Here is a 72,089-nt window from a genome sequence, read left to right on the forward strand (position 1 = left end):
ACATACCTTTTGTAACAGTGGTACACCATGTAGATCAAAATATTGCTCCATCTGAAGTATCCAATTTACCGGATCCTTGCCATCAAACTTCCTCATCTTGCTTTTTATTCATTTTAGGAGCTTGATCTTGAAACGACTGTAGCTATGTACTTTCGGATCTTTAAGTTCTGAAATTATGAATTGTAGTATCCCTCTGCGTCCTCTTTCCAATGCCACTAGTATGATCCAAATTGGATTCTCCAAGAAAGAGTTATGCACAATATCCGAAGATGACCTGATTATAGACCTTTCCAGAAGAGCGAACTTGTATGAAGTGCCATGTGTCACTGTTTCGACCTTTGGCTCTAAAAAATATATACAAGAAACTAAAGTCCGTCCTATTTTTGTACCTTCTTATGAAATTTCAATTCAATGCTCAAAGCGAAAGATATGACGATTTTCCCCAGGTCACCTGTTTGGAATGTAATTCAGGAGTTTGCAAAATGACCAACTTCCACAGATCATATCTCCACAAATATAGCACAAAAAGATCTAAAATTTGGACCCGAGGTGTAGTGTGATTTCCTCTCAAATGGGTTTTTTTTTTTGCTTCTGAAACATCGCAGAAAACAAGTTATAGAGAAAATACCATGATGACCTGTTTGGAGCAGCAAAACCCTAGAATACAAAGCTCTGATACCAAATGTTATGAAACCAACTCACAAAAAGATAGAAAAGAGAGTTCGACGTCTTAGAATTCAGCCTCTTCGAGGGGGAAACCTCCTTTACATTACACAAATGAGCAATTCTTGGATGATACAAATGAAAAGACCTCCTTTCTATATATAGGAGTCTAAGGGGTCATAACATAATCAGAGCCAACATAACAATAATAATGTAAGGGCACAATAATAACAATATTGGGCTTCTATGTGGCACAATAGTAACAATATGGGCACCCCGGCTAGAGGCACGTGAGGAGGTATGGTGCATAAATTGAAAAGGCCAAGGGCATGAAAAGGACCATTGTCCAGTCTTCGCGAACTTCTTGGCGGGAGAAGGGCCAATGCCATTAAGTCTAGAGGCATAGGTAGGACTGAGCGTGGCGCCTGTATTATGGTGCATGATCTGTCCGATAGGAGGAAAACACACTATGGATAATTGTCATCTATTGCAGAAGTATACGCAGATGTCCCAACAATTTTTTTGTAATTTCTCTAGGTCCATAGGCCATGATGAATACACCTGCTGAAGCTACGAACTAATGATGGATCAAACTCCTACCTACAGGGTGCAGACCGAAACATGAGCCCTTGACCCAAATGTAGGAATGACGTGCACTAGGTTTCAGGGGCACGGTCGAGGTCGAGGTGGAATGGGACCAGGAAGGGATCGCAGACAACTAATTTGTTACAATTGCGGAGGGCCCGGGCACTATGCTCGCGATTGTACAAACCTGACAAGGACATCATGTTTGTACTATACTTAGTTTGATCATGAGGCAGAAGACTGTTGTATATTGATACCAAGACTACATGAAAAAGGGGTACTTTAGCCCCCTCCAACTCAGAGTTTGTAGATGATGAGGTCTAAGTTGCGCGAAGAGGACCTGAATGTAAACATGATGCTCAAGAGCGGTAGACCACAAGTGATGACAAAGGTAAGCAGTCAAAAGTAAGTCCATGGATTTGCAAGGCTCCTACAAAGGAACCTTAATTTGATTTATAACGCACGAAGGAGACATTCATGGAAGTTAAGAAGAGCTTCACGGAGGCCTCCAATTCTGGTAGTAAGGATAAAATAGAACCAAGGATGGATCCTTCAATGCTCACAACCTTTCTAGAGACATGCATGAAATTGCTATGCAACAGCAAGGCAGTAAAAGGGCTACAGGAACATATCACTAGGTGCACGGGGTCAGGAGAACTGCAAGTGGTTCAGAAACCTAGAAAGCATGCATTGCGCACAGGAAGGGAAATCTGGTTGATTGTGCAAATCAACGAGTATGAAATGAATCAGGTAATCCTGGATCTTGGATCAGATGTGAATGTACTTCCAAAACAAACATGGGAACACATGGGTAGACCCGCACTACAATGGTCTCCTATTCAAATACAAATGGTGAACCAACAAAAGTTCTTACCCATGGGAAGATTGCAAGTGGTGATAGTAGATATTGAAGGTGTGAGAGTGTAGGCCGATTTTGAAGTGATAGATATTATCATGATAGTAGTCCCTATCCCATGCTACTAGGAGTAGACTGGGCCACCGGTATGAATGGAGTCATAAATCTAAAGAAGTGAAAATTATCTTTGAAAACAGGTCATTATGCATAGTAAAATAGCTAGATCCAGCCGAAGGAGCACGATACACTGAGCCAGAGTGCAATGATGATAGTGATGATGATATCGATTGTATTTACAAGATAATTATGCGAGAAGAGGATTGGGTGAATCTAACAGCAGATGGTAGGATTTCATGGGAGCACAGCAGCTCCTGCACTTCAGATTCAGACGAAGAAGTAGAACAATGGAAGAACTGGTTACACGAGGTAACCACACTCAATTGCAACATGATGGTTAGATCACTGCACTGTGTAACAATAGAGGCAAGGGATCTACTTTTGTATGATGGGTTGACAATGGTGGATGATTTTCTAAAAAAATTTGAAGGCGTAGTACCAGAATGGAAGTATTTCGGTGCTCTAAAGTTGGCATTCCACGCAACACCCACACGATGGTGGGGTACGCATCAAGGAAGTTTTCGGGATTGGCACAACTGTAGAAGGATGATGCACCTATGATTTGGGAAATTCTGGATGTAGCTAATAGACAAATATGACGGATTTGATGATCCACATACACACCTTGCGAAATGGGCCAAGGTTTATAGGGAAGAGCCACAACGGGAATGGGTGCATTTGTTGTGTCATACCCTTGATGTCACACCCATGAATTGGTATACTAAGATGTAGCTCTGCCATGGTACGAGGGAATGGGATATCTTGCATGAAGGATTCCTGCTAACCTTAATGTTTGAAGATCGTTGGTCGGATACTGTTGATGATGCGCTACAAGAAGTAAAAGCAGCCATGTTCAAAATACCCTAGGAGCCAATGGAAGTGCTTCAGCCAGAATGGGCGACAAAGCTGAGATGCACGCTGGAGTGTTACAATGTGAATGTTGAGGACGGCGATGAGGACCCATGAAATATCAACATTCCATAAACGGAAGGTTATCACGAGGTACAACAACCATTGATTGAGGATCCTGACATCACCGTGCCACTAAAAAAGAAGCAGGTAATTATTGGGACGAAGGCCGAATTGAAGTATGCAATGGTCGAGGTTTATTGGTATGATGTGATGGTGGATAAGGTCGCTAAGTTACTCCATGAATACCAAGATGTGTTCCCGACCAAAATCATGGACTTAAAATGGATCATTGGTGACTTAGGGATGATGAAGATCACCCTAGAATCCAACGCGAAGCCGATTAAGCAGCGACCTTACCTCTTGAATCCGAAATATAAGGAAAAGGTTCACAATGCATTAGACAAAATGATCATAGCTGAAATTATTAGGCCAATGGAAGAATCCAACTGGGTGTGTCCTATGGGAGTACAAGAGAAAAAGTAGAAAGGAGAAATAAGAATATGCATGGACCTGAGGAAGCTGAATGACACATGTATACACGATCCATTATTCACACCATTCATAGATGAAGTACTGGAGAATTTTGGCAGTCAGGAAACCTACTCATTCATGGATGGGTTCTCAGGGTACCATTAGATCAAGATCGCACTGGAAGGCAGGAGAAAAACAACCTTTGCAATAGAATGGAGCTGCTTTCAGTACACCGTCATGCTGTTTGGATTAAAGAATGCGACGTGCATCGTTGTGGTTGCGTTCAAAGAATACATCCACAAGTTCTTAGAGATCTATCTTGATGATTGGGTTGTCTTTGTATTAGTTAAGCACCATGTAGCAAGCTTACGCTTGACGCTGGATACTTGTCGTTGACACCAGATCGCACTAAACCTTAACAAGTGCACATTCCTCGTTCCCTTTGGAAACCTGCTGGGACATGTGGTCTGCAAGCAAGGACTAATGGTTGACCCTGCGAAGATTACCGTGATTCTAAATTTGGAAGCACCGCGCAGTGTTAACCAACTGTACGCTACCTTGTGACACATGAAATAATATAGGAAGTTCATCCAAAGTGATGCCCAAATAACAACACCGATGGAAAAGTTATTGAAAAAGGATGTTACATATTGCTGGAATGATGATTACATGAAGAGTTTGGATATCCTCAAGGGGAAAGTGGCCTCCACTCCAATCTTGGTCTTCCAAAAATGGGATGTGGAGTTTCATGTACATGTTGATGTGTCGTGAATTGCACTAGGAGTAGTACTCACACATGAGGGCATAGAAGGTGTGGATCACCCTATCATGGTTGCAAGTCGGAGATAGTCCAAAGCTGAGAAGAGCCATTCTACCACCGAGCGCAAGGGGTTGGCGATGGTGTATGTGCTCCAAAAATACTGACACTATTTGCTATGAGGACATTTCATAATGTATACTGATGAGCCCCAAATTTGGTAACATTTTGGGCTCATTTAGCCTAACTACCTTTAATCAATCCTTCATTTTTCATAACTTATGCATCATTTTTTAGTATGTTTATGTCATTTGTACGAATAAGGGTAGTCACTATTCCTAGGTGGCTAACACGTGCTCATTTCATGTTTTTTGACACATGATTGGAACAAAACCGAGCAGATAAGGGCTAGGAGACAGCCAAGATGGGGTTGAGGATTCGTAGGAGGGTTGTCCACAACATTAAATGGCCTTCCTCGGGATCTTCACCCCCAACTCCGAGCTCCAACAGCCACCACAACTGGATCTAGAAGGCAGCCAAACGGATTTTGAGGAAGCAGCTGTTCACTCCTAGTTTGGTCAGCCAAGTCCCACTGATTTAGGAGGCCAGCTTGGGGCCTCGTGATGTATAAATGACAAGGCTTTAGCCATCGAAAAGGACTTTTGAAACATTGTTGCACATTCTGCACTACGAGCTGATAGCTCTGTTTTTGCTCTTTTGTAGCCATTATTGGCATACTTTTTGACTTATGATTATTATTTCTTAATGGGAAGCAATCAGATTTGATCTCAGTTCTGAGTTTTTAAAAGGAGCCATAGCTCTTGGGGTTGGGCCCAACCTGAGAGCCTAAGGCCTCCTTCTTTTGTATTGTTATCTTTTCTTTCAGCATTATGGTTTTCTTTACATGCATTTGAAACGCAGTTTGTTGAGTTAGATTTCGTAGTGTGGTTAAGTAGGTCATTGTTAGAAGATAAAGTTGCTCCATATGTTTAGAATAGAGTAAAGAGATTAGACTTGATAGAAGTTCCAGAAAAGGGTTGACTGTACTCTCATTTTCACCTCTCTCTAGGGGCTGGAATTGCAGACAATGTTACCCACCAAAAACATTGGTTTACGTACTCATGCAATCTTTGGTGCAACATTTTCGTTTGTAGCAGTTTTCCATGCGCTCAGACCTCTTGGAATGTTTCTTTGCTTCAGTACCATACATGATTCTCTTTGGAAATAACGTTGCTGATAATTGGTTTCATTAGACAGTTAGAATAAGTTAGTAATATTTTGGTTATGTGCAGGACGTGGATGATTTGGTTCAGTTTACACTGTGCAGTGCTACTCCCTCACTCTCTCGTCCTTCTAAGCCTCGTCCAGGCCAACTGCTCATCTCCCAATTAGACCCCTTGTCTCTCAACTACTCTTCTGCCCATGTTATCCTACCTTCTCGGCCTTCCATTCCCTCTACCCTCCTTCAGACAAACTAGCTTTGCACACCCCCTCATCATCTCATCTCTCTGTCACTAAGTCATTACAAGCCCCTCTCCTACCTCCCTATCCATCCATGCAGCCTCTTCCACTCACCCATCATCCAAAATCCAATCGTAGAACATCCTGTAGGAATTATTGAACATCCTGTAGAAATTCTGAAACATCCTATAGAACCCCTACAAACTTCCTGTAGAAGATCATAAACTCAGTTTTTGGCAGCTAAACTTTGTGAAAATCTCTCGAAGGGTGTTAGGAACCCCTTAGACCCTCTCTGAACCTTCCCAACCTTTCCCAAGCCCTTCTCCTCCTTGATCCACCTCTGCACAGTAAAAAGCTAGTTAAAAGCACATGCATGATAATTCTAATAACTAAAACAAAAATAAAAACAATGTTTCCTTCAGATAGAGGTAGTCTAGACACATGCATTTTACCTTCATAGAAGTAATGGCATCTCTTCCAGTAGTTTGTATTCCCATCTTTGCATCAGTAAGACTAGCTGGTAGAATTAGGGTTTGCTAGGGTTTGTGTCTCTTGTTGGCTTTCAGTTCCTTTCTGCAAGTAGATCTGCTTCCATTGAGTTAGCTTTCGTCCATCAGTTAAAAAGCTTCTTCTACGAGCTCATAGAAGTTGGCTTGAGCCCCTAGCAGACTTGTGCCAGCTGTCCAAGTGACAGCTGCGGCAAGAGCTAGTACTTGTGCATACAGCACCATCGCTTCCAAGTTTGTTATGAACTACCGGGTTGATAAGATTAAAGAAGGAAGCTCCAGGAGTTGTAGCATTATTGCTACAATACTGGAGCCCACCATCTTTTTGGCGCCGTTACTGGGGAAGCGTCAGAGTATTGGTGATTGTTCCTTTTCTTATACTTTCCTACTCTCGCCTTCTGCTAAGTAGTATTCCATTTCCATTCTGCAATTTCATTTCTGCAAAAGTAGCATAGACATTTCCTGCTTTCATAGATTAACATTTCAATTCCGCAATCTCATTTCTGCAAGCGTAGATTAGCATTTCAATTCCGCAAGTGTAGCCTAGCATTTCATTCCTGCAATTTCATTTGAGCAAAATAGATTAGTTCTTTCATGCTTTCATTTCTATTCTGCATTTCTGTTTCAGCAAGATAGTTAGTTGCAATTCAATCTGTTTTAGTTTTGCAGGTACCAGAAAAAACAAAAGCAATCAAAAGTCTTTCCATTTCATGCCTTGTAGAAATCGAGATAAAACAGACAAATTCTTACCCAACACCCCCACCACATCAGTAAGTCACCCTTCTCTCTTCTTTGGTGACAGTGATCCAGAAGAACCTATAGGCGAACCTCCTGAGACATACAAAGATCCTATAACAGAAGAAGAGTTAGAGAACACTCCATCTGAAGCTATGGCTGACAATAGGGGAGAAAATGAGAGAATAGAATGTGCCTTCCCCATCTGAGAGACCAATGGAGACATGAAAATGAAGAACATCAGCCCCTCCGCTTTACCTCATTTCCATGGACTGACTACTGAAGACCCTGATACCTTCCTGTTTGAGTTTGCCATCCTTTGTCGAACCTATGACTATACCGAAGATGAGAAAAAACTGAAACTCTTCCCCTCTACCCTTAAGGATGCAACATTACGCTGGTTCATGGGCTTACCTGGGAGCAGTATCACCACTTGGGCCTAGATGCAGCAAGCTTTCAATACCAAATACCGGGACTACTGTAGGTCTAAGGAAGCCAAGGGAGAAATCTTTCGGATGACCATGGGGAATGATGAGTCTTTAGAAGATTACGAGGAAAGGTTCCAACTTAGCTATAAACGGGCCAGGTGCACACTAGACCCTGAATCCCTCAAGTTGGTCATGCTCTAAGGAGTCCCTAAAGACCTCTTAGATACCCTTCACATGCTAGCTGGAGGAGATATTTACCAACTACCTTATGAGGACATAAAGATTGTGTTTAGAAACCACTCTAGGGCATCCCGGAAAAGAGGTAGAGGAAACCTCCTCTCAGCTGGTATTCCTTTCTCCAAACATGAGTTTGCAAATCAATTATAGGACCTCAGGAGTGAGGTGAGACAGACCATTGCCATGCAACTTGATACATTCCGAATCCAGCAAAAGAAAGAGGAAGCTGAGAGGGCTTTGGCTATCTTCTGCCCTAGGTGTACAAGGAAACACCCTAAGAACGAGTGCCCATTACATTCGGTTGAGGTATGTTTTATTTGTGAGAAGGACCACCCCACAAACCAATGTCCAACCTTACCTGGGCTTAAAGCCATGTATCACGGGACAGAAGCGCCCACTGAACCTCTCTATTTCCTCAACCAAAGGAGGCCACATGGACCTAGACCTTACCAACAGGGGATGCAAGGGACGCCCCAAGCTTATTACAGCCCTAACCAATCTGCTCCTATGCCTTCCTGGGGTCCCCCTGCTCATCCTTCCTAGTCTGTGCCTCCTCCATGGTCTTACCCACCTCAATACCATACTCAGCCCACTACTCATTCGTTTCACTCACATGCCCAGCCACAGCCTCAGTGGAATGCACCTCAATCGGGGTGGAGGCCCCAGTACAATACTCCTCCCGCCATTTTGCCTCCACCACCAGCTCAACCACAACCATTACCTCCTGCTCCTCCAAGGCAACCCCAAATGCCTGCTCAACCGAACCCGAACCCCAACAATCGACAGGCCCAGCAGGTATATATTGGGGAAACATCATTGCCTACCTATGCTGTGGAGATCCAGGAGATCAACCTGCGATCTGAAAAGACTCTTCCGGATCGCCAACCTCCTCTCCCGTAGGACGAGGAAGATAAACAGGAAAGTGAACCAAAGGCCATTCCACCCTTTCTTGAGAGACTAACGGCCACCACACAACCCAACCCAGAGGAGGATGAGCTTCTGGGAGAACTTAAACAATTGTGTGTGAGGATACCACTTCTCCAAGCCATCAAAGATGTACCGATATACAACAAACTGGTTAAGGAAAAGTGTTTCAGACACCCAGGCAGGCGAAAAAGAGATGCTTCAACCATCAATGTCATATGACAACTGTCTGATCTTATGTTGGGGCAGGCCATCTGCCCAAAGTATCTGGATCCTGGGAGTCTTGTAGTCGATGTCCACATCAATGGCACCATCATACCTCACATATTGATTGATCTGGGGGCTGCCATTAATGTGATGACCAGGGATACCATGCTCAAACTCAACCTTCATGGTTCCTTGAGAAAGACCTCGACAATCCTGCAACTAGCAGATCGCTCCACCGTGACTCCCGAAGGGATTGTAGAGGATGTCTTGGTCTCTGTTGACTCTTGGGAGTACCCTGCAGACTTCTTGGTTCTGCAACCAAAGGCAAAGCTTACTGGATACCCTCTTATTTTGGGAAGGCCGTGGTTAGCCATTGCAGATGGTGACATAAGCTGCCGTCCAGGAAACATGACCATCAAAAATGGTCCTATGTCGAAGCAGCTAGTCCTGTACCCTCCTGCCCAACCCCTATTAAAGCATGACTTACCACTTTGGTTGGAGGAAGGATAAGAGGATGAGGTGTAATCAGCACCTTTGTGCACCCTAGACACCACTAGGGGAGGCCCCCCAACCGAGGATGATTTGATTGAGACCTTGATCCTAAATCCACCTCCCAGTGCATTGTCCTTAGAGGAATTGGTGGAGGATGCCCAAGCCAACACCTTAGTGGACCTTTGTGTGACCAACCCTGTCACTCCCAGAGTCAAAAATGTGGAGTTCGGCCCTGAGAGAATGTTAAAGATCAGCTCCTCCCTATCTCCTTCCCAGGAAAAGGAGCTGTGTAGTCTGTTGGCCAGTCATCTAGATGCTTTTGCTTGGAGCTATAAGGAGATGAAAGGAGTCCATCCTTTGGTCTGCACCCATCACATCTACATCAAAGAAGATTGTAAACCGGTTAGGCAACCCTAAAGGAGAATGAATCCAGCCCTTAAGGACATCGTCAAGGAGGAATTGAAAAAACTATTGGATGCTAGATTCATTTACCCCATCTCGGATAGCGAATGGATGTCCCCTCTGGTGTTGGTTCCCAAGAAAAATGGGAAGTGGAGAATCTGTGTGGACTACCGAGAACTAAGCAAGGCCACCAAGAAAGACCATTTTCCTCTACCCTTCATAGATCAAGTGTTGGATGGACTGGCAGGAAAGAAGTTTTTCTCTTTCCTAGATGGGTTTAGCGGGTATAACCAGATCCAAATCACCCCGGAAGATCAAGATAAGACCACCTTCACTTGTCCTTGGGGTACCTTTGCTTACCGAGTTCTTCCCTTTGGACTATGCAATGCTCCTGCCACCTTCCAGAGAGCCATCTTGAGCATCTTTTCTGAGCTGGTCCATGATTCAGTGGAAATCTATATGGATGACTTCACTCCTTATGGGTCCAACTTCCAGGAAGCATTGTCCAATCTAGGAAAAGTCCTAACCAAGTGCATTGAGATGAACCTGTCCCTTAGTCCTGAAAAGTGTGAATTCTTGATGACTGAAGGGACCATGCTAGGCCATACCATTTCTTGCCAAGGGTTACAAGTGGATCTTGAAAAAATTTCTCTCATCAAGAAGGTTCCACCTCCTCAGAAGGTAAGAGATGTTCAAAGTTTCTTAGGCTTAGCAGGGTATTATAGGAGATTCATTAAAGACTTCAGCAAGCTAGCCTCGCCGTTGTTTAGCCTCTTGGCAAAATATGTTGAGTTTAAATGGACTGACGATTGTCAAAAGGCTGTGAATGAATTAAAGGACAAGTTGGTGTCTGCCCCAATCTTGAGAGGTCCAAACTGGGCCCTACCTTTCCACATCCACACTGATGCCTCGAACAAAGCCATAGGGGCAGCCTTAGGACAAGTTGAACAAAAACTTCCATACGCCATATACTTTGTCAGCAAAAACTTATCCAAGGCAGAACTGAATTACACTGTAACTGAGAAAGAATTCTTGGCCGTGGTCCATGCACTGAACAAGTTCCGACATTATATTACAGGATATCAAACATTTGTACATACTGATCATGCTGCAATTAGATATTTAATGAATAAACCAGATGTGAATGCTCGTATTATTAGATGGTTACTTTTGTTGCAGCAGTTTGATTTGACTATTGTTGACAAGCTAGGTAAAGAAAATGTTGTTGCTGACTTTTTGTCTAGATTGGATTTACCTGGAGGTGAGGATAGAATAGTGGATGACCAGATGCCAGATGAACATCTGTTTGCTATCTCAATACTCTCTCCATGGTTTGCTGATATAGAAAACTACCTTGTCTCAGCACAGTTCCCTCCACACCTATCCTCAAGGGAGAAGAGCAGGATCGTGAGGAAGAGTGCCTCATTCACTTGGATCGGGGGCAACCTGTTCAAGCTTGGCCTCGATCAGATTTTAAGGCGTTGTGTAAGGGAGGAGGAAGTCTTTGATATCCTCCTAACCTGTCATGACGGACCTTGTGGAGGACATTTTGCAGCCAAAAGGACTACCTTCAAAATCCTGCAGGCAGGCTACTATTGGCCCACGCTTCATCAAGATGTCAGAAGGTATATCAGCGAATGTGACCGATGCCAAAGGATGGGGAAACCGACTCCAAGGGATGAAATGCCTCTCCAACCTCAAGTGACTCTTGAGCCATTTGAGAAGTGGGGTATGGATTTTGTGGGTCCAATCAATCCTCCTTCGAGGCAGAGGTCTTACATCATTGTGTGCACAGACTACCTGACAAAGTGGGCAAAAACCAAGGCAATCAAAGCAGCGACAGAAGAAAAGGTGGCCGAGTTCTTAAGAGAAAACGTATTCTACAAATTTGGCTACGCAAGAGAGCTAGTCACCGATCAAGGAAGCCAGTTCACCCCCAACTTAATTGAAGACCTACTTCCTCATCACAAAATCAAGCATAGGACTTCCACCCCCTATCATCCTCAAGCGAATGGGCAGGTGGAATTCACCAATAGAGCATTGGAAGGGATCTTGACTAAGGTGGTGAGCAACAGTAGAAAAGATTGGGCAGATTGCCTAGTTGAGGTCACGTGGGCTTACAACACCACTTGGAAGACCACAACCGGCTTTACACCTTATTGGCTGGTCTATGGGAAGAGAGCTTTGCTGTCAATTGAGTTCGAGTACAACACCTTGAGGATGGCAGCTGAGCTGGACCTGGATCTCAGCCATGCCCAACAAGAAAGGTTATTGTAGTTGAATGGATTGGACGAGCACCGAATGCAGGCCCTTCTCCACTCCGAAGTGGTTCAACTTCAGAGGAAGGTGTGGCATGACCAACACCTCAATGACAAGCAATTTCAGCTGGGAGATTGGACGCTATTGTATGATTCCAGGCATAAGGACTTCAAGGGGAAGCTGAGAACCAGATGGCTGGGACCATATGCAGTGGAAAAATGTAATGACAATGGTTCTGTTCTTATTCAGACCATTGATGAGGAGGCCATCCCCATGCTTGTCAATGGGCATCGACTAAAGATCTACAGGAAACCTCTTTCAAGGCAAGAATTCATCAAAACTGTGGAAAAATCAGTGCTGGTCATAGAGAAGGGTTCTGCCTCTGTTTTGGGCATACCCTGAACATCTCAAAAAATAAATAAATAAATAAATAAATAAAGATCCTTGGGTGAAAACCTTTCTGAGGCTCCCAAGGCAGATGGTAGGGGTGAAAACCTCATTGAGGCATCCCTGCTGTCTTCTGAAAATGTGTGAAAAAAGACCCTTGGGTGAAAACCTCTCTGAGGCGCTCAAGGCAGATGGTAAGGGTGAAAACCTCATGGAGGCGCCCCTGCTGTCTTTCAAAAAAAAAAAAGAGAAAAGAAAAAACAAGCAAAGAAACAAGGAAAACAGGTTCAAGATTTGATAATTCATGCAGGTTGCAGGTGTTCCATGCAGGAAAAGAGGTCCCTCAACTCAAAGACAAGTGCCCCTACTATGCTACCAGGTGACCTCACTAGCACTCCCTCCAGAAACACTCATCTCTTCAAAGGTCTGGGGATGATTTGATCACAGTTTAGCCTTCTACAGGAAGCTACAGGACTTTCTACAGGAAGTTCTGTATTTCTACAGGAAACTTCCTGTAGAATCTTTGGACGGCCCAGAACCAACTGTGTGGGGATATCTAACGCCCGAGGTCCGACACGGAGGCATGAAAGCTAATGTTTTCTCCATCACGCACTGCTGTCACCTCCTTCTACCACCCCAGTTGCCATGCAATGGAAATACCTGCACAGTCAAATCAGGACATTGAATTATCATATTCTCAAATGGAATAAAGGATGTAGAGACCCCACGCGCTACTTACCAAAGCCATCCGAGGACCCTGCGACCGTGACCATGATGGCACCGTCTCCACCGTTTCGGCATGCACCCGAGGAGGACAAACTGCTATAGGACATCCTACAAGAATCCCGTAGCAGTTCATCCAGCTAAAGTGTACACCATCAAGGCGCCTGCAACACATAGAGCGGGCACATGCACCATCCGCAGCCAGGTGACAAGCTTCGTAATCAGTAGTAGTCTGCAAGGAGGAACCCCCGTGCCTGTGCATGAAGCAGCAGCAAGCTAATCCATCACCCTCGTCCTGAAACCTAAAAATCACGTCGCGGCCGCACAGGTAAGTGCCTCACCATTTTTTCGTCAAATTACATGAACAATGCTCTGAAATGTTTGCAAGTGTGAAAATGAATGGGTTGAGCAGTCAGGTAGCCATTCAACTGGCCACCACGACCAGTCCGATGGTCTCGTCAGATTCGGAAAGTGTTGGTCGTGTCAAGCAAAACGGGAAATGGACACGTGGGAAGCGTCCAGTCGGGGAGAAGCGGCGTTTTAACAGAAATGGCGGTGGTAGATATGCAGGGAATGATGCGGCGGTCAGGCAGACTTGCAGTGAAATGAATAGGTGACGTCGTCCAATGGTCTGGCAGGGATAGCTCACCCCTACGCCACAAATTCCGCAGGGATTCAAATCTACCGGCGAGATCGTCATTCCACTCATTTATCATCAGCCATTTTGCAGTCGAGTAAGCATCTGAATTTCTCTGAAGCTCGTTACTCCAGGTCTTCGGCTTGTTCAAACGTCTGGTGGTTGCACAGAAGACGCAAAACCACTGACGTGCTCTCTGGAACCTGTGCACGACTTCTACAGGAAGCTGCGCTACAGGAAGCTCGCCGCTACGGAGGAAATCGATCTATTCCCGTCAAAGGTGGCGAATTGGAAAAGCTAAGCCTGAACCTGTTCCTCCCATGCAATTGGTTTGAAGGGTGGCGAAGTCGACGTCCTCAAAAAAGTAAAACTACAATCTGAGCATAAAATTGCAAGGGTCGTCTTGCTTTTGCATGAAAATTGTCGTCATAGTATATGCGGGGTTTTCTACAGGATGCGGTTTGTAATTGAGCCCCTATCAAGGCTCACCTGTAGATAGCCGAGAATTCACGAATTGTGTGCTTGACGGAGGCGTAATTCTGTGGTCTGTCTCAAGAAATCCGAAAGGCCCATCTTTTGATACGCACCAGCCATCTCCGGCTAACATAGCAAGCTTTCACCATGCCAGGTGGATTCATTAGGAAGGAACCGACATACTCAAAGAAGCTACGGGAAAACCCTGAGGTGGTAGAACTGTTCTCTCGTGCACAATGGATGTCGTTCTACGACAAACTTCAAGGTTATGATGATGAGGTGGCAGATGAATTCCTGCGGGCTTTGAAGCCAAAATAAAAAATGATATCCGTTGTAAATTTCAGGGGTTTGAATATCAGACTCACCCCACAGTTCATCAGCAGAGTCACTGACCTCCCAATGGGGGTACCGTGGGATAAGGAGGAGAGAAAACTAGGTCAGAAGGCTAAAAAGGAGTTCTTTTTACCGGAGGAGCAATTCTAAGAGGATAAGAACGGGGTTCGCAGAGCTAGCCTACAGCCGCTTTGGAGTGAGGTCAGCCTCCAAATTATGAAATATATCACGTGCGAAGGACGATTTAGCATTGTATATGGGTACCATTTCCGGCTGCTCACAGAACTTAGGCACCAGATGGACCTACCTTCAGAAAACAAGCTAAGTATTCCCTACTTCCTTCTGCAGTCCATGACTGAATGTGCCACCAAATTACGAGAGGGCACGCCAGACCCAGTAGCCCATCATGGGCTCATTAAGCTCCTCGTGGAGGATGCACTCCACACATACACCGTCCCTCTCTCGTGGGAAGCCTTCTGAAATCTGACTAAGGATGGAAATATCAAAATGTTAACTGAGGAGCTTACTTCCTCCAGCAGCGAGGAGAAGGAGCCAATACACACAGAGAAGAAAGGGAAAGGCCAAGAAACAGCGGCCAAAGCACCGAAGAAAGAACAAAAGGGGAAACAAGAGAAACACCAGGTTGCCGAAAAGGAGGATGACAAATCCACATTGACACCCAGGGAGAAAAGGTTACAAAGTAGAGTGGAAAAGACTGAACAAGTCCACGTCAGTAAAGGCACCTCGAAAGCAGCATCAGCAAAGTCAAAAGACAAAGCACCCTCAGCCAAACAAGCTAAAACAGTGCCACCTGTGTCTATAGGAAAGTCAAAAACGGCTTCTACAGGAAGCCAGAAATCAGCAACTACAGGGCCTTCTACAGGAAGCCCTGAGAAAGGAAAACCAAAGGAGAAGACAGCTGAAATTCTTGCAAGGGAGGCAGCAGCCGTGCTGGCCACCCTTAGTACACCTCCCAAGCCGAGGGAAAAACGAAAGAGGGAGATCCCTCTGTATTTCAAAGCACGGAGGAGTGTAAGGATCAAAACAGGCAGGCCCCAACCTCCATCCAGCAGCCCAATTACTATAGAGGACACCCCTACCTCGCCAAGGGAGAGGTCCCCCTCAAAAATATCAGTCACTTATGAGCGGGGGAGCCCGAAGACAACTACTTGGAAGGAGAGAATGGACAGGTTGGCTTCAAAAACCCCACTATAGGATGTTGAGGCCGTTCTACAGGAAACATTGGCCCGGCTCAAGGAGACAGAGAAAATGGAGGGAGAGGCAGCCACATCACCACTTAGGGAAGACGGAGTAGAGCCACCGAGGGAAGAAGAGAAAGAGCATATTCCGGAACCTAGTCCCCAGCCAAGCTTGAGCTCGTATTATAACTTCTTGGAGGCTGGAAAAATTATCCCACAGAAATTCACTGTGCCACTTTTCTTTGCATTGGAGGAAGAAAGAGTGAGAACTCACATGTGGATGAAAATAGCTAAATCAAAAGGAGTGGCAGATATAGGTGTTATAGACATTTTTGTGCCTTACAACATAGAGCATGAAATTTCAATAATCTAAGGGATCCAAAGTCCCTAAACATGTTGTTCTTACCCTTAGAGGAACAAGGTCAGCAAACCACAACACTGCAAATCAGTTCTCCACTGAAAAACACTCAAAACCAGGTCAGTTTTGGATCATTGCAGCTGCTCCACTAGGCATCTGCGCTGCATAGCAGGTACAACAAAGGCTACCTGCGTTGCATAGCAATTAGAACAAAGGCTACCTACGTTGGGCGTACTTGGACATGTGGAGGAATCTTTTTCTCAAAGTGCCAGTGCCCAGGAAGCTTCTAAAAAGACACTTGATGATAAGATTCGCCTAATGATGAATTAAGAGCTTCTAAAACTCCAAGTGGAAGACAGAAACTCCGAGTGAAGAACTGAAGAACAACTGGAGTTGAAGAGGACAACAAGTCACACATCAAGCTGACTTATCTTCACTCCAAAACTCTATATGAGGATCTCATCCCATGGGATCTAGAGGCCGGAATTTTGTGCAAAGAATTGCTGTTGGTTTACAGTTGTGAGCATTGGGTGATTGCTTGAGGGAGGTGAAGAAGAGATTTCTCTCCATCGGGAAGGTGATGCTGGATTGGACCTCTCATGGTTGTATCGCCGCCTGAACCTTACTTCCATATATTAATAAAGCATTTGAGGTTCTTCTATTTGCATGTGTTTCAATGGTGTATTGTCTTACTTGCGTCTTTGATTTATGCTAATCCTTGAATCGATTATGAATGCATGCCTCTTGTAGTTTCCTTTTCTTGTCTTATTTGCAGGATCTCGTGTAGCTGGGCCCGTGAAAGGACTTGGATCTGGGAGCAAGCGGCAAACAAAGGAGATTGGATCGACCATTTGCGCAAGACATCGGTAAGTGGATCTCTTCCTTCTATCTCTTGCATGTCATAAAGAAGAAACTTTAGATAGCTTTTCTTTCAGCTGTTGCTAAGGAACTGTCACCCTTAGAGTGGGTTAGGGTCGTTCCGAGTTGGATACTTTCCCCCACAACAGACTGGCGACTCCGCTGGGGAGCGTGTCTTGTTGGTAGCTTGTGTTTCTTGCTATTCATTTCTTAAACAAAGGGAGTACCGAATCGAACCGCATTCGAGTCCTTCGAATGCAAAGTAGAGGGCAGCTACTCCAACCCAGTGCTGGGCATGTTTATGATCTGAAGAGCTGATCTACAAGGACTCTTTTTAGCTCTTTGTGATAGTGTTCATCTTCCTTTAATCATCCTCTAGTGTATACTTGACTGATAGCCTCTGATTTGGCCAAAAACCATTGATTTTTGAGCAAACTGTGACCCGGAATCTGAGAGAGACGTGACTTGTCTCATCAGTGCAGCTGCCACAAAGGCTACCTGCACTGCAACGCAGGTCCCGAAGGGGCTACCTGCGCTGCATCTCAGATTGACAGTGCAGCACCTGCGCTGATCCAGTTTTGCCTTGTGCAACTGGGATTCCCCACTGTCTGTTGCCCAGTTTTCAGTATTGTTTTTGCAGCCTGTTGTCAACCTGTATACCCTGCTGAAACCACTTCTCTTTGCCTTCATTCTGCCTCAGTTGTATGAAGAAACCGTGATTGTTCTTATTGTATTTCTTGCTGTCATTCACAGTTTCCCATAGCGAAAGTGAACTAGTCTTGCTATGACCTCTTGAATCTAGACCTGTGAGAAAGTGTCGTTGGGATTCTAAGAGTTAGTTTATTGCTGTTCATAGCTGCTTGAGCATTTGCTTTCATTATATGGTTTGAATTTCAGTATTTCTTTTGTTGAAACGAGTGAATCTTAAGGTGTTCTTTTGATTGTTGGACAAACAATTGTTGCGTTCGCTTGAAATTGAATTTGAAATTATACAACAGCTTTCTTTTTGTAATACATCAACATTAAGGAAGAAGAAAAGAAATACTTGCATTGTGCATGTGCATTTTGACAGTTTGCATGTCGATTTAGGAAAAGTGCATCAGTGTGTGCTCTATGATCTATTTGAAAAGATGATGTCTTTATTTTCCTTCAGTAGTTAAGGTTTTCATAAGTTGAAAGAATTGAAAAAGCTTGCTTATCATTCTTAGACTGCATTTAGGAGTTGTATCATACATCACGTGGTGATCCGTAAAGGCAAACTGCTAAGCAAGATCAACCTAAAAAGAACTGAATTTATCTAACAACGCTTTGAAACATAACGAAACACAGTAGAGGTCTAGGTAGAGACGTGAACCGGCGTCGTTAAACATAGTGACTGTTGATCTCTACGAAGGTGGGTGATTCCTCCTGAGGGACGATAGCACTAATATGGACTTGTGCCCCCGCGTACTGTCGCGTATATTGGGGGACCCCTATAGGAACAAAGCCTTTATCCATAGGAAGCCGTGTCGACCGCCCTACTAATCGCGATGCAGTGAACACAGCATTCACGAAGATCGACCACTCGTACCGTAAAACGTATTCTGTGGTTTCGCGAAATGTTTGGCACACCCTTGCCTAGAACTCCAGAGTAGTTTCTTTTGGCCTTTTTCAAACTCTATAACTGAAAAAGTCCATCCGAGCATTTGTCACTTCGGGCTCGTTAATACATCGAAGGAGACTAGAGTCATCTTTAGCTTTTTCTCGACTCTTAAAAAGTGAAAAAGCAAGTTGTGTCTAAAGCGTCGTCATAATAAAATTCATTTTAAACGTAACATAATCACCTCCTATTCCTGCGTTGATCTTCGAAGTTAGTATTTTGGCATCGTAAGTTCTTGTAGAATCGCTAAAATCTTTTGGATAGACTCAAAATGTCTGAACAACCGTCAACATCTAGGACTGTGTCGTCCGACACAGCAACAACAGAGCCTCCTGCTGCCACTCCAACGATGTTTTCTGGTATACCATCTGTCCCGGCAAATTGCCAACAACAAGCCGGAGTCCCATCAGGGACAACAATATGGTTAGTTCCTATTTCTTTATCCGGATTATCATCTAGTACTTCTTATGTTGAAACTCAACAAATTGATCCAATGTGTCTTCAAAGGCCAATTTACCCTTTAAGTACTGGATTTCCACCATGTGGAGGGCAGTATGCTCTTTCATTGTTCCCTCCCAGAGAACAACCATGTGGGAGTTTACAACAAAGTTCAGGTCAAACTGGAATCACATCTAGCGGTTGGGTACCAATACTGCCTCAACAATCAGGAGTTGCATATTCAATGCAACCAGTACACCCTGTGTCGAATATTCCCACCACACCTGCTACGACGAATGCATCGCAAGTAAAAGCGCTACCTGTTGTAATACAACAACCTCTTGTCTCGGCGGCTCAATCACAATCTCAGGGTAGTGCCTCCTTATCTGGAGCGACTCAGGCTCGAACAAGTACTGTGACTCCTCATCTTGGTCAATCATCCAGTATTGGTCAACAGCAAATGGTCCAACAACCAGAGCTGGTTCAATCTCAACAACCGCCATTCCAGCAATCATATCAAGGACCTGAGCAACAAGTCTTTGTAAGTAATGGGAAACCATGCTATAATGGTTATGCCCATCAACTTTTTCAAAGTTGTCAGTACTATGCTGGTCTGCAAAGACCCATTGCTCAGGCGATACCATCTTATCCTGGATATGCTTCGCCTAACCTGAACCAACAGTTGCCCTTTGTAGCAACTCTAGAGTTGCCAGATCTAAACCAGCTGACGAATGATCCAATTGCTTATGCCCCTTGGTGGCCAGCGATTCCGCATAAACTTCCATCGGACATTCCTAAATTCAATGGAAATCCAGGTGAAGACCCGTCGAATCACGTCATGACTTTTCATCTGTGGTGTTCATCGAACACTCTAAACGATGATTCGATAAGACTTCGCCTCTTCCAGAGGACATTGACAGGTCCAGCGGCTAAATGGTACATTGAATTGCCAAGAGCCTCTTTCGACAATTTCAGCTCCTTAGCCACGACTTTCTTAACCCATTTTCAATTACCGATAAGGTATGAAACGGGAACAGAACTCCTTACCAACTTCAAACAGACAACGGCCACTCACATATCTGATCATATACATGAGTGGCGACGTCGTCGTAGGATGGTGAAAACTTACGTTCCCGATCAGCTGTTAGCTGAATGGTTTATAAAGTCGTTACTTCCGGCTATAACGGAAGATGTGGCCAAGGGGGGAGTCGTAACAGAGGAGCAGGTCATTGCTCGTGCTCAATATCTGGACTTAGTATATACTCAGTCTGGCACGCTCTACGACAAAATACCTGACGCCCCCAGACCAGAATTTTCAATTCCCCCCCCTCCTAAATCGAATACTGACTCTCACGCCAGCAATGGCGTGACTGGCAAATGCAAAATTTCTAGTCAAAATGCAAATGAGGAACTTCTTGCCTCAGAAGTAAATGCCATGTCGACCGACAAGGGCAAACAACTGAAGCAACCAGGGGGAAAGAAGAAAAAGAAAAGGAAAGGGAAACCCCCAACAAGGTGTCATATATGCGATGAGGATCATTGGACAAAAGATTGTCCTCATATAGCTGAAGTTAAGAAACTCTTCAAGAGTTCAAAAACCCCAGCAGTATTGACTCATCCGTTTCCTAGTCCAAGACAAAATCTGGTTGCTAATCGAAATGCTTCCCGATCCCAAGTGCTTATGTTGTCCACCTCAAAGCAACAGAATAATGCTTTGACAAGGAATAAAGATTACAGGAATCCAAAGCAGTTGAACAACAAGGCAAATAAACAACCTAGTAGTTCAACAACAACTTTGACCAAAGTCGTGCCACCCATCATTCCTGAACCAATGATAAAGTCGCCAAAGGGAGTAGTACACAAATCGACATTTAATCCTCGTGCAAAAATAGCACAGAATTATAATATAGTAGAGGACCTGGCCCAATCGCCATCCGCTATGTCGACACTTGAGGTACCGCAAAATTGCCCCTCCCAAGAGCAAGCTTTACTATCAGCGATAAGTGGGATTGGCCCAATGGATTCCAATCTTGTGACCTTTGATCATAAAGGATATGACCCTCAAATACCAGCTCAACTAGCTTTCCTTATTCAAGTGAAAGCCCTCAACAAAACTGTTCATCGAACAATTATTGATGAGGGGGCATCTACATGTCTTATGTCGATGAGTTGCTGGAAAAATTTAGGCTCCCCACCCTTGTCGAAATCGTCAACGACGTTAAAAGCATTTGATGGACGATCATACACTCCATACGGGATTTTAAATAACTTGCAAGTTGAACTGGGGGGAAAAACAGTAGAAGTTGATGTGGAAGTAATCGACGGAAACCTCGATTACAACATCCTACTGGGAAGGCCTTGGATATATGCCATGGCTGCAGTTGTGTCGACCTACTTCAGGAGGATTATATTTCCTTTTCAAGGAAAAATTACAATCGTCGACCAACAAACATTTCTCCCCAACAGTTCTCAAGTTACGGGAAGCAGCACAATGATCCATGAAAGTAATCAATCGCTCCAAAATATTGGAGTAGGTCTCCTAAAAGACCCTGCCTTAATGTGTACTTTTGCCCTACCGCCGGCGAGTAATCTGGCGGAAGTAGCCACAGTGGAAACCTACAATATGAAATCTTCTATATCCAATGGATTCGGAAGATTCCTAAATATTTTATCAGCATGGATCATCGCCCTAATTGAAATACTGTAAATACAGTGGGCTCCGAGAACGGTTCTTATCTCGTGTCAACCTCGTTTAAAAAATGAAACAAGGAGTCATGAGGATAGTTCTTTTACTGTGTCAACCTCATTAAAAAATGAAACAAATCCCCTTTTCAAAATTCAAAGGTAAACCTTCATTCCAACCACCAAGTTGAATGCAATGAAGCTTGGGGGGCACCCTCCTTTGACATGCGTTATTATGATGCTGGGGGCATGCAAAATAAACGAGCAGTTTTGGCAAAGTTCATGCTCGTTAAAAAATAAATGCAAAACCGAGCAGTTGTCGCAAGAGTTCATGCTCATTAAAAAATAAACACACATGTGAGCAGGCTTCCCCCCAGTGTTCAAGCTCATTCAGAAAAAATGAACCGGTAAATAACCATTTGAGACCGTAAATTCATTAGCCATAAAAGCCTTGGTCGTGTTTGTGCACCGTCACCTCCACTTTTCCTTTGGCCGATCATTCACATCCACTTGATTGTTTACCTATTTTGAGGAACAGCTGCGAAGAGTGATCCCATTTAGCCATCCTTGTAATACTGCCGTGATTGGAAAATTCCAACCTGTACCTGGAATCTGCTGCTATCCCTGTTTATCACTCGTTCCTCAAAATACGAGTCTTCTTTGAGCTCTTTTCACTGACTCGTAAAAAATGAAAAGTTTGCCGAGTTTTGGCCTTCCAGCTCGTTAAAAGGACCGGAAGAGCTATCCCTCCTCTAGATTTTAATCTTTTTGGACCTGAGGGATTATTGCACAAAAAGATCGAGCGCTTGTCTGGTTCGGCTCGATAAAGATATCGAACATTCATCCCTTCTGTATTGTTTTATACTTTTTCGGACTTAAGGGATTAGATGACCAAAAAGGACCCCTAGAGTCTACTTTATGTACCCTTTTCAGACTCCCTAAAAATGAAAAGGACCGAGTTGTCTTTGTCGCTGGGCTCGTTAAAAATATTAGATAGCGACAAACTTGTCTTTAGACAAGAACGAGTTTCCCTATCGCTAGGCTCGTTAAAACATAGCGATGGGCTTGCCCGAAGGGCAGGTTATAGATCAAGCATATGTTATCCTCCTCAAGCTTGACAAAAATAAAGAGGTACTGGTCAGAAATGACTGGGGAAAAATTGGGAAGAACCTCAAAGCTTAATGGTAGCAAGTCGCTCTTGAACATGACACTTTTGGCCTCCGTAAATATCGGGTTGGGTTATTATCATTCACCGGTCCCTTCACCATGGTCTCGCCATACCATCCATACATGGGGTAATGCTACCGATCCATCACATCAGTGTCGTTATATGTTCAAGAGATGTCATTCAGAAAGTGTCAACTGGGTCCCATCCACTACCATACATCATCTTTCATCCTTCCATGACCGCCACCCTGAATCATATTTCATAGATCGTTTTCACCATCATCACTAGCTCCGTTCCGTGTCACTGATGTGGGATTCATTAAGGCCCTCCTTTGATGGATCACTTCTTGTCGACATCAGCTCATTATCCAAGAAGTTGATCTAGGAACACCCCCTCAGTACTTTGAAGCTTGCATGCCTCAATGGCAAGTTTCTCACTTCCGGCGATAGGTATACATTAATGACCTTCGACCGGGAGACTTTGCGTGGTGTTCGACGTCAGATACTATATTCACGCCACGTGAATTGTGCTGCAGTACCTTGAGGGTCATCATCATTATCGGTGATTCCTCTCGCGCTTGTTAACAGTTTACATTATTGACTGGTAATCAAGCGATGTCTTTCCATGTTCGACTTCAAGACATTCTCACATGGATCGACTTGTACTAGAGTGAAGATCGGACAAGTTTGAAGACCCCGGATCTAGTTTCATCCATCCGGGATGCGATATATATTCAGGAGATAAAAACATAGACATGTGCAGCAGATGAGCATCCTACTAAAAGGATGATAATTAAAAGCAGAGAATTATCCGTCTCTTATCAGACGATCGTCTGTTTATGTACGACAAATGTATTTATAAAGCTGATCATGGGAAATGCCCGCATCAGCTAGATCATGAAAAGAAAATATGAAAAGATAATGTATTGTATTGTATTTTGTTACAGGTCACCTCTCGGCGATTGAATGAACTTCGGATCCTCCTCATAAAGCATTTCACCCGATAAACGACCTCATACTTTAGGGGGCAATTGTTATAGACATTTTTGTGCCTTACAGCATAGAGCATGAAACGTCAATAATCTAAGGGATCCAAAGTCCCTAAACATGTTGTTCTTACCCTTAGAGGAACAAGGTCAGCAAACCACAGCACTGCAAATCAGTTCTCCACTGCAAAACACTCAAAAACAGGTCAGTTTTGGATCATTGCAGCTGCTCCACTAGGCATCTGCGCTGCATAGCAGGTACAACAAAGGCTACCTGCGTTGCATAGCAAGTAGAACAAAGGCTACCTGCGTTAGGCGTACTTGGACATGTGGAGGAATCTTTTTCTCAAAGTGCCAGTGCCCAGGAAGCTTCTAAAAAGACACTTGATGATAAGATTCGCCTAATGATGAGTTAAGAGCTTCTAAAACTCCAAGTGGAAGACAGAAACTCCGAGTGAAGAACTGAAGAACAACTGGAGTTGAAGAGGACAACAAGTCACACATCAAGCTGACTTATCTTCACTCCAAAACTCTATATAAGGATCTCATCCCATGGGATCTAGAGGCCGGAATTTCGTGCAAAGAATTGCTGTTGGTTTACAGTTGTGAGCATTGGGTGATTGCTTGAGGGAGGTGAAGAAGAGATTTCTCTCCGTCGGGAAGGTGATGCTGGATTGGACCTCTCATGGTTGTATCGCCGCCTGAACCTTACTTCCATATATTAATAAAGCATTTGAGGTTCTTCTATTCGCATGTGTTTCAATGGTGTATTGTCTTACTTGCGTCTTTGATTTATGCTAATCCTTGAATCGATTATGAATGCATGCCTCTTGTAGTTTCCTTTTCTTGTCTTATTTGCGGGATCTCGTGTAGCTGGGCCCGTGAAAAGACTTGGATCTGGGAGCAAGCGGCAAATGAAGGAGATTGGATCGACCATTTGCGCAAGACATCGGTAAGTGGATCTCTTCCTTCTATCTCTTGCATGTCATAAAGAAGAAACTTTAGATAGCTTTGCTTTCAGTTGTTGCTAAGGAACTGTCACCCTTAGAGTGGGTTAGGGTCATTCCGAGTTGGATACTTTCCCCCACAACAATAGGCCCCTTGGAGGAACAACTCAAGGAGGCACGAAAAGAATTAGCTATGGCCAAACACGTGGCAAACTGCCAGCGGGTGTTCCTATAGGAAGAGAATGAGAAACTTAAACTGCAGCTACAGGAACTGAAGAAAGAAAAGGGCACATCATCAGGGGACACTACAGCAGAACATCAAGGCAAAGAAGGACTGCAAGTTGGTCTTGGGGAGCCAACCTCGCATCTACAGGAAAGGGAACTGCAAGCACAAATCGAGATACAAGCTCTCAAACAACAGTTGCAGCAAAAAGACGCACAACTGGCCTGCATGGCCAGTTGGGCCATGGATGCTCTACAATGCAGACAACCGGCCAAATCTTATGGCCTGTACCTACGGGACCAGTGGCTGCAATTTCAAATCAATGCATTGGCACAGAGGGGTATCTCCCAAATCCAAGACCCCCAGCAGTTCACAGAGTTATGCAATAGCAGTTCATCAGAGGACAAGGCCAAACTATCGGAGTTCTACCTCCATAATTTGGCCCTTCCTAATGTGACTTCATGGGATCCCAACACAGCTATAGGAGATATGCACTTGATGGCATTCACCTCATGGTTGAACCATGAAAAGAAGAGAGCAGCGGAAGTCAAAGAGGTCATGAACCGAGAGTTACATGAGCCACTACTGATTAGAGCAGAGCCAGGGGATCCCACTGCATTGATATCGGCCCACTAACAGTTAGCCACCAACCCTCAAACGTTATTGAAATACATGGATCAGCAGGCCGAGGCTATAGCACATTTCGAGGATATGGAGCGACTATTAGGGGAGAAATGTGTTCATGCTTGCACCCGCCGATGGAACACATTGTCCCACAACCTTAAAATCAGAGAATATCACACTCCAACTCGAATGAGGGAAGCTCTAGCATGGGTGCCCCTCTACAAGAAGTCCATAAAGAACCTCCAAGCCAGCTGGATTGGCCTCAAGCTAAGCCCACCTCTGCTGTTAGGATTGATGGAAGGCAGCACAGAAAAATAAGAGCATAAGCAGTGGGAAGAGGTGGAAAGGAAGGCTGGGTTCCATGCCAGTGAGGAGGAGACTACTTCTGAAGCCTGGGATGTGAGGGTGGAGGTGAAAGCAATGAAGGATGAGGAGTTGGATTAGTTGCTCAGGGATGAGCAATCATTTTAGCTGGGGGGTGATGATGAGCCCCAAATTTGGTAACATTTTGATCTCATTTGGCTTAACTACCTTTGCTCAATCCTTCATTTTTCATAACTTATGCATCATTTTTTAGTATGTTTATGTCATTTGTACGAATAAGGGCAGTCACTATTCCTAGGTGGCTAACACGTGCTCATTTCAGGTTTTTTGACACATGATTGGAACAAAACCGAGCAGATAAGGGCCATGAGACAGCCAAGATGGGGTTGAGGATTCGTAGGAGGGTTGTCCACAACATTAAATGGCCTTCCTCGGGATCTTCACCCCCAACTCCGAGCTCCAACAACCACCACAACCGGATCTAGAAGGCAGCTAAACGGATTTTGAGGAAGCAGTTGTTCACTCCTAGTTTGGTCAGCAAAGTCCCACTGATTTAGGAGGCCAGCTTGGGGCCTCGTGATGTATAAATGACAAGGCTTTAGCCATCGAAAAGGACTTTTGAAACATTGTTGCACATTCTGCACTACGAGCTGATAGCTCTATTTTTGCTCTTTTGTAGCCATTATTGGCATACTTTTTGACTTATGATTATTATTTCTTAATGGGAAGCAGTCAGATTTGATCTCAGTTCTGAGTTTTTAAAAGGAGCCATAGCTCTCGGGGTTGGGCCCAACCTGAGAGCCTAAGGCCTCCTTCTTTTGTATTGTTATCTTTTCTTTCAGCATTATGGTTTTCTTTACATGCATTTGAAACGCAGTTTGTTGAGTTAGATTTCGTAGTGTGGTTAAGTAGGTCATTGTTAGAAGATAAAGTTGCTCCATATGTTTAGAATAGAGTAAAGAGATTAGACTTGATAAAAGTTCGAGAAAAGGGTTGACTGTACTCTCATTTTCACCTCTCTCTAGGGGCTGGAATTGCAGACAGTGTTACCCACCAAAAACATTGGTTTACGTACTCATGCAATCTTTGGTGCAACATTTTCGTTTGTAGTAGTTGTCCATGCGCTCAGACCTCTTGGAATGTTTCTTTGCTTCAGTACCATACATGATTCTCTTTGGAAATAACGTTGATGTTCATTGGTTTCATTAGACAGTTAGAATAAGTTAGTAATATTTTGGTTATGTGCAGGACGTGGATGATCTGGTTCAGTTTACACTGTGCAGTGTTACTCCCTCACTCTCTCGTCCTTCTAAGCCTCGTCCAGGCCAACTGCTCATCTCCCAATTAGACCCCTTGTCTCTCAACTACTCTTCTTCCCACGTTATCCTACCTTCTCGGCCTTCCATTCCCTCTACCCTCCTTCAGACAAACTAGCTTTGCACACCCCCTCATCATCTCATCTCTCTGTCACTAAGTCATTACAAGCCCCTCTCCTACCTCCATATCCATCCATGCAGCCTCTTCCACTGACCCATCATCCAAAATCCAATCCTAGAACATCCTGTAGGAATTACTGAACATCCTGTCGAAATTCTCAAACATCCTATAGAACCCCTGTAGACTTCTTGTAGAAGCTCATAAACTCGGTTTTTGGCAGGCAAACTTTGTGAAAATCTATGGAAGGGTGTTAGGAACCCCTTAGACCCTCTCTGAACCTTCGCAACCTTTCCCAAGCCCTTCTCCTCCTTGATCCACCTCTGCACAGTAAAAAGCTAGTTAAAAGCACATGCATGATAATTCTAATAACTGAAACAAAAATACAAACAATGTTTCCTTCAGATAGAGGTAGTCTAGACACATGCATTTTACCTTCATAGAAGTAATGGCATCTCTTCCAGTAGTTTGCATTCCCATCTTTGCATCAGTAAGACTAGCTGGTAGAATTAGGGTTTGCTAGGGTTTGCGTCTCTTGTTGGCTTTCAGTTCCTTTCTGTAAGTAGATCCACTTCCTTTGAGTTAGCTTTCATCCATCAGTTAAAAAGCTTCTTCTAAGAGCTCATAGAAGTTGGCTTGAGCCCATAACGGACTTGTGCCAGCTGACCAAGTGACAGCTGCAGCAAGAGCTAGTACTTGTGCATACAGCACCGTCGCTTCCAAGTTTGTTACGAACTACCGGGTTGATAAGATTAAAGAAGGAAGCTCCAGGAGTTGTAGCATTATTGCTACAATACTAGAGCCCACCATATACCAACCATTCCATGCTAAAATACCTGGTCAATAAGCCTGTGTTGGGGGGGGCGCATATGAAGATGGCTCATATTGTTCCAAGAATAAGATTTTGATGTCATAGTCAAGCCGAGAGGCCAGAACCTAGGACCAGTTCACTTGTCACAAATCGAGAAGGGCGAGGAACCCATGAATTTGGAGGAGGGACTACCTGATGCACAACTCTTTGTAGTGTGCGTCACAGATGGACACTTCAAAGATATAATTCATTTTCTGACAACAGGGACTATGCCAAAGGAATACTCAGTCCAACAGAAAAAGGAATTGGTGGTGCACATGGCAGACTTTTCTATCATCGTGGGGCACCTATAAAAAATGGGAAATGATAAGATATTGAAAAGATACATACTTGAATTTTAATGAGGTCAGATCCTCACAAAAGCACATGGGTGTGTTGCAGGCGGACACTATGCAGGACGTGCGACTGCACAGAAGATTCTTTGCGCAGGGTTATGGTGGCCAACCCTGCACCAGGATTCGAAACCACACTGTAAGGCCTGCGATATATGTCAAAGGACTGGAAAACCCTCGCATATGGATGAGATGTCGTTAAATGCACAAATGACACTACAACCGTTTGAAAAATGGGCAATCGACATTGTGGGACCGATCAAACCCCAGGGAAAGAAGGGAGCATGCTACATCATCATTTCGACGGAGTACTTGACATGATGGGCAGAAGCATAGATGGTTGAAGACTGCATGGCTATTATGATTGCGAAGTTTTTGTTCGAAAACGTGTTGACCCAATTTGGTTGTCCAAAAATCTTAATGAGTTATCGTGGAACACATTTCTTAAACGAAACTATCATCGCGCTCACAGAAGAATTCTAGGTGTATCATCAGAAAAGTACACCATACCACCCACAAGCTAATGGGACAGTAGAGGCATTCAACAAAATACCGGAGGCTGTGCTAACCAAAGTGTGCAACACGTAGCAAAGTAATTGGGACCTACGCATACCTGCCATACTATTGCCTTACAGGAAAACGTGTAAGAAACTGACAGGACAAACACCTTTTCGGTTAGTTTATGGCATGCAAGCTATCATGCCAATGGAATATATTGTACCTAATATACGAATAACAACGCTCATGGTGATGACAGACCAAAAAGTTCTCGAGGAGAGGCTCGCGCACTTAGAAGAACAGTTTAGCAGGTACAAAAGCAACATGAAAAAGCTTGGCACGATCGCCATATCAAGTTGTGCACCTTCAAGGTAAATAAGTTAGTGCTACTGCATGATAGTAAGTTTGAAAAATTTCCGAGAAAATTCAGAATGCATTGGCTGGGACCATACATGGTTACGGAGGTAACAGATGGAGGTCCGGTCCAGCTGGTCAAACTAAATGGAGAACCCTAAGTCCCAAGCAAAGTAAATGGCAGCCGTTTGAAGCCCTACAGGGGTGGGTCAACTATCTAACTAGCCGGTCGAAGCATAGTCTTTGTGATCCGAGGAGACGGACAAGGGCGTGGGACTATAACCACACACAGTAGATGCCGGTACAAATGTCATGAAACAATTCAGACACGGAGAATTCAAAAATGAGAATGCAAAAGTTCAGCAAAGAACAGCTCTGTGCGCTACCAACATTCAGGTCATTCGGGACCAGCTGGAGGGACTCAGCACCAAGATCATCGCGTTGACAAAGTGACTCAAGGGAAAGTTACAATGTTTGTGTTGGGGTCCTATTGGGCATCGTATCCCCCCAGAACATGTTTTGGGGCTCAAAGCCCAAGTTTTGGATCAAATTTATTGTAATACTCTGTGAATTGCGAGAGCGGAGCGCAAAGTATAGGTTGAGTCATAGGGTTGTCCACCCTAAGTTTAGTAATGTAATGTAATGTCATGTCGGCCTACCCATTGTCCATGGACCATGGGATTGTATAAATATAGTGAGGCTCTAACTTGTAAAGATAGCGAAGAAGAGGAGAGATAGATGAGTACGAATGATTCAAGCATAGCGTAAGAGTCTAAGTGTATTGGGTCGTAGTAGTAGTAAGGGGCTTTGTAGTTGAGTGCGTAGAGGCCTAGTGGAGTCTGTGACTGAGTGCGTGGACCCCTACAGCTGAGTGCATAGGGAGGTGTCAGGTTTATAACTTTGAAGGAATAATAATAAAGACAAGTTGAATCCAATCATTGTGTATCTGGTTTTGTATTACGTTCTGTGCATTTATACTATTTTGTTTATCGAAAACCCTTATATGAAAGCTAGATATACTATTAATTATCTCCAAAATTACACAAATAAGCTAAGTAACCGACTAATACATGTTAATAGTAAGGAACTTGAGTAATAATATGGATCACGCCCCAAGTAGGGCTGCGCAAAGGAAGCATCACGGGTTGCGAAGGACTAATAGATGTGCGTAGTGACGTGTCCGTAGGGTCAAACTGTGGACCACTTGATACCATCAGACATCCCCAAGGTGTGGAAACCTAGTTCTAGCGCCCTCCCATATTACTTCGGGTGAGAATTGAGTCTGCGCTCCGCCGACTATTGCCGAAAGGGGCAGTAGTACCCTAATTTGTTTGGCTAAATCACCTACTATCCTGGGTCAGGGCCCAACAAGCCAACGCTGCTACTTTTACACATAGATCCACAAAATTTTCTTCACTTCTTTCCCTATTGAGCTATACGAGTGGATCACAAAGCTAGTAGATAGCCAAGGAAGGTGCAAACTCGATAGTCCTATTGTGTGAACTCTAGAATTGATTGGAAGTATCAAAGGATAAGTTCGTGCGTGTTGTTGATCACTAGATCGATCGAATTATATGAGGATTCATCACTGATTTCACGTTAGATACTTCAGTCATCTATAGCGAGGCAAAATGACGCTTCCTCAAAGGACCGCGAGGTAAGTACGTTAAGTATTTGAACACTTGGATTAAAATGTTATTGTGTGAAAAGTGGGTTATCCGAATACATTGATGTTTGGGGCTATGCAAAGCGAGAGAATTTATAGAAATGAAGGTAGTGCAGAACTAGAAACTAGGCCCTTTATTTCACCATCTTTACCCCCATCTTCACCCATACCAGCTCTGCCACCACCGTGAGTTGATATGGAAAGTGCGATAAAATTACCAATATTCAAGGGAGTAGGAAATGAGGATCTACACCAGTTTTAGTTCATGATAAAAGTTGTGTGGGAAGCGCAAGGAGTTATAGATGCCAATATAAAGAAAGAAACATTGGTCAGTGCTCTGTAGGATCGTGTGCTGACCTGGTACATTAAGCATTCCAAGGACAATCCAAATGCGGGGATCGTGGACATACAAGCTGCGGTGAACAAAGAAATTAGCAGGCCGAAGTTAGAGGCGCATTTAGTCATTGGGTTCAAAGAGATCACAATGCTATAAGGCGAGACCCCTTGGGACTTGATCAAAGACTGAAGTGTATAATTTGCAAAGCTAATATCACTTTGACGGATGGACAACATCGCGAATGGTTTGTAGCATCGCTAATGCCATATTTAAGGAACGCGATGTCACAACAGAGGCTAACCACTCAGGCCAAGGCCTTGGAGATCGCGATGAATCTGCATGATACCCCAATACAAGATCCTTACCTGGGAGTTCAGCAAATCCACGCGCAGTTGAAAAACTTGAGCCTTGAGATGCAAAGTCTAAAACAGGACAGAACAGCTCGCCAGGAAGTGCACCATGAAGTATGGTGTATTAAATGTAAGGGTCAAGGTCATGACAAGGACCATTGCCCAATGTTCGTGAATTACCTCGTGGGAGGAGGACCAATTCCATTGGGACCAGAGGCACAAGCAGGACCTAAAATGGCGCCTGCGTTTTGGTGTGAAAGTTTTCAAATAGGAGGAAAGCATGCTACAGACAACTGCCATCTATTGCAGAAGTACACACAAAATTCACAACAGTTGTTCTATAATTTCTGTAGATTAGGGGGACATGATGAGTGCACCCATAGAAGTTACAAGCTGATGATTGATAGTGCTCCCACCTACAGAGTTCAGGCCAAAACGTGTCCCCTTGACCAGAACACAGGAATGGCATGAACCAAATTTAAGGGGTGCAGATGAGGCTGAGGTGGGGGAGGACCTGGAAGAGGTCGCAGACAGTTGATATGTTACAATTGCAGAGGGCCAGGACATTATGCCCATGATTGTATGAATCCAACACATCTGTCGTGTCTATACTATACATTGTTTGATCATGAGGTGAAGGATCGTCCCTCACTGATAACAAGGGAGTGCTCCAACCTCCCCCATCTCAGAACCTGCAAATGATGAGATTTGAGCCACGCGAGGAAGACACTAATGTGAACATTGTGCTCAAAAGTGGAATTACGATGGGAGATGAAAAAGGAAAGCAGCTTGAAGATAGTACCTTGGTTTGAAAGGCTCCGACAAAAGAACCAGAGTTGGATTTGGAGCGTGCTAAGGAAACCTTCATGGAATATAGGAAGAGGTTCACTAATGCCTCCACTTCAGGAAGCAAAGACATACCAGAGTTGTAAATGGACCCATCAATGCTCACAAATTCTTGGAAACATGCACGAAGCTATTGTACGATATCAAGGATGTAAAGGGACTGAAGGAACTCATAAATAGATGTGTTGGGACCACGCCAGGAGAACCACACATAGTAAAGAAGGTTGGAAAGCATGCGACGAGGAAGAGAAGAAAAATGACACTGACTGCTCAGATTGGGGAATATGAGATGGACCAAGTAATTCTAGACCTATGATCGGATGCGAACATCCTACCGAAGAGGACATGGGAGCGCATGGGAAGGTCTATGTTGCAGTGGTCTCCTATCCAATTGCGAATGGCGAACCAACAAAAGAACCTACCTATGGGAAGATTGCAAGGAATCACCGTGGATATCGAAGGAGCAAGCATGCTGGCATATTTTGAAGTGATAGACATTGTTGATGACAGCAATCCCTACCCTACGCTATTAGGGATAGATTGGGCCACTGACATGAATGGGGTGATAAACCTGAAGAAGCATAAGATGATTTTTGAGAAAAAGTCTCTTTGAATAGTTGTACCTTTGGACCTTGCAGAAGGATCGTGCTACACATAGCCTGTGCATAGCTATGAAAGCGACACTGATTTGGACTGCATCTACAAGATAACCATGCGAGAGAAAAATTGGGTAAATCCCACCGCGAATGGATGAATCTCATGGGAACGCGAAAGCTCCTGTACATCAGATTCTAATGAGGAGATAGAGATATGACAAAACCGACTACACGAGGTAACCACGCTGAACTGCAACATGATGATGAGATCACTGCACTGCGTACATATGATGGGTTAAGTGAGCTAGATGCCTTCCTGAACAGAATTGAAAGGGAGGTGCTGGAACAACAACACTTCGAGGCTTTGAAATGGGTACTACGCTATGCCCGCAAGATGGTGGGGTATGCACCAAGGAAGCTTTGAGGACTGGCACGAATGTAGGAAAATGATGCGCATGCAGTTTGGGAAACCTCAATTGTGATTAACAGACAAGTATGATAGATGAGATGATCCGTCCGTGCACTTGGCCAAGTGGACAAAGGTCTATGGGGAAAGCCACAACCTACGTGGGTGCACCTATTCTACCACACCTTAGATGTTATACCCATGAACTGGTATATAGAGACAGAGCTTCACCATGGAATGAATGAATGGTATATCTTGTGTGAAGGCTTTTTGTTAACCTTCACGTTTGAGGATCATTGGTGGGACATTGTTGACAGCATGCCACAAGTAGTAAAAGAAGATATCTTTAAGATAACCTAGGAGCCAAGAGAACTGATTCAGCCTGAATGGGCCACTCATCTGAGCTATGCATTGTAGTGTCATAATGTAAACACTAAAGATGACGATGAGGATCCGTGAAAATTTAACATTCCCAAAATTGAAGGCCATTGCAAGGTTCAGGGGCCACTGATTGAAGACCCTAACATAACCGTGTCGGTAAAGACAAAGCAAGTGAACATTGGTACGAAATCTAAACCTAAGTATTCAATGCTTGGTGACTACTGGGATGACACGATAGTGGATAAGGTTGCTTAGTTACTCCGTGAGTACTAGGACCTATTCCTGACCAAGATCACAGACTTAAAAGGAATTATGGAAGATTTAGGAACTATACGGATGACATTAAAGCCGGACATAAAGCCAGTTAAGGAGAGGCCTTACTACTTGAATCTGAAGTACAAAGAGAAGGTATGCATAGAACTAGACAAGATGCTCACAGCCGGAATCATTGAGCTGGTGGAAGAATTTGATTGGGTAAGCCCTATGGTAGTGTAGGAAAAGAAGCAGAAGGGCGAGATAAGAATATGTGTGGACCTCATAAAATTGAATGACGCATGTGTGCATGACCCATTCCCAACTTCAATCATAGATGAAGTATTAGAAAATGTCGATGGGAAGGAAGCATACTCTTTCAGTGATGGGTTCTCAGTGTACCATCAAATCAAAATCACGCCGGAAGATAGGAGCAAGATCACCTTTATGACTGAGTGGTGCTGCTTTCAGTACACCGTTATGCCATTTGGGTTGAAGAACATGGCAACCATCTTTTCATGAATAGTTGTTGCAGCATTCAAGGAATATATCCACAAGTTCTTGGAGGTTTATCTAGATGATATGACTGTATCTGGACTGGTTATGCACCATGTAGTGAGCTTACGCTTGATGTTGAATACCTACCAATGACACAAAATCCCGCTAAACCTCCAGAAGTGTACATTCCTCATTCCCTTTGGGAACTTGTTGGGACATTTAGATTGCAAACAAGGATTGATGGTAGATCCTGTGAAGATTGCAGTGATTCTAAATTTGCAAGCACCGTGAAGTGACAAACAGTTGCGCGCTACCCTGGGACATACGAGGTATTACATGAAGTTCAACAAACATTATGCCCAGATCACTGTGCTGATGGAGAAGCTATTGAAAAAGGATGTCATGTTCTATTGGAATGATGACTGCATGAAGAGCCTGGATTTAGTAAAAGAAAAATTGGCCTATGTGCCATCCCGGTCTTCCTAAAATGAAATGAGGAGTTTCATGTCCATGTTGATGCATCATGTATAACACTTAGAGGGGTACTAACACAGGAGGGTGGAGAGGGCTTAGATCACCCTATCGCATTCGCGAGTCGCAGATTGTCTAAAGTAGAAAATAACTATCCCACCACTGAATGCGAGGGATTGTCTATGGTGTACGTGCTCCAAAAATATCAGCACTATTTTCTAGGAGGACACTTCAAGATGTATACTCACCATTCCACATTGAAATACTTGGTCAATAAGCCTGTTTTGGGGGGGCAGATATGTAGGTGGCTCTTATTTTTCCAAGAATATGATTTTGAGGTCATTGTGAAGCATGGACGCTTGAACATGGGACCAGATCACTTGTCATCCATTGAGATGGGAGAGGAACCTACTAGTTTGGAAGAAGGATTAGCTAACGCACAAATTTTTGATGTGCTCATAGAGGATGGAAAACTTCAAGATATAATCCACTTTCTGACAATGGGAACTGCACCAAAAGAATACTCCGTCCAGCAAAAGAAGGAACTGATGGTGCACGCGATTGATTGTTCTGTCATCGTGGGGCACCTATATAAGATAGCCAATGATGAGATACTTCCAAGGTATGTACCCAAATTCAAATGAAGTCAGATCCTCATGGATGCACATGGGGGCACTGCGGGAGGACACTGTGTGAGGTGAGAGACTATGCAAAATATTCTCCATGCACGGTTGTGGTGGCCAACCCTTCATCAGGATTCAAAAGCACACTGCAAGGCCTGTGATGTATGTCAAAGAATAGGTAAACCATCGCAGAGGGATGAGATGCCTTTGAATCCACAAATGATGTTGCAGCCCTTCGAGAAGTGGGCGATCAAATTTTTAGGCCCTATCAAACCTTAGGGAAAGATGGGCATGAGATACATTATCACTACGACAGAGTACCTGACTTGTTGGGCAGAAGTGCAGCTGATAAAAGATTGCACAGCCACCAGAGCCACGAAGTTTCTATTTGAACACATACTGACATGATTTGGATGTCAAAAGATCTTGATGATTGATCATGGTACACATTTCCTCAATGAAATGATCAGCGCACTGACAAAAGAGTTTCAGGTGTATCATCAAAAAAGCGCACCGTATCACCCCCAATCCAATGGGACAATAGAAGCATTTAACAAAATACTAGAGACTACGGTGACCAAAGTATGCAATGTGTAGTGAAGTGATTGGGACCTATGCGTACCTGCAGTATTATGGGCTTATAGGAAAACCTACAAGAAACTGACAGGAAAAACACCTTTCCGTTTGGTCTATGGAGTGGAAGTTGTAATGCCAATGGAGTATATTGTGCCTAGTTTACGCATAGCAATGCTCACCAGTATGATGGACCACAGAGCCTTGGAGGAGAGGCTTGCACAGTTGGAGGAACTCAACAAGGAGTGGTTTTTGGCTGGATTCCATCAACAGGTACAAAAGCAATGCGAAAAGGCCTGGCATGATCGACATATTAAGTTGCGCACCTTCAAGGTAAATGATTTGGTGTTACTCTATGATAGTAAGCTTTATAAATTCCCGGGAAAGTTCAGAATGCATTGGCTGGGATTGTATATTGTTAAGGAGGTCACAAACTGAGGTGGGGTGCAATTGGTAAAGCTACATGGAGAACCGTTCCTAGGCAAAGTGAATGGCAGTCGATTACAACCATACAAGGGTGGCTCGACCATCTGACTAGCCAACAGAAGCACATTCTTCGTGCTCCAAGTAGCCGGAAGAAGGCATGGGACTATAAAAAAATGCAGGGGACACAGAAATAGATCCAAGGAAGAATTTCTGACACTGTGGTCTCATAACAACGTGTACAGGAGATTCAGTAGGCAGCCGTTCAGTGTGTTGCTGACGTTGCAGCTGTTCGAGTAGAGTTGGAGAGTCTGTGCGTGAAGATCTCTACATCGACAGAGTGACTCGACGGCGAGTCAAGATGTTTGTGTTGGGGGCCTGTTGGGCATGGAACACCCCCAAGGCATGTTTTGAGGATTAAAGCCCATGTTTTGACTAAGTCCATTGTAAACACTCCGCGAATTGTGGGCGCAGAGTGCGAAGCTATAATAAGAGTCATATGGTTGTCTGCCCTTGTTTTTGTAATGTAATGTTGGCTTGAAAGATCTACCCATGGTCCGCTGACCAGGGGATTTTATAAATAAAGTGAGGCTCTAAGTGTAAGGGAGACATCAATCTAATCAGAGAATGGAAGAATCTAAGAAGTATTGAGTTGAAGTGTAAGTTGTGTCTTTGGGTCATAGAGTAGGAGAAGGCTCTATAGCTGAGTGCGCAGACCACTGCAGCTGAGTGCATAGGGCGGGTTGAGTCTGTAACCATTGGAAGCATTAATAAAGAGAATTTTTACCATATTTTTGTGTATCTTTTCCCATTTTATGTCTCATTGGGTATGAATTACAATGTTTGTTGTTTATTTACTCCGCGAACTCATATGTATGTGTTGAATTACTAAATATAATATAAGACATCTAATTATGCAAAGATAACTAACTGATATAAGGAGATAAGTAATATCTCGGGTGTGACTTAAGGAAATAGGGTCGATCGCTACTCCAGCAGCACAGAAACCCCATAGCCCCTGGGTAGGCCTATGCGAAGATGAATATATCAGGCCGTGAAGGCTAGGGAACTACGCGAAGTAACCTCCATGAAGGGACTAATAGTTTGACCGAATCAACCCCTCAGACATCTCAAGGGCACGGAAACCTAGTTCTAGCACCCCCCCATACTATTTCGGTTGAGACCTCAGTCTGTACTCTGCAAACTGTTGTTGAAAGGGCTAGTAGCATAGGGATTTGTTTGGCCAATTAACTACGAACCTCGGTCAGGCCCCAACAAGCCAATAGTGGTCCATTGAAAACAATGTCGTCCAGTAGCAGAGGGGTTTGTAGGGGAGTCTTTCTCTCATCGATGTCCTTCCGTACCTTGGTCTTAGGCTTGCCTGGAGTGACATACTCCAGCAACTGAGTAATAAGGTCTGCACCCTGGGTTTCAGCCTCCTCTACTTCGACTCCCACATCCTCATCATCTATTGGATGCCCATAGTATTGCATGTATGTGTAGGTCCCAATCTTTTCACCGAGCATTGCAAACCTTGGTCAGCGTGTTCTCTAGCACTTTATTGAATGCTTCCATTGTCCTATTAGCCTGTGGGTGATAAGGCGTGCTCTTTTGGTGATATACTTGAAATTCCTCTGTTAGTGCGTTGATTGCTTCGTTCAAAAAAATGCGTACCGCGACTACACATCAAAATCTTCGGACAACCAAATTGCATCAATACATGCTCAAAGAGGAACTTTGTAGTAGTCATGCCTATGTAATCCTTCACAGGTTGTGCCTCTACCCATCAAGTCAAATACTTCGTCATGATGATAATGTACCTCGCTCCCGTCTTTCCTTGGGGCTTAATGGATTCCACAAAATATATTGCCCATTTCTCAAAGGGTTGCAACATCATCTATGCATTCAAAGGCATATCATCCCTCCATGATGGCCTACTAGTCCTTTGATACACACCACATGCCTTGCAATACACTTTTGAGTCCTAATGGAGGGTTGGCCACCACAACCCTACACGTAGAATCTTCTGCGCGGTCACCCTCCTTGCATAATGTCCTCCAGTGGCGCCCCCATGAGTGTCCACGAGGATGCTGCTTGTTTCAAACTTATGTACATATCATCGCAATATCTTATTAAACCCCATTTTTTGTAGATTCCCAACAATGACAGAAAAATCTACTGCACGCACGACGAATTCCTTCTTTTGCTTGATGGTGTATCCTTCCAGGGTAGTTCTTGTCATTAGAAAGTGTATTATATCCTCAAAATGACCATCCATAATGTACACTGCAAATAGCTACATGTAAGGCAATCCCTCCTCCAAATTAGTGGGCTCTTCCCATATTTCGATGCGTGACAGATGGTCTGGTCCTAGATTTAGTGGTCTAGGCTTCACAATAACTTCAAAATCATATTCCTGGAATAATAACAACCACATAGAGATTCTCCCCCCTAAAATAGGCTTATTGACTAGGTACTTCAACGTAGAGTGATCTATATACATCTTAAAATGGCATCCCAGCAAGTGGTGCCTAAAATTTTGGAGCGCGTATACCATGGCTAACTGTTATGAAGCCAGCTCACAAAAAGATAGAAAAGAGAGATCAATGCCTTAGAATTCGGCCTCTTCGAGGGGGAAACCTCCTTTACATTACACAAATGAGCAATTCTTGGATGATACAAATGAAAAGACCTCCTTTCTATATATAGGAGTCTAAGTGGTCATAACATAATCAGAGCCGACATAACAATAATAATGTAAGGGCACAATAATAACAATAGTGGGCTTCTATGTGGCACAATAGTAACAATATGGGAACTACATGGGTACATCAATATAATAAGTGGGTTGTACTAATAACAATAAGGGGTTACACTAGTAGTATAGGGGCCTAACATGCCCCTCTCCTTCAAAAAGCATTGTCGTCAATGCTTGAGTAGTTCTTGATTCTTTTATATAAAATTTTTGTCCTCCCATGTGGAATCTTCAGCAGGTAAGTTCTTCCACTTGATGAGATACTCTGAAATTGATCGATCTCGTAGCTGTCGGGTTCTTGTTTCTGTGACTGCTCCAGGTGCCAATGTGATTTTTCCTTCCTCTTTAATTTCTAGGAATATTGTTTGAATTGGGATCTTTTGCAACTTTTGAATAAGTGGCCATACTTCTTCGTCCTTCTTCCATTCATCCCTTGCTTCATTTATCCAATCTGGTTGGATAATAGAAATAGCACAAAACAATGCTTCCGCATCCTCATCCTTGAAGAGTCTTCCGATTCGGTAAGGTCACCATTTTTTAAGTGCATGTAATATTGCCAACATTTCCTTCTCATAAATAGCTTGCTTGAGATTTAGCAGTAAAAATACCCAATCACCTACATCAAAACATTTTTCACTATGATGTTGATCTACCTGTTGTTTCGTTTGATTTTGCACCAAAGTAGCATTATCCTTTAGAAGTTGGAGAACTTGTTGTTGATGTTCGATGTGATCTTCCTCTGCTTTAACCTTTTTCTTCTTGATATGTCCTTCTATCTCTAGAGTTTGAGGAGTGGTAATTTCTTCCAATCATTTACAAGATATGGTCGGATTCATTTATTGATGCTCGATGTGATCTTTCACTTCTTGAACATTTTTCTTCTTGATATGTCCTTCTATCTTGATAGTTTGAGGAGTGGTAATTTCAACCAATGAATTACAAGATATGGTTGGATTCATTTCTTCTTTCTCGATGTGATCTTTCACTTCTTGCACCTTTTTCTTCTTGATATGTCCTTCTATATTGAGAGTTTGAGGAGTGGTAATTCTTGCCAATGCTTTACAAGATATGGTCTGATTCATTTCTTCTTTCTCTTTGGTGGGGTCCTGGTGTATATCCTCTTCTTTTGATGTTTCTTGATCCTTTTCTTCCTCCTCTTCATATTCTATGTAAAATAATTTCTTCTCAGCACACTTATGACCTTTAGTGCATTTGCTATCACAATTGTAACAAAGCCCTTTTTCTCTTTTTTCTTCCAATTGTTGTGGTGTAACCCTTGTAGTTTGTGGAAGGCTGGGAGAAACAACACTTCCATCTTTATAGTTGTGAGGGGTATGCTTCCTGATTTCCATAATTTTACTTTCCACTATGTCACAAAGCCCTTTTACTCTTTCCAATTGTTGTGGTGTTTCTCTAAAGGTGGTGTTGCTCTTTGTATCCTCATAATGTGCTATCATTTCCTCCGTGAAAATTGACCACGTAACAAGTTGTTTACGAGAACAAATCCCTTCATACCATAAAAATTGATCCGGTTCTAAATATGAAGATGCAATTGTTACACTAAAAAATGTCACCATGACTATTTACAGTTAGTATGGCTCAATCAACAGTCATGCTACCCTCTTAGGCAAGTCTTATGCCTCTGCTCTCCATGTCAAACTTCAAAAAAAAGAGAAAGTCTTGTATAAATATATTTATCTCTGGGGACGCAGGTTCTCTCAACCTTACCTGCGGGGACGCTCCCAATGTTCACAAAAGCTGCGTCCAAAGACGCTCTGTATGTAAAGGGACAGGTGCGTCCCCCTGTAAAGGTTAGAATGCGCAAGTTTCATCTTTCAAAAGTTACTTGTGGTCATTTCTAGAGCATTCTAGAAGGTTGTTCGACGTGTATTGGGCGCCTCTAGATGGTTCATGCACTCCTATCAAAGAGGAACTTATCCCATCAATAAGGGAGCTATCCCACCCAAAGAGGGGATTATCCCATTGATGGTGGACCTGATTAACCTCCTCTTGAGCACTATAAATACAGGCATTGGGCCAGAAGGAGGGGAGGTTGAAAGCTATACATTTCTAAGGGTAAATGCTGCAGGAATTAGGACTTCCATTTAGAAGCTTGTGAGGAGAGATTGCCATCTTTGCTTGTTCTATTTGGAAGTGGGTGAGCTTTGTCAAAGTAGAGGAAGACTCTTGTGGACCCTGGAAGGAGCTTGCACAACACCAAGGCTCAGGTTGTAATGGTTCCTTTTGATTACCTTTAATGCAAATTGGTCCATTCTTCTCAATAACTTGTTGTTTATGGGTTATTTCATGTACTCCTTGGTCTATATGTTGAATATGCTTTGTTTTATGTTATAATCAGGTGCTATTTAATTGTTTGACTGTTGGTGATTGCAGGTTTTGGAGAAAAGGAGGAACTCATCCAGATCAACAAAGCTTGGACTTCTACAACAGCGTTTGGACAAAGGTAAGAACGAAACACTTGATTTCTCATATCATAATGCATGTTTAGAGAAGGATAGTTCTAGTTTGTCTTGTTTGTCATTAGAATGTCTTAGACTTCTAGGAAGGTCGGTTGTGTCCACTCTTTTGACTGATTCCATGTGACAGCAATACATACCTTTTGTAACAGTGGTACACCATGTAGATCAAAATATTGCTCCATCTGAAGTATCCAATTTATCGAATCCTTGCCATCAAACTTCCTCATCTTGCTTTTTCTTGATTTTAGGAGCTCGATATTGAAATAACTGTAACTCTGTACTTTCGGATCTTTAAGTTCTGAAATTGTGAACTGTAGTAGCCCTTTGTGTTCTCTTTCCAATGCCACCAGTATGATCCAAATTGGATTCTCCAAGAAAGAGTTATGCACAATCTCCCAAGATGACCTGATTATAGACCTTTCCAGAAGAGTGAACTTGTATGAAGTGCCATGTGTCACTGTTTCAACCTTTGGCTCTGAAAAATATATACAAGAAACTACAGTCCGTCCCATTTTTGTACCTTCTTATGAAATTTCAATTCAATGCTCAAAGAGGAAGTAATGACGATTTTCCCTAGGTCACCTGTTTAGAATGTAATTCAGGAGTTTGCAAAAAGACCAACTTCCACAGATCATATCTCCACACATATAGAACGAAAAGCTCTAAAATTTGGACGCGAGGGGCAGTGTGACGTTCTCTCAAATGGGTTTTTTTTTTAGCTTCTGAAACATCGCAGAAAACAGGTTATAGCGAAAATACCACGATGACTTGTTTGGAGCAGTGAAACCCTAGAATCCAAAGCTTTGATACCAAATGTTATGAAACCAGCTCACAAAAAGATAGAAAAGAGAGATCAACGCCTTAGAATTGAGCCTCTTCCAGGGGGAAGCCTCCTTTACATTACAAAAATGAGCAATTCTTGGATGATACAAATGAAAAGACCTCCTTTCTATATATAGGAGTCTAAGGGGTCATAACATAATCAGAGCCGACATAACAATAATAATGTAAGGGCACAATAATAACAATAGTGGGCTTCTATGTGGCACAATAGTAACAATATGGGCACCACATGGGTACATCAATATAATAAGTGGGTTGTACTAATAACAATAAGGGGTTACACTAGTAGTATAGGGGCCTAACACTTACCCTTTGTGCTCAGTGGTGTAATAGTTCTTTTTTGCCTTGGATAACCTTCTGCTTGCAAACGCGATATGATGGTCCAAGTCTTATCCACCAACCTGTGTTAGTACTGCTCCCAGTGCTATACACGACACATCAGCATGTACATGAAACTCCTTCTAATATAGGAAGACTAGGATTGGTGTAGTGACCATCTTTTCCTTCAATACATCTAGGATCTTCTTACAATCCTCATTCCAGCAGAATGTGACATCCTTCTTCAACAATTTTTCCATAGGCGTGGTGATTTGGGCATAGCCTTTGATAAAATTTTTGTAATATCTCGTATGTCTTAGGGTAGTGCATAGCTGTTTCACACTCCTTGGTGCTTCCAAGTTCAGTATCACCGCGATCTTCATGGGATCTACCATCAGTCCCTGTCTTCAAACCACATGACCTAGCAAGGTCCCAGATGGAACACAAAACAAGCACTTCTTCAGATTGAGCATGATCTGGTATCTTCGATAGGTATCCAATATCAAGGGCAAGCTTGCTACATGGCATTTCACTAGCCCAAACATAGTCTAATCATCAAAGTATACTTTCCAGGAACTTATGAATAAACCCTTTAAGCACAGCAACGACTACGTGTGAGAAAATCGTAGGCGCATTCTTCAACCAAATGGCATTACGATCTACTGAAAACGCCCCCACTCAATCTTGAAGGTTGTCTTACTCCTATCCTCCAGTGTGATTTTGATTTGGTGGTACCTTGAGAACTCATCAGTGAAGGAATATGCTTCCTGGCCACCTACGTTATCCAACACTTCATCAGTGAATGGAGTCGGGAAAGGATCATGTACACAAGCATCACTCAGCTTTCTGAGATCCACGCATCTCCTTATTTCATCCTTATGCTTCTTCTCTTGTACCACCATAGGGCTTAGCTAGTCAGATTCTTCCATAGGCTCAATGATTCCTGCCGTGAGCATCTTTTCTAGCTCTAAGAAAACCTTTTCATTATGCTTCGAATTGAGACAACAAGGCGTTTACTTAACCGGCTTCGCTTCGGGCTTCAATGTGATCTTCATAACACCTAGGTCTCCATTTATCCCCTCCAAATCTATAAACTTGGTAGGGAATAAATCTTGGTTTTCGCAGAGAAATTCAATGACCTTATCCACTATCGTGTCTTCCCAGTATTCTCCAATATTCAATGACCTTATCAACTGTGCGGTTCTATCAAGATTCTCAACCTATGGTCCTTCAACCTCGCGATGGCCCTCTGTTTCCAGGATGTTGATCTTTTGCATATTCTCATCCTCTTCTTCAGCAATTACATTATAGCATTCTAGCATGTGACTCATCTAAGTTGCCCACTCAAGCTGAATCAGGTCTAAATGATACTGTGGTATCCTAAAGATTGGTACTTTCACCTCTTGTATGCCTCATAAAGACTATCAAACCTGTCTTCAAAACTTAATGTCATTATGAATCCTTCATGCAGAATATCCCATTCACCTATCCCATGGTGAAGCTCTGTTTCTACATGCCTGTTCAGTGGGACGATATTAAGTGTGTGACAGAACAAGTGCACCCATTCAGGTTGGGGCTTCTCTCCATAATCTTGAGCCCATTTGCCCAAGTGCACATGTAGATCATCTTGCCCATCACAATTGTCTCTCATTCACATCTTCAGCTTCCCAAAGCATGTTCTCACCATCTTCCTACATTTGTGCCAATCATAAAAGATTCCCTTATGCATACCCCTCCACCTTGCGGGCGTAGCGTGCAATGCCCAATCCAACGCCTAGAAGTGCTGCTTTTTTGGTACCTCCCTCTTAAATGCATCCAGAAAAATATCTACATCATTCAGGCCATCATAAGTAGGCAGATTTCTTACCTTTGATGACACACGGTGCAACGACTGGTTCATCATGTTGCAACTTAGTGTAGTCACCTCATGTAGCCGATTCTTCTATCACTCTAGTTCTTCTTTAGAGTCTGAGGTGCATGAACTCTCGTGATCTGATTTAATTTTTCCATCCATTGTTGGATTCATCCTCTCTTGTTCTCGTGTTGCTATCTTATAGATACAGTCCAAATTTTCATCACTCTCATAATCGTGGACTAGTTCAGTATAACGCGAACCTTTGGCAGGATCTAGGGGTACAATTACCCGTAGCTATTTCTTCTCAAATATCATCTTTCACTTCTTTAGGTTGATTACCCCATTCATATCAGCGGACCAATCAATTCCCAGGAGCGTAGGATAGTAGTTGCTGTCATCCATAATTTCTATTACTTCAAAGTCAGCCAGTGCGTTCACACCTTCAATATCCACAGTCACCCTCTACAACCACCCCATGGGGATGATATTTTGTTGATTCACCATCATTAGCTAAATTGGAGATGATTATAGCGCGGGTCTCCCTGTCTGTTCCAAAGTTTGCTTCGGTAGGACGTTCACATCTGACCCTAGGTCCAAAATAACCTAATCCATCTCATATTATCCTATCTACGCGGTTAGTCTCATTTCCTATCCCATTCTTGTTTTATGGTTACCAATCTTTCGTACTACACATGGCTTAGTCATAGTGTTTTTGGCGCATCTATTTATGAGCTCATGTAGCCCCTTTACAGCCTTGCTATCACACAATAGCATCATGCAGGTTTCCAAGAAGGTAGCAAGCATAGTAGGATCCATCTCTTGATCAGGCTTACCATTCTCCCTGAGGTGGATGCCTCAGTGAAGCTCTTCTTCGCTTCCATGAAGGTTTCCCGTGCACACTCCAAATCGAACTCAACCTCCTTTGTCGGAGCTTTGCGAACCCATGTATTATCTTATGTCTGTTTCCCCTTGTCATCTGCTATTGTGATTCCACTTTGGAGCACTATATTTATGTTTGGATCCTCTTTGCACAGCTTAGACCTCATCATCTACAGGTTTTGAGTCAGCGGAGGTGGTAGCTCCCCTTTGTCACATATCCTTTCTATCAACATAGGATAGTCTTTTGTTTCATGATCAAATAGCATGCAATACTTACACAACGGATGTGTTCGGTTAGTGCAATAGCAGGCATGATGTCTTGGTCCTTCGCAATTGTAGCAGATCAACTATCCCCGGCCTCTGTTAGGTCCTCCTCTGCCTCGCCCTCATCCACACCCTTAAAGCCCTGTTCATGATATCCCCATGCTTTGGTCAGGGGGTCGTGTTTCTACCTGAACACTATAGGCAGGAGTTATATCCATCACTAATTCGTATCTTTTGAAGTTACCCTCATCAAGTGCTACTGACCTATAGAAGTTGCATAATAGTTGTTGTAGTCTTTGTACAAATTTTTGCAACAAATGACAATTATCCATGGGATGCTTTCCTACTACCTAACATATAGCGCACCACAATGAAGGCCCTGCGCTCAGTCCTACTTGAGATTTTGGAATTAAAGGCATTGGCCCTCCTCCTGCAATATATTTCACAAAGACCAGACAATGGTCTTTGTCATGCCCCTAACTCTTGCATTTTAGACACCATACTTCCTCGTGCACCTCTAGTCAAACTGTTCTATCCTGCTTCAAACTTTGCATCTCAAGGAAAAGATTTTTCAACTGTTCATGGATTTATTGAATCCCCATATTTGGATCTTGCATTGGTGTTTCATGTAGCCTCATCAAAATCTCCAAGGCCTCTGCCTGAGTTGTTATCTTCTGCTGGAACAGCGCAACCCTTAAGTGTGGTAGTAGCGAAGCCACAAACCACTCGCGATGTTGTTCGTATGTCAAGTTCATATTATCTTCGCACATTTTTCATTTCAACCTCTGATATAATTCCCAAGGTGTCTCGCCTAGTTGCATCACGATTTCCCTGAACCCCTTAATAAAGTGTTCTTCAGATTTAGGTCTACTGAATTCATTGTTCAGTGTGATCTGGATGTCTTCCACTCCAGCATTCAGGTTATCATTAGAGTACTTGATATACCAGTTTAGTGTGCGATCCTGCAGATCACTAACCGGGGTTGCATTCTTCATGTTATCATCTATAACGCCCTTAGCTTCCCATACAACTTTCATGATGAGCCAGAACTGATCCAGGTCCTCATTCCCCAAGCCTTTGAACAAAGGCAGGTTCACTGAATTTTCCATACTGAATTGCAGTGGAGGTGTAGGTGGTATGGGTGAAGGCGCAGGTGATGGTGGTGAAGTTGGAGGTGGTGTGGGTGGAGGTGGTATTTGCAGGAATCCTTGTCATATTAACTGAATAGCACTTCGTGGAGAAACATGCGCTATCCCTTCTTCGTTACCTCGAGGAGGTGAAATCAATGGGTTATATTCAGGACCCTTTTTTCCTTCGTTCCTATATGTTTTTTTTTATAGGACAAATTGAACTCCTAGTCAACTTAGAGGAGAAAGACAACATGACTGAATGAATGACCACAGTTACAGGCCCATAATCCATACTAACGCTCTCTGTACACTGACAACCTACTTTATAAATCTTGTTACCAAGCATAAAGGAGCGTTAGTCAACCTGCTAACTCTTGTTGTTAGACCAGGGGGAGCGTTAGTGAACTTAAGTGATGTTCAAGAGGTTATGCCAACAAATCTGCCAATAAATATCTAGATATTAAATCCCTAAATTTGTGCAAGAAAAGTAGGGAAACTCCAAAAATCAAGATAATTGGAGAAATTCTATTCCAAGAAGAGAGGTAAATGGGAAAAAGCTGGTAAACAAGGTAGGATCATGGTTTTCGCCCAAATGAACTACAGGTGGAGTTGGGCAGCCCTAATTTGATTTCTATTTAAGCAACGAGAGGGACATTGCAAAAGGGTCAGAGCATTTAGAAGGATAGCACATGGTGCTGTTGTGATACTTTCATATTCTTGAAGGAGCTAGCTGAAAGAAGGAGAGAGAGAGAGAGGAAGAAGGGATAAGGAAGGCTGATACAACAGGGTTGTTGTAATCACTCTTCTATTCTGAATATAGGATTGCAGTTGTGTTCCCTACTCCAAAGTGTCAGTGATATTGTGCATTTATTTGTTCATTTTGATGCTTGTTGTGTTGAGTAGATAAGTTATACATTTATACATGTTTGTTACAAATTCTTACATTAATTGTCAAAAGTATATGCAGTGATTGGTTTGCTTCGTTCTTTTGTACAGGAATTGTCTTGGAGCTGGTTAGGAAGAGTTCTTCTTACCACGTAGAGATCCCCAAGTGAATCTAGAAAGAACCAAAGGTGATCCTTTCTCCATATCTTGTCAATATATGTCTGATAGATGAACAGGTGTGTAATAGGTAGCTTTTGCAGATAACCTTATGGTCTGTCAGAAGTACCGGGAAGACTTTTGAGGGTAGTTTTCATCCCATGCATTTTACCCCATAGAAGAATTGCTGACTCCACTTGGTACTATACATTTAGTTCCTGGTTATCTAGACTCCTCTCAGATCTCTTCTCTCTTCTATGAGCTTCCCGCTTCTTCATATCCTTCTCTGATCCACCATCTAACTTGTTGCATCTTGCAAAGTTGCATTCTCTTTAGAAACTAATCCTAAAAGCCTAATTTTTGAGTTATTTCCCTCACTAACGTAGGTTGCTGGTCTACACAGAGCTTTATAAAGCTCTTTGTCTGTGCACAGGGAGCTTTAGTGACCAAACTAAACCTCTATTTACACACATACAGAGCATTAGTCTCCCATTTCCATGTTTTTCAAGAGATTTTGTGGACCAAAATGGGGGGAAACTTGTCTCAAGGGCTAAAGTAATATCTGCAACACTATCATGCTAACAAATTTGGTGTCTTAAAATTTATTTTTTAAGAAAATGCTTTAGTTCTTCTCTCATAAAAGAAATTTTTGTTGAAAGAAAAAATGATAAACTGTATATCTCCTTCTGTCAAAATAGTTGTAGGCTACATTGTTTTGGTTTAATAGTTGTTAGGGAATATTGAGAAAAGAGACTTTCGGTTATGCAAAGTGTTGAATGGCCTTATATGCACTGACGAATCCATGAATATGTGAAAAAATACATGTGTAGAATAAGACTTGTTTGCATAAGAAATTAATTTTTTATTTTTTTTCAAAGCATTGTTTTGCATGGTTTATTGAGTCCAAAGTCTCATCATATTCATGCATCAACACCCCCTCCAAAGAAAAATAAGCAAGTACACTAACATTTACACTAAAATCAATCAATTACTCTTTTTTGAGCAAACCAACATTAGATAGATTAGGACCTTGGGATCAGAGAGTGAGTCAAATACCCAAGGTTGAAAATCAAACTAGTGTCATTATCAAGTGAAAAATCCTTCTGCACTCATATTACCAGGACCACTCCACTCACAATGGAGCGAAATACGAGACAACATCGGACTGCAATCGAAGGTAGCACACCTTCTTTTACAACTCCTTTGGGCATTCTATGTATCAGGGGTCCCTTCGGGAATTTCGGAACTGAGTCGGGGACTCAGGTGTCCTGCCCACACACGGTGCTATCTATGACTATGTCTCCCCTGGTAATGTCTATGATTTGCGGTATCTCTAGTGGCCAATACTTCTAGGTACTTACCTAAGGCAACTAGGATAGGTTGTCCTGGTACCTCAAATGGATGGATCTACTTTGTCTTAAGTTTTTGGGAGGGTGCTCGTCTTCACGAGAGTACTTGGCCCCTCAATCTAAGGTTCGGGCGAAGCTCAAAAGTAACTGTAACCATACATTTGGCCATCCTTCTCTGTTACTCATTGAGAGACTAGGTTTCATCTCCAGTAATCAGTGTTTATTAGACAAGGTAATTTCCCTCTATTTGTTGATTGTCATATTTAGTGTATTTTTTCTTTTTAGGTACCTGAGTGCTATTGTTTTTGAGACTTAAAGAATATCACCTTAAAATTTATCTGATAAAACTTAACAGTCATTGTGGCTACATTCGACCCTCATCGTCAATCCAGACGGTTGTTAGGACTTCCTCCACTCATTTTGGAGGATCCACCGAGTTCCACTCACTTGGATTCCTCATCTTCGATGAATCAGTCTCCTAAATTTCACACGGGATCTGTCTGGATGATCGATGATTCTAGTTTGCTAAAGGATTTCTTCACGGAAGGATTTCTTCCTCATTTTAACACTCCACTTACAAATACGTCAGATCCTATCGTTTCTCCCGTGGTACCGATACTTCACTCTTCAGTGGGAGGAACTCTCCCATTTATTCAGTTGACACCTCAACGGTTGTGGAATTATAGAGACACTGTGAGTCCTCTACCACTCCCCCAATCAACGGTCATCACAACACCAATAATGTGGAACCTCGCAATCCCATTCTTCCCAGGTATTGCAACTCACATAACACCCTCTATAAGTGGAACCCAGTAGATGCCAGGTTCCACTCCTATGGTGCACCAAAGCATACCATCAACTAGTGCCACATATAGTGCTCCATATAACACTCAATGTGGCACTACGGGCGCGGTTCTAGTTTACCAACACCAAGGTTGGCCACCAATGTATGGTTCCAACCCCCATATTCAGATATCTGGGGCAGTTCCCAATATGCACATGCCGACGGGGAATGTCACAGTTCCCCTGCCATTCTCAGGCATGCATGGATAGTCACTGATTGACATGAGTGTTCCCTCTATCAATCAAAGCCATATGGTTAGTTTTGTGTCGGTTGGGAATCCACAATGGATCCCCACCCAATCCATGGGGCACCCTACTTATAAACTCAAATGATTCAAGGGGGCACCACTTATACTGGGGGCAACTTTATACTCCAGTATCAAAATCCTCATGGGAATCCACTTTACAACACCATACCGCAAAGCAATTGCTACACCACGCAGCCCATGTACACCATGGGGATCCAAACAATGGGAGGAGCATAGAGCTCCTCATGTCATCCGTCATCACGATGGTCCAAGTCAGGGGCACCCAACAATTTGCCTTTTTTCACAACACTGGATATCCCAAACTTATACAAGTTGAAAAATGACCCCATCTACCATAACCTACAATGGCCACTGATCTCGCATAAAATACCAATGGACATTCCTAAGTTATATGAAAAACAAGGGAAGGATCTGGGTACTCATGTCACCACCTACCATCTATGGTGTGTTTCTAACTCTATGGTGGATGACAGTGTTCAACTATGTCTTTTTCCCTGCACCCTCATAGGAAATCCTGCAAAGTGTTATATTGAGTTACCACGTGCGTCAGTGAATACCTTTAACGCTTTAGCGATGGAGATCCTAAAGCACTTTTGGTTACCTATTTGTTATGAGACACGGATAGAGATCCTTACTTCATTTCGCCAGGATACCACCAGCCACATCTTCGATTATATCCATGAATGGAGACGTAGGTGGAGGTTAGTCAAAGCTGCCATCCCTAATTTTCTATTAACAGACTGGTTCTGTAAGTCGTTGCTCCCACAAATCGCTAGAGATGTCACTCTAGGTGGTGCAGTCACAGAGGACCAATCCATACATCGTGCCCAGCACTTGGATTTAACTTATTCATAGTCTGGCACTCTCTACGACATTATCCCCTATGTTTCTGGTAACCCCAATCCTCCCACCACTCAGCACCCTAGAGTGCATGCCGACGAGATCGTCAGCGCAACCTCCAGGGTCACTGTAAAACAACTCAGTGGTTCCATTGCCAAGCTGGAAATGGACCCCTTTACCAAAGTGACTACTCTTCCTACCACCGCGATTAACTCTGTGCTGTCTACATAGAAATCCAGTGGCAAGAACAAGAAGAAATAGAAAAAGAAGGCCGCTGCGCCTATTGATGCGGAAAAGGATGAAGGCACCAACTATTCATGCAAACTCTGTCTTGAAGATCACGAAACCTGGTGTTGTCCACGTCTTCAAGAGTGCACGAATTACCTTGCCAAAAGAGATTCTAGTAAGGCACTTGTTGTCCTTAGAAATCCTTTTCCTACTCAATAGAAACAAAATCTCATTGCCAACCAATGCAACCCATGTCAGGGGGCAGTGACGGTTTGCAACATCCTTCAGCTAGAGAAGGATCATTTGCCATTTACACATTTGGAACGGTAGATATCACCACAATAGCCAAATTTTATGGAGCTCCTATCTCTTTGGTAGTAGAACCATCTGCAGGTCAAAACCCATCACCACCCAATGATTTTTGAATCAAAAGGCTGGTTGAGGAGTTTGTTATTCGACCCCCCAAGGGGGCACTTCGACGCACAACGCACAACACATCTGCACGTGCAACCCAACACTACAACATCGTAGAGGATTTGTTGCAAGCACCATCAGCTATGTCGATGCTCGAAGTATTACAAACATGCCTCAACCAAAGGAAAGCTTTGCTTTCAGCTATTGGGGGTATTCACCCTACGGATTCCATGCTTGCTATTTTAGACATGGAAAAGTGTAAACCTCCCCTTTCCCACCATCTTGCATTTCATGTGCATATCACTTCGAAAGGTAAAGGTATACACCAAACTGTCATCGACGAAGGTGCTTCAACCTATGCCATGTTGGCTTCATGTTGGCTTGCCCTGGGTTCCCTAACCCTATCCCCGCTGTCGAACTCCCTTAAAGGTTTCGACAGCCACACCTTTGTCTCGAAAGGATACTTATTCAGTTTTCCCATCACTTTGGCTGGGAAAACAGTAACGGTGGACGTAGAAGTCGTAGATAAGAAACTCTACTATAATCTATTGCTAGGTCATAGTTGGACATATGCCATGACGGCCCTCATATCTACTGTCTTTCGAATCATCCAATTTCCATTGGATGGAAAGGTTATTACAGTAGATCAATTGTCTTTCTTCACCCTTGATTATTCACCATTACCAAGTGGCCCTGTACCCCTAGTAGGAGGTGAAACTGATAGTTACATCAGTTTAGGTACCGGTCTACTGAAGGCTTCTTCCCTCATGGGTTGTTTCCCTCTTTAGCCACTGAAGGTTTCACAATCGGTCAACATGCTTTCATCTTTTCCTCATGAACAGACTGATCCATGGATCCTACTAGCTCATGAACAGACTGATCAATAAAGTGAATCATTTCTATCTATATTTGGATCTTATTATTCTTGGGTTATTTCTATTCTCATATATCTTTTGGATCAGATCTACAACAAGTGGTATCAGAGCACTTTCTTGGGCAAACCGTGGAGATTTTTTTTTTATTTTTGCAGGGATTTTTTGGGTGGCGAATTTGCAGATCATATCTGTATGTTTTAGTGCAATATCTGTAGAATCTAATAGTAGATCTGTATTCTTTGTGAAAAAATAGCCGATTTAAAAAAAAAAATCGGTTGAATCGGAGTTCGGATGAAGGAGATATCGCTGATCTAAAAATCAGTGGGGTTGCAGAGAATTTTTAGGGCCAGCGAATTTGCGGCGCAGATCTGGACGTCCTGGTGCTAGATCTGTAAGATCTAATTGTAGATCTGGAATCCTTGTGACAAAACATCTGATTTCAAAAAAAAAATCAGGCGAATCGGAGTCCGGATGAGGAAGATATCGCTGATTTAAAATCAGCTCTTTTTTCAGAGATTTTGGGTGACGGCAGGAAAGTTGCAGCGTAGATATGGAATTCTAGTGCCTGGATCAAAATTTGTATCACATGGGAAGATGCAGAAGGGTTGTTCCATTTTCAAAAACAGGTCATAATAAGAATTCTGAGCAATATTGACGAAACTGTGACATTTTCAAATTTTCGCCAAGTTAGTGAATTTTTCTCAAACCCTCTTCATGGAAAAGTTTACAGGAAAAGATGATGGCCCTACTATTGAAGAATTCATACAAAGAATAAAGTCTAAATATGGGATATGTTGGAAAATTTCAGTACGGTTTCATTTGGCAGACGAGGCTGACAAATGGTTTTCATCACTTGACTACCGGCAATGTTAGGGTCCCACCCTAACCCCCTTATTTATGTCTTGGGATCACGTCATAGTCAAGAGTCAATAAAGCCCATATTAATATTTGTAAGTGGTTAACCCGCAATTAATGACGGGACCACAGTTAGTTGCAAATGGGCGGAAGTATTAGATAGATGGTAAATAGGCGGTAGTATTAGATAGATGGTATTAATAAAACCCACGATATTGGCTCGTGGTATTGCATGTATGAGTCATATATAAAGGATAGAGACTCCCTGCGAGGAGCATTGTGTCTTGTTTTGTAATCGAGCTCTGCTATATTGGAGGTTGCCCCCTCGAAGAGGCCTGTGAACATTTCTCTCTGAATAATAAAATCATTGCTATTCTGTGTTCTGGGTATATTTTCTTCGCATATTCTGTGTTCTCGGTATCTTTTCTTCGCTTGGGTATTGATTTGCAGGTTAAGAGCATAACAAGTGGTATCAGAGCACTTTCCAGGGCTCGGTGGGATCTCCAAATTTTAGCAAAAAAAAATTTTGGCTAGAGACGTGTTCTGGCGTCTTTAAACCACGGGATCTGTCGTTAAGCGCATAAACCTGCAGATTTAGGGAGGCATGCACGCGGGAAATACAAGAGGTGGTCACATCTGTTGGACTCCCTTGTAACCCCTGTGGGTACCCCTTCGAGTAGTAGTGCATTAGACAGAACCGCGCACAGACTGTCTTCCACGTACCCTCTGGGTATATAGGAAGCCCCCTAGCTCCCTTGAAACCTCACCATAGATAAACCTTCGGCCGTCTTGTGGCTACAGTAGACCGAGAACAACACTCGGAGAGATTATTCGCCCGTACGATAGGGTAGTCGGGTTGTACGGCTAAGGGTACGATCGATCCTCCTTAGTTAGAGCCCTGAAACATTGGGCCGAGTACTACTGTCAGACCCTTATGTATATTGCGATCTGTAGCACCTGACACTCCCCAAGACCATAGTTCCCTTTCTATCGGGGGATCACACATCATCTATTCCAGATCAGCAGCAGCAGTTGTTCCACCATTCAGATCTCTCAGATCCACCAGATCGGATATTCCAGATCAGCAGCAGCAGTTGTTCCACCATTCAGATATCTCAGATCCACCAGATCGGAGTAGTTGTGAAGGGTTCCTGTACCTGGATATAATTTTTGCAGGACTTTTGGCGGCATTGACAGTTTGAGGATTTGGCGACTGCAGTATTGATCAGGAAGGAGTAAAACTCCGTTAGGAGTTTTCCAAAAAAAAAAAAAAAAAAGTCTGAGATCTTCCGAAGTGCTTATTTGTGACCTAGCCCATCAGCATCAGGACAACGAGCTGAGCACGGTGGTACCATTCAATTTCTTAGAAAAAAAATTCTGGCGGTCCCAATTTTTCATCAAGTTGGTGTATGGTAGAAACTAGAGCTCAAGCCATGGCCAATGAAAGACTAGACAAACTTGAAACAGATATGAACGAGCTCAAAAATACGCTTGATGACCTATCGAGCCTGGTATGGCAAGCACCAATGTTTTACAACTCGGACTCGGACTCGGACTCGGCCGAGGATCGACTTCGACTCGGACTCCGACTCGGTAATGACTCGGCCGGCTCGATTTCAATGACTTGGTCGTTGTAAAAAATACATTAAATATTTATTTTTTTTATAAAAAAACATAATTTTAAATATTTTAAACATAATTTTAAAGATTTTCATTCAAGTTTCCAAACACACAACATTATAATATACATGGAAGACAACATATGATCAAAGTAGGCTCATGAACCAATCCATTATATCAAAATGGTACGGTGGTACCCAATGGAAATAGTAAATACATAGTCAACTGTAGTCTGTCATACATGATCAAAGACTCAAGAGTCAAAACAAAATACAAATAACCAAGGAGGCTAGTAGCTACTGCCAGAGGAGCCAAGATCATCTCGACCAATCTCTGGATCATCATCATCAGAGTCGGACAAGGGGCCCCATCAATGACCAGTACTGGCTACTGCTAGAGTTGCCAACATCATCTAGCTCAGTGTTACTTGGGAGCAGGAGCGGAAGTGGGGAGCGAGAGCGAAAACGGGAGCAGAAGCGACATTTTCAGAAGCTCCAGGTTTGAGAGCGAATCCCAGAGGAGTTCAACAACCAATGTCACTAACATCAAGGTACACAGAGGGATTGGTGCTCTTGATTAAATACGAGTTCCATACCCTAATACATGACAAAATTCAATGGAAACATTGCAATCCTCCAATCCTAAAACCCTGAAAAAATGATAAGTCTGCTGGATTTTGAATGAAATCTAAAATTCTACTTTCTCCATATGAAATCCAATGAGGCTGGAACCACTCTTAAACATCCTGAGTCATTTCATGGTAATGTTAAAAATTTAAGTAAAAGGATGAAAATGAAGATTAAGGAGAATGTCACTTTTACTTTAAGAATTTAACATTACCATGAAATTTGAACATCATATCAATACTAGGAGAGGGGAATGGACCCCAAATAGCACTTAACCAATTTAGAAAACACCTTGGAGTCCCCAACAATCAGCCAAATGTTAAAAAGTTAAAAAAAAATAGAAAAATCGTTGTTTCTTTGGGTGACTGGCTGAATTTAATGACTCGGCTGAGTAGATGTGCAAAACGGCCGGGTTGACTGAGTCATGACTGACTCGGCCGAGTCATGCAATAACTCGGCCGAGTCAGTCATGACTCGGCCTCCCGGACTGGTTTTTCTACCGGGTCACTCCTCAAGGCTTCAACTCGGTTCGACTCGGCCGTTTCGGTTTCGAAACGGCCGGTTTGTAAAACAATGGCAAGCACTCAATAAGGGCAAGGAGCCAGCTCTTGAGGTACCCTGTAATGACCATATACACCATGAGGGTGAGTCTAGCCACTCTCCTCACGTCTGGCACACCCATCCACCACCTCCTAAGTTGGATAGTCAGTGACCTCCCAAGTTGGATATGCAGAAATTTGATGGTTCTAACCCGTCCGCATGGCTAGCACAAATGGAACAGTATTTCAAATTGAATCGTCTCCAAGATGATTGGACTAAGATTGGAGTGGGGACCATGTACTTGGACAATGAATGATGGCAATGGGCGAAATGGCATCAACGTCGCAATGCACCTTTTTCGAGTTGGGCCCAATTTTCCAAAGCTCTTCGAGATCGCTATGAACAGGGAGACTCCTTTTTGGGCCGTCTCACTAAGCTCCGACAGACGGGTACAGTGGATGAATATATCACCGCTTTTGAAGCCTTGGCCTTCCGCACTGAGCATCTCTCAGATGAGTTCTACACGGAATGTTTTATCAGTGGTCTTAAAGAAGCCATCAAAGCTCAAGTTCTACTCCACCACCCTCCCACATGGACGGAGGCTTGCCAGGTAGCCCGTAAGGTGGAGCGTGCCATAACAGCCCAATACAGCCGCCCCAATTTCCCCACTAAAGGTCGTCCCCCACAAGCTCATACCACGACTCAGACACTTAAGGTCCAAAAGGTGTCACCTCAGGAAATGGCCGAGAGAAGGAAGCAAGGACTATGTTACTACTATGATGAAAAATATTCCCCTGGGCATAAATGCAAGGAGCCCAAGTTTTTTCAAATAGATGCCACTGACTACAGCTCCACCGAGGAAGATCCACCTCTTAAGGAACCAGAGGCGATCAAAGAAGACAACCAAAAGAGATTGTATCTGATGACCCAGTTATTTCGCTCAATGCGTTGGCAGGAATCTCTTCCCCTCAAACTCTCAAAATCAGGGGTTTTCTTAAACATCGCCCAGTAATAGTCTTGATTGATAGTGGAAGTACCCATAATTTCATCCATCAAAAAATCGCCGAAGCAGCACATTGTTATGTACAGGCAGTCTCTAACTTCCAGGTCCAAATTGCAGATGGGGGCACAATGAAATGTGAAGGCCGCTGTGAAAATGTCAAACTTCAAATGGGGGATTATCAGTTGAAAACCCACATGTTTGCCATACACAAGGGGGGATGCGACATTGTCCTAGGTGCTGAATGGCTCCGCACCCTTAGGCCAATCACAATGGATTTCCAGGAGTTATATATGAGTTTTAAGCAGAACAAATCCACACATACTCTCCGTGGACTTCAGGCAGGAGCCCCCTCTATCATCATCTCGCATAGGATGGAAAAATTGTTAAAAAAGGGCCATCATGGAGTGGTAGCTCAATTTAATGCCATCCAGGTAGTAGACACCATGTCTCCGCCAGTTCATCCTGAGATGCAACAGATTTTAAATAAACATCGGACGGTCTTTGACAAGCCTCATGAGCTTCCACCCTCACGAGGGGAACATGATCATAGAATCACATTGGTTCCAGGGGCCCAACCCCCAAATGTGTGGCCATACAGATATTCGTTCACCCAAAAGAATGAAATAGAAAAAATCATCAAGGAATTGTTGGAAACAGGTGTCATTCGTCCCAGCATTAGTCCTTATTCATCCCCAGTGGTCATGGTCCTCAAGAAAGATGGGGAGTGGCGGATGTGTCCCGACTTCAGGGCCCTCAATAAGTTAACAGTCAAAGATAAATTTCCCATCCCAGTGGTTGATGATTTGCTGGACGAACTCAATGGGGCTCAATTCTTCACTAAGTTGGATCTTCACTCAGGCTATCACCAAATTCGCATGAAGGAAGTTGACATTCCCAAGACAGCTTTCAGAACTCATGAAGGCCATTATGAGTTCCTCGTCATGCCATTTGGTCTCTGTAATGCCCCCTCTACTTTTCAGAGCCTTATGAATCACCTCCTCAAACCATATCTCAGAAAATTTGTCCTTGTCTTCTTCGATGACATCCTCATCTATAGTGGCACTTGGGCGGCACATCTTCAGCATGTAGATCTACTCTTGCAACTACTCCGAACACATAAATTATTTTTCAGGATGTCTAAGTGTTCATTTGGCATGGAAGAAGTTGAGTATTTGGGCCACATTGTGGGGCGCGAAGGTGTCAAGGTGGACCCCAAAAAGATCCAGGCAATACAAGAATGGCCTCAACCTAAGACCTTGAAAAGCTTGAGAGGATTTTTGGGTCTCATAGGCTATTATCGTAAATTTTTCCGCAACTATGGCCGCATAGCGAAGCCCCTAACGCAACTCCTAAAGAAAAATTCCTTCTTTTGGAATGAGGAAGCACAACAGGCATTTACCGCTCTAAAAACCACCATGTGTTCCACTCCTGTCTTAGCACTACTGGACTTCACCAAATCATTTGTCATTGAATGTGATGCTTCGAGAACAGGTATTGGAGCGGTCTTAATGCAGGAAGGGCGACCATTGGCCTTCACCAACCAACAACTAAGTGGGAAGAATCTGGGCCAATCTACCTACGAGAAGGAAATGATGGCCATCTTACATGCAGTTGAGACCTGGAGACCTTACTTGTTGGGGCGACATTTCCAAATCCGCACAGATCATCACAGTCTTAAATAATTTTTGGAGCAATGCCTATCTTCCCCTCAACAAAATAAATGGTTAGCCAAAATGCTAGGATATGATTATGAGATCATTTACAAGAAAGGGAAAGACAACAGGGTAGCAGATGCATTGTCGCGCCAATTTGAGGAGGAAAGTACTCTTCTCGCAATTTCCCTCCCCATTCCAGACTGGATTGAAGAGGCTCGCAGGGAATGGTTTTCACATCCAGGGCTCTCCCAACTCATTTCTCAATTGCAGGTAGATCCTAATTCCAGCAAGGGCTACTCGTGGCAGAATGATATTCTTCGCTACAAGGACAGAGTGGTAATATCGCCAACATCCACCCTCAAAAGTCGCATTTTGGCAGAATTGCACTCATCTCCCATTGCAGGACATTCGGGCTTTCAAAAGACGTATGCTCGCACCAGAAGATCATTTTTTTGGACCGGCATGAAACAGGACATCCTTACTTTCGTAGCAGAATGTGACGTCTGTCAACGCCACAAAGGGGAAACCGTCAACACACCAGGCACATTACAACCATTGCCCATTCCAGCGTCAATTTGGACAGAGGTTTCCATGGATTTCATTACAGGTCTTCCAAAGTCTGGGAACAAGTCAGTCATCATGGTGGTTGTGGACTGACTGTCGAAGTATGCTCATTTCCGTGCCCTACCCCACCCATTTACACCAACCTTGGTTGCTCAAACTTTCATGGATCAGATCTTCAAATTGCATGGCATGCCCACTTCTATTATATCCGACCGTGACCCAATCTTCACCAGTAATTTTTGGCAGGAGCTCTTCAGAATACAAGGCACTCAACTCAAACTCAGTACTTCATATCATCCGCAAACAAATGGTCAAACCAAAGCCGTCAACAAATGTCTAGAAACCTACCTTAGGTGTTTCACTTCAGAAAAGCAACACCTTTGGGTAGAGTGGTTACCTCTGGCGGAGTGGTGGTATAACACCAACTATCATGCCACCACCAAAATGACTCCCTATGAAGCAGTCTATGGACAACTTCCGCCTTCCCCTACTTCTTATCTCATGGGGTGCTCCAAAGTACAAGCCGTGGATCAACTCCTACAACACCGCGCAACCATGCTTGCCCATCTGCGCGAGAATCTTCATCATGCTCAGAACCGTATGAAGCAACAGGCTGACCAACATCGCTCAGAGCACCAATTTCAAGAAGGGGATCAGGTTTTTTTGAGGCTGCAACCATATAAGCAAACATCACTCAAAGACAAGGGTTGTCAAAAGCTCTCCCCAAAATTCTATGGACCATACCAAGTACTTCAGTGCATTGGAGAAGTGGCTTACAAGTTGGCTTTGCCACCTACAGCAAAAATCCACCCAGTTTTCCATGTATCGTGCCTCAAGAAAGTGATTGGGAACAATTGCCGAGTTCAAACCAGTCTACCTGAATTGGACGAAGAAGGGTCAATCTGGCTTCAACCTGAACAGGTTCTAGACACACGAGACAAGCACCTGCGCGGCCGCATGATTAAGGAGGTCCTCGTCAAATGGAAAGACACCTCTCTGGAAGATGCAACTTGGGAACCAGCCACTATTCTTCAGCAGTTTCCGCAGCTTCAGCCTTGAGGACAAGGCTAGTCTTAAGGGGGAGGGCATGTTAGGGTCCCACCCTAACCCCCTTTTTTATGTCTTGGGATCACGTCATAGTCAAGAGTCAATAAAGCCCATATTAATATTTGTAAGTGGTTAACCCGCAATTAATGACGGGACCACAGTTACTTGCAAATGGGCGGAAGTATTAGATAGATGGTAAATAGGTGGTAGTATTAGATAGATGGTATTAATAAAACCCACGATATTGGCTCGTGGTATTGCATGTATGAGTCATATATAAAGGATAGAGACTCCCTGCGAGGAGCATTGTGTCTTGTTTTGTAATCGAGCTCTGCTCTATTGGAGGTTGCCCCCTCGAAGAGGCCTGTGAACATTTCTCTCTGAATAATAAAATCATTGCTATTATGTGTTCTGGGTATATTTTCTTCGCATATTCTGTGTTCTCGGTATCTTTTCTTCGCTTGGGTATTGCTTTGCAGGTTAAGAGCATAACAATTACCAAGTGGCCCTGTACCCCTAGTAGGAGGTGAAACTGATAGTTACATCAGTTTAGGTACCGGTCTACTGAAGGCTTCTTCCCTCATGGGTTGTTTCCCTCTTTAGCCGCTGAAGGTTTCACAATCGGTCAACATGCTTTCATCTTTTCCTCATGAACAGACTGATCCATGGATCCTACTAGCTCCTTCAGACATTGAGACTTACGGAGAACAAATACCACTGTCACTAGTTGAATTGGCCTACAAAGCCATTCAAATTGCACATGAATCTCCGGTCACTTTGGTTTCGACCAATGGTACCACTGCCCCTACCACAACTGCTCCTTCTTTTGATCCAGTCAATCAAGTCCTATCTGTGGACAAGGTTGTTAGAGAGATCACGAGGTTAGAAGAATGACCTTGGGAGGATTCGCACCATCATGTTTCAATATCTGATTCAGACATAATGCCTCTTCAAATCCTGTCACCTGACGCAAATGAAATCGTTTCCTCACCATATACGACTATCCAACTTTTGGACTCAGAATGAAACAGGGGCAATATTTCACAAACATTGATCCCCCGATATTTCTATAATGACATGCATCGTGGACAACATACAAAGAGGAGCCAATCACAATCTTGAGGAAATTGTGAGATACACCTACCCATTTAGGGACTTCTGCGATGTTTTTCCTTGGTCTTATGGGGAAATGCATGGCATAGACCCTTCTATTGTCAAGCATGACATCAAGGAAGGTCAAGCATTCTTTTTATCGTATTTTTCTTGCTCGTTAATCCGAAAAACCTTGAGTATTCTTCTTTGGGCTCATTAAAATACCACAAAGATGAATAGAGCACTATTAGGGATATTTTATTGCTCTTTAGAAAATATAAACATCCCCGAGCTTTTTTCATTGTGCTCGTTAAATCTATGCAACGATAGATAGAGCACTGTTAGGGATATTTTATTACTCTTTAAAAAATATAAACATCCTCGAGCTTTTGTCATTGCGCTCGTTAAATCTATGCAATGATAGATAGAGCACTTTTGGAGACATTTTATTGCTCTTTAAAAAATATATAAACATCTCTGAGTTTTTGTAGTAGAGCTCGTTAAAAATATATACCACAATCCGTAAAGCACTTTTATGGATATTTTATAGCTCTTTAAACAATATAAACATCCCTGAGTTTCATCATTTGCACTCGTTAAATATATGCAAACGATGCTCTGAGCACCTCTTTTTTGATCTCGTTCCAACTCATAAACTGAAAAAGACCAACGGAGCATCTTTTCTAGGAACTTTTTTCTCACTCTTTAAACTGAAAAAATCCCGAGTTGTGTCTTGCTGCTCGTTAAACATGCTAAAGATGACCCAAGCATTCTTTCAGGTACTTTTGTCAAGCTCCTTAAAAAATGAAAAATCCTGAGTTTTTGTTACTGACTCGTTAAAGTGTCACAACAAAACACGGGTTTAGTCCACCGCCTTGTACTCATAACAAAATGAGATTGACATCTATTGGAAAAAGGTTTCTCTTTATCCGGGTGCAATAGATTAAATATGGAAAAGTAACTGATATGGGTATACCATTAACCTTTTGTCACACCCGGTTAAAAATTATGACAAAGTAACCACCATGGAGTCTCTCTTTACAATCTTTTCAGACTGTCTAAAGATGAAAAGATCACCAAGTTGTCTAGTATGGACTCTTTAAATACATAGACAAGATATAGAGTCATTCTTTTTACGATACTTTTTAGACTCTTAAAAGATAAAAAAATCTATGAGTTTACCTATCTAGACTCACAAAACTAATCAGATAGGGAAAAGAGTCATTGTTTTTATGATCATTTTCAGACTCTCTAAACATGAAAAGATCGATGAGTTTACCCCTTTGGACTCATTAAAAATCATACAGGGAAAGTGGAAATACAACTATATCCTCAAGCGTGGTTTAGCAGCGAAAGTTCACTTGAACATGGCACTCCCTCTGATAAACGATCATTTTGATAGCCTCTCAATATGAACCCTACAAACCTATGAATTTTTAGCCTATATACCTTGATTCCATTGCATCTCCATATCTTAAACACTCTATAGTGTTCATGAGTCTAGCGCTATCTGGTTAAAACCATTGTCGTGCCATCTATTGTTCAAGGGTCCCTACTTGTTTCCTCGATCTACTAACCCTACATATCCTTTCATCATGCCCTCCATTGTTTAGACCCAAAATCTCAAAAGATTCTTGAAAAAAAAAAAAATCCTTGTCCAGTTTCATATCGGCTGATGTAGGACACGTCATTGCCTACTTTTGATAGGTTCCTTCCTATCGACTTCAACACTCTATCTAGGGAGATAACCCAGAAACACACTCGATGCCTTGGTGCTTGCAGACATTGGTGGTAGGTTACCTTGTGCTTGATCACGGGTTTTCGTTATTGGCTCCTGGTTAAGTGATTCTACAAGTGTACGACGACAAAAAATCTTTCACAATCACTAGTTTGCATTGTGCATCTTGGAGACTATCACCATTATCGGTGGCCTTCCTCACATCTATTAACAGTCTCCATTATTGGCTGGTAATTAGATGATTTCGTGCATGTTCGACGTCAACTCATTTTATCACATGTACCAATCTATGTTGTTCGGTGAAGCAGGAATCAAGACTTTGGGTAGAGGCTTGCATCATTCAACCTTTTTTCCTCTTCCAAGCTGCGATATTTGTAGAAATTTTGAATAATAAACACATATTCAACAGAGATTATCCCGATTATACACTATTGCGGGATACATGCATAATACATAACCTCCCCTACGTTGATCAACAATTTAGCAGCATCAAAAATAATGAAACATCAATCTCATGTACACATTAACACAGTATGTATCCAGGGGAAAGCTTACAGCTGAAAACCCCACACTATCTGTATATTAATGATTGAGAACATGTAACATTACATTTTACAATACTCCTCTCAAGTATCCAACACTATCTCCACCTGTTACACACAAAACTAGCTCAGATCCGAACAAGTCACAGGTTCGAATCTTCTCCACTGCTTTGCCTGCCTCTATTGCACACAATACCTGCTGAGAATCACTCACATTGGAATAACGTGAGCTCAGGCTATTCTACTGGGCATATACTGGGCAATCATCATGGGCATACTCAATACATTGCTTGTGCAAGATCTCATGCACAACTATAATCACAACTGATAGCAATCTCAACCTCTAACACCTGTCTCCACTGAACTGTACATGCACTGAGTTAACTGATCTATTCTTCATTTGCATTAGGAGTTAATAATTAGTGAATTAATTTAATCAACTAATTCACATCAATCATCACTATTCTATTTGCATTTAGACTAATTACAACTAGTTTAACCAAGTCAAACTGAACACAACTCCATCAAATCCACATCCAACTCCATAGAACTCACATGCATGAGTTCTAACTGATGTCCTACATGCAATAGCTCAAATGACTCACACGAAAAGCGTATTTCCTTCTAACAGCTGGATGTGCCACATATGTAGCTCAAACTGAAGTGCTCCAAGAGGATAAGATAAAGTTTATAGTCTAAATATTATTATGAGACAATAATATTTGACTTTTCTATTTTTAGCCTGGAAGTCTAAAAATAGACTTTGATCACTCCTGCTGTGAACCAGAAATAGAAGTCCATCTATTTTTCCCAACATGACCAATCATCCATAAACAACATCCTGCAACTCATAGACCATGATCCATATGTCTAAAAATAGACATAGTCTAAAAATAGACTTTGCGCAATAATTTGCCTGCGGGCCCAGTTAGTGAAGGCAACTCCTTTCCACTAAGATCCATCATCTTGTTGCATTCTCAACAATATTGTTCTTTGAAGACATCCATTTTAGGATAATCTATTATGACACTAGATCCACCCTATGCCATATTGGCGGCCAGCATTGTTATATCTTTGAGGAGAAAGTTACTCTGACATAGCTACTGAGCATGGGAATGCCCAACTCAGGACATGATTTTAGTAGTTCATATATATGTACTTTTGTTGTATCAGGTTTTCCTTACCGCTCGAAACTTCTTTCTCTCTCTACAAATATTTTAATAGCAAACTACAGTATTTTCATAAAGTATTTTGGCCATCGTCTCTACCTCTAATCTAATACTTTAGGGGGCATCTGTCATAGGAGAAATTGACCTCCTAGTCAACTCAAAGGAGAAAGACAAGATGACAGAATGAATGACCACGGTTACAGGCCCAGAATCCACACTAACACTCTCTATATGCTGAAAACCTGTTTTATAAAACTTGTTACCAAGCATAAAGGAGCGTTAGTCAACCTGCTAACTCTTGTTGTTAGACCAAGGGGAGCGTTAGTGAACTTAAGTGATGTTCGAGAGGTTATGCCAACGAATCGGCCAATAAATATCTAGATATTAAATCCCTAAATTTGTGCAAGAAAAGTAAGGAAACTCCAAAAATCAAGATATTTGGAGAAATTCTATTCTGGGAACAGAGGCAAATGGGAAAAAGCCGGTAAACAAGGCAGGTTCATGGTTTTTCCCCAAATGAACTATAGGTGGAGTTGGGAAGCCCTAATTCGATTGTTATATAAGCAACGATAGGGCCATTGCAAAAGGGTCAGAGCATTTAGAAGGATAACACATGGTGCTATTGTGATACTGTCATATTCTTGAAGGAGCTAGCTAAAAGAAGGAGAGAGAGAGAGAGGAAGAAGGGATAATTAAGGCTGATACAATAGGGTTGTTTTAATCACTCTTCTATTCTAAATATAGGACTGTGGTTGTGTTCCCTAATCCAAAGTGTCGGTGATATTATGCATTTATTTGTTCATTCTGATGCTCGTTGTGTTGAGTAGATAAGTTATACATTTATACATGTTTGTTATGGATTCTTACATTAATTGTCAGAAGTATATGTTGTGATTGGTTTGCTTTGTTCTTTTGTACAGGAATAATCTTGGAGCCGGTTAGGAGGAGTTCTTCTTACCGCATAGAGATCCCTAAGCGAATCTAGAAAGAACCAAAGGTGATCCTTTCTCCATATCCTATCAATATATGTCTGATAGATAAACATGTGTGTAATAGGTAGCTTTTGCAGATAAACTTACGGTCTGTCGGAAGTCACAGGAATACTTTTGAGGGTAGTTTTCATTCTGTGCATTTTACCCCATAGCATTTTTCCACTTTGCGTAGCTCTAAACATCAAGGTAGCTACATAACTTATTTTTCGCACAATAAAATTTTAATCCAAGTATTCAAATATTTCACATACTTATCTCACAGTCCTTTGCAAAAGATTCGCTCCACCTCGCTATAGTTGACTGAGGTATCAACTGCAAATTCAGTCACAAATCATCCTATGACACGATCGAGTCAATGATCGATTGTGCGAGCAATCTTGTCCTCAGATGCATCCAACCTTTGTACTAGCTCTGGGATCCACATAATAGGACCGTTAAGTTTCCACCTTCCTTGGTTGTCTTCTAGCTTCACGATCCACTCGTATAGCCCAATCAGAAAGGAGCAGAAAAATATTTCATGTATTTATGTATATAGGTACCTGTCCAGCCACTGTTCCTTTGTTAGTCATGAACTTTTGTTCTCCTGGGCCATGAATTCATGGATCTTCCTATCTGACCAGTCCCTGATCTCTTTCTTAGTTGGATTCCAGTGATATGACGTCACACATCTCTTATGTAGATTTTGGTCCCAGCAATGGAACCATTTGTTGGCTTGAGGGGGCCTGACCTAGGTTCAACGTTAATTAGCCAAAAAAATCCCTACACTACTGGCCCTTTCGGCATCAACCCATGGAGCGCAGACTGAAATCTCACTAGAAGCAATATGGGTGGATGCTGGAACCAAGTTTCTACACCTTGACATGGTCATGATGTCATTTTCTTCCTTCTATTCCTACCTTCGCCCAAGTGGTTAAGCACTAGGGTTCTGTTTGCCTAAACCCTTATTCCTCCCTTCAATATCTCCACAAAAGGTTACGACTAACCTTCGCACAACCCTAACCTTTGGTTTAGATACTTCCACACTGCTAAGGCAACGTATTGCATAGATGATCTAGTTATCTTAAGAATCTTACTTATCTTATTAGATACTCACAGTTAGTACTGCGTAAAGAGATATTCTTATTTGCGTTCAGTTATCCAGCATAAGTATACACATTTGTGCATCACATAAGCATTATGAAGTAAATTCAAACAAAAAATGACAAGATGCGCAAATCAGAACAAAGACATAGAAATTCTAGAATACTTCTCTTTATTGATATCTTGAAGCAATTACAAACTTTATATACCTTGCACACACAGCTGCAGGGGTCCACGCACTCAGTTGTGTACTTCTGCTCTAGGCCTCTATGCACTTAGCTGTAGAGCCTCTACCTATGCTACAACCTAGAACATAGACTTCTTACTTCAGAGATATCATTCTCTTAGACTAATCTTTAATATTCAAGACTACTTAGAGCTTACTTCACTCTATTTATACAATCCCATGGTCCGCGGACCATGGGTAGATCTCTTATAGCCGACTTTACTTTACAAAACTAAGGGCGAACAACCCTTTATCAATTATGACACCTTCGCGCTCCACGAACACAAAATGCGGAGTCTTTAAAAGTTTATTACAAAAGTTGACCAAAACATTAGCTTTTAGCCCCAAAACTGTCCATTAGGGGATCCCATTCCCAACACTCATGATGAGACGACATCAAATCCGGAAATCCGCTAGTCTACCATAATGCATTTTCTTTCGTTTTCGGGTGTAGGTGACTCAGAGAAAGGACAAGGATCTGAAACAAAAGAAATCACATGTTAAGTCAAAATCCAAGGCTTCCAGACACTTTTGGGAAAAAGTACACAAACATCACTAAGAGGCTGGGTTGAGTAGTCCGGGAAAACAATGACATTTATGGGATTTGGCTTAGCTAGGAAGCAGAATTGTGCATTTTTTCTAGGGAAGCAAGTGTAGGTAGTAGCAGGAACTAGTAGTGAAAACTGCATAGATTTACAAAGTAGGCCAAGATCAGGCTAGGGGAGACTACTGGTCAGAAATACGCAGATATGGGAGGAAGTCATGCAGAACATGTCTGCACAGTTTCTCAGATGAGTGGGGTTTTTGGTAGCAGGTGGATTTTCCAAGAGAGTTTCATAATTTTCAGGAGGAGTGGGAAGCAGGTTGGCAGTGGAAATGACTGACAAAATTGCACAATCTCTAGAGACAATGTAGTGACAGGCAGTGGGTGCCTGTCCCTATTGTCTGTGAAATTTCTTCAAGTAGTGCAAGCAAGCACGCTCACAAATTCTATGAAATTTTGAGGATGATTGCATCCCTAGGTCACTACCCAAGTCAAATTCTTTGGTTGACCACTACAAGGATTGATGTATAGGCTTGTGAGAAGTGCAAACTGAGATGACTTCTTAGGAAAATGTTGTGCTGTTTTGGGTGAAAATAACCCAGATTTACTCCATAATTACACAATATAGACTTCTTGGAGGGAAACCTTAAGCTCTGTGTAGTTTTGGGCAATAGTGCTTGATCACTGGGGGGTAAGACATTGCAGTTCAGCTCAATGGAGGTCTGACTGATGGAGGGTGGTCCGATCGACAAATTTTTGGAAAAAAGGCTAAGTGTGTCAACGAGTGAACTTGTTTATACATGACCTTATGAACACACACTCAACATGACTTGACGACATGACACTTCAAATCATGAGACAAAATATGTGTTATAGCTCCAATCTCACCTTTGATATTGGTGATGCTGCATTTATGGCCTAGGGAAAACCCTCCTTCTAGACTTGGTCCAAATACTTAAAAAATAGTGTTTTATTCCCTGTACACGACATTTCCTTGAGCTGAATGTGTGTGTATGTGGGTCAGTGTATACCCAACCCACGTATATGTCTTAAAACACTTAAAAAAATTAAATCTCCTTAATTTCGGGCGGAGATCGCAGGTTTTACCTGTTGATTACCTATTAGTGCTTGTGGCCCTAATTGTTCCCAATGAATTCCAACTAAAAAAACTACTTTGGGAGAAGTATAAAAAGGCTTCAATGGGAAGGCTTTAGGGAGGAGAAAAAAGAGAGAATTACTCTGGTGAGATTATCGCTAATTAAATCTGAAGATCCCTGTGCTTCTAGCACTTCCCCCACTACAAGAAACCCTTGTTCCCTTGAGTTTTGATGTCATTTCACTAGTTGAGATATCCTTGTGTGAGTCATGGAAGGATCCTTTTGAAATATTGGGATTGGATGGATCCGGAGGAAAGTTCTGCTTGGAGCTAGCAAGAGGAAGATTCAGGTGATATCATTTCTTCTTTGTTTTAGTTATCTCTAATAAAGAAACATTTGTCTTGTTACTGAAATCAATCTTCTTTATGCATATGATGTTATTGTTATGGTTTACATATGAATAATTGTTTCAATGTATAATTAACCATCTTTCAAAATGTTATGAAGTTGATTTCTATATGATACTTTGTCCATATATTGCTAGGCTTCTTTGAATTGGTTGTTTTGCAGGTTCAAGGATCGAGATGAACTCCAAGAGGGTTTGAACCTTGGCTGGATCTACTCAAACGAAGGACCCCCAACTACACATCTCTTTGCATAGTTTGCTTATTTAAGTATCATGTTTGCATGGAATGCTTGTCTTTTACTGTAGATAACCCCTCGCTCTGCTAGGTTTTTGACCCAAAACCCTAGGGGACTTAGTCCCTCAACAATATGTTTAATGTGATTGATTGCGGGTTGTCTAATGATGAAAGTGACAAGTGCATCTCTTTAGATAGACCGTCGGACGACCGTGGCAAAATTTGTGTGACAGTTCTTGCAACATTATGTGTGAATGTGATAGGTGTTTACATAGCTAAAATAATGGATGCACATGATGACAAACCTTCGACATCACCAGAATAGGGTGTTAGGCATGACATAACAATCAACATGTCAAATGTGATAGTTGGTCAAACAAGCGAAAAGGAAGCAAGACATGTAGAGGAAACACATGAAATGAATTTTGTGTTTTCACACATGCATGTTACTGAATATATGATGATATGACACTGAAAAGAAGTCTTGCAAACTCAACTAAGAGGTGTACTTTGAAAATTGTTCTTTACATACCATACTTAACCTCAAAATGATCATGCATCTGACAAAGTTTGCATGTGGTCCTCATCTTTTGCCATCACTTAATCTCTTGGTCCTTATCCTTAATTCCTTGGGAGTGATCTCAGCATGTCATCTTTTTGTGTAGTCACTGAGAGATATCTTAACGTTGTCTCAGCGAGCAGTGACTATTGTCAGAATGAGGCACTAGGAGGCCCAATTGAGAAAGTTATGAATGTCAGGAATCCAGACATCTCTACTCATTTCCACACACAATTCTTTTTTGCATTACTTCCTTGCACATAGAACAATGGTGGCTAGATATCTGAGGGGAAACACCAAACAATTTCTGAAGATAATGGGTTCCGGGTGGGGGAAGGACACTAGAGGAAACCACTGTGTATTTTTAGATTCCAAGGGAGGCTGGGGTCTCTGTATGCTATCGATTTCCAATGGGCAAGGGAGAAATATTGAGGGTTTCAAAAGAAAAGTGCACAGTTCTAGGAGGCTAGATGAGGCTAGGTTGCTCATGAAATGGTGAAGTGTGAGATTAGTGACACATATGTAAACAATGATAGGACTTGACTGTGATCGCACACAAACACTTAGTGATACAACATAGACCATACATAATGTCTAAGACATACTTCAATTGATGCAACAACCTTCGTGACAACAGTGCGTGAAGTGAGTGTGAAACATGTCTATGTGATGATAACAACACATACGTACACAATTCCCTTGAAGCAAAACAACATTCCCTTTTCATGTCAAACAAAAATCCCTATTCCCACAGATGACACATGCTGCATAAAGATGAAAACATTGACAACTCTTAAAATCGAGGAGGGGAAGCTTGAGATCATTAGCTTATCAACAAGTGACCAAGGATGATCGATCGCAGGATCCAAGGTAGGCTATGAAATTTGCATGGAAGCCAAAATTTTGGAGGGTGGTTGTAGCCGCTACACACATCCTCAAATAATTTCAAATGTTTGGTATTTTCAAGAATGGAGGGTGTGTGTCTTATATTAATTTCATATTTTTTGTTTGGGTAAAGGAAGTAGTAGCTACATAATATATTATTTCGTGTTCTCCTCTAGTAACAAGAGAAATTTCATGCTGTGAAAATAAATTAACAAACATGTATAGTTTGATATATGTCTTTGGCCTGATTCACAACCAATTCTGAATCTCCAAAAAAACAAAATCTATTTTCTTTCTGTTATTTCAACA

This window comes from Pinus tabuliformis, chromosome X, assembly GCF_031772625.1.
Source record: "Pinus tabuliformis cultivar Carrire ecotype Pingquan chromosome X, CPIR1, whole genome shotgun sequence".
In the NCBI taxonomy this organism is placed as follows: domain Eukaryota; kingdom Viridiplantae; phylum Streptophyta; class Pinopsida; order Pinales; family Pinaceae; genus Pinus; species Pinus tabuliformis.